Consider the following 62,092-nt stretch of genomic DNA (forward strand, 5'->3'; position numbering starts at 1 on the left):
GATTTGCCTTTAAAAAACAAATTAATAGTAGGCTGGCATCAATACCTTCTTCCTACAAGCGGCAATAACCAACTGCTACAGAAATAAATCAGAACTAAAGCCATATATAACACAGTTCTTATGCGCATTCCCGTCACGCATTTGCAAGAATCTTACTTTATGGAAATCGGAATTTAATACAGTAAATACATCGCAAGTTCACCAACCCTGAATACTAAGAAAGAAATGTCGACGCTGTACTTTTCCTTTTTTAAACAAATATTACAAAATTGAATTTTATTGAGTTTCACACAAGATGCACTTATAAAATTGATACAGAATGTCATTCAACAGAAAAAAATATGAAAGCAATTCCAAGCTTTCTTTAGCAACTGCTAAATAATTAAAAAATAAGATACACCAAATTGACAGATAATCTGAATTTCAATGTGAACATCTCCAATTAGTATAAAATACATCAAAAATTAAAGAATTTCAGATTTTTCCCCAGCATGAGTCCTCTCTTCTTTTTACTCTCATCCCTGAACAGTAACCACAGATTTTGGCCACTACTCCAGCTACTCTTGATGGGATAGGAGAGGCTGAAAGACTGCAGCAAGAAGTTCCGACCAGAGCAGACCTTGCTAACCTGTACAGCAAAGCTATCTCATTACCAAGTCTGCTCAGACACATGATAACTCTGTCCAGCTGTTTCCATTTGCTATACTACTGTAGTCCTGCAAGTTTCAGGGATTAGCATATACGTTGAAATTTTGCATGTCCATAAAGCAAATAAACTTTGGCTTTCCCACTCTGACAAATTATGAAATTAGCAAAGAGCAAATTTTGTCTTCATTTGTTCAGCACTGAAGTACTTTTATGATACCTTCCCTTGGAAAGTGAAACTGGTGCTTACTTAAATATCTGAAAGGCATTTGAAGTTAACGCTGTGTTTTAACAATATATGAAGAATTTATCATTAACTAAAGGGTCTCTTCTGATACAAGTCTCCAACCTAAGTTTTGAGCTCAAATTTATTCCATTCTTCGTCTGAGGATTCCAAACCATCTTTCATCAATTCTCCTACAACTGCATCTTACACCAGAAATTAGGATGCATTGTAATGCTTAAACACTGTTTAAAGATCCAGTCCATCTACTTAAGTTTGTCTAAACCGAATCAATTAAAATGGATAATTGATTTGATCGTCAGTATGAGCTTTTATAGGCATGTTCTCAGGCAAGTTAATACACAGATGTCACTATTATCAGTTAAACCCAAAACACAGTGTAATTTTCTTTTCTGCTGTGTTAATGCCATACATAAAGTTCCAGCATAACACTTGCTTGCTGCAATTAACACTGCCTTTCCTCAACAAATATAAATGCCCCTTTATTATTTTTTCCTACAGCAACAAAAAATCCTCAGCTTTTAAAAATAATTTTATAAATAATTTGCCTTGCAGGACACACAACACAAGAAATGAATATGCTTCATATTTGCCCAGTTAAGCAGAACCTTCATTACTGTGATCTTTCCTTGGTGTTTAGTATTTATATAAAATAGTATGCAGTAAGTCTTTCATTTAAAGGCAAAATTTTATTCTGATTACAAGATTTTCAAGATACATCTTGAAGAGGTTTTTGTTGACAAGAATAACTATCTTGACTTACTGTTTTATGTACCAATGCTTTACGCGTTTGTTGATATAAGCACAAGCTTTGAATTCTGCTTGCAGATGTTTAATAAAACAAGGTTAACTGGAAAGGCAAGCTTCTGATCAAGTTGTCATACATTTCCAGGAATATCCTTACACTGGAGGAACCCTTCATGAAAAGTAGTATGTTCTGGAAGCATGGTTTCATAATGCAGAACAGGATTATGCTTTTTTTCCAGTCTATTTTCCAGAAAAGTGATACTGCAGCTCTGCCACCAGGCTAGAGACTCAGGATCCACCACATTTTCCAAGAGGCAAGTGAAAGATCACTTACTTGACCTGACCAGATACCAAGCCAAGTTACTTGTAGAAAGAAATTAATATTTTTTGCCATTAATAATTTAAGTTTTTAAATAAATATTTATGTGCCTTTTGGGGCAACTGTCCATTCTGGTAGCATCTGCTGTCCCAACAGCTCAGTATCCTTAGCACATTGATTTAAAAAAAAACAAAACAAAAAACCAAAAAAAACCCGCAAAAAACTTAGTCAATTCTGTTTCCACAAATAGTAAACCTGTCTATCTCCAACAAGTCCTTCTTTGAAGACCTGTGCTTTAATTCTGAACTGTCTTGGCTTATATCTTTCTCTTCTCCATCAGGAGTTGTCAGAAATTGATCAGAACTGCTTGTTACAAGTAAAGATGGCATATTCTCCTTCTGATGCACAGGCTGATTGGTAACTGATGTAGATCCATTTTCATCTGTGGAAATTCCTGGTGGAACAGAAGACAATCACAAAGATAATAATGAATTTAACACAGACGTACTGATGCATCTATAACATCCAGATTCATCCAAAGCTGTCCTGAAAGTGTGCTGTATCAAATCAGCAGAAGCAAGAGAAGAATGCTTTGTGGAAGCCACTACCAAGCTACTGCCTCTTCTTAGTTTTACCATAAGAGATTTCCTTTTCTAATTTGGTAAAAGGGTAGAAAATTAATTCTACAGAAGTTCAGATAATGAGCAAGAGCATAAGCAGCAGATGTTAGGACACACACTGCATTCTTGTGGTTTACATACTCATTTTTGTTGGCTTAGGCAAAGAGATTTTGACAGTCATTGTGAGAATCACACAAATATTTTCAACTGAAATGAAGAAAAGGAATCTCTGTAGCAGGAACTAGATGTGCTTAATCCTCTACATAAGTAGAATAAACCTGGCTTCTCTAGGGATAGCTAATAAATGACTCATGCGCTGCTACACACTTTAATAGCACTGGCTCCTAAAGCAGTTCTATTAAAGATGTCTATTTTTATTCCTGCCTCTTACTTCAGTGGAGTTGAACACCGGCTCCATTAACCTAAGACATTTTTAAGTAATATCCATGTATTGTTTCCACATTTTGTTAAAACATTTAAAGAATTAAAATGCACAAGCAAATGACAAGGAAATAAATTTTTTCTTATTTACTATCTCCTCATAAAGACTGTATTATTGTTTCTAAAGGAATCTGAAAAAATTGGACTGATGTGGAGAGTACTGCAGATTAGCCCAAGGGAACATTTTTTGTCAGAATGGCAGCATTATCCAAATTACTACAAAAACTTATTTCTGTATAGCATGTCTTCACAGTATACCATCTACTACTTGAAGGTACATGGATTACTCTCTATAGTTTTATGCAAGTCAAAGGTACTAAACTTGCATTGAGAAAGGAGACAAGTAATGCTAATTGTAGAACTTGGTTACAAAGGTAAGTATTTTCTAACACAGCAGCTTCCAGAGAAAGCTGGCCAGCCTATAAATGATTACCAGTAATTAGAACTTCCACCCTTCAAAAGCAAGTATGAAATTTTATCCTTCAAAATTTTAAACTGTGTCTGTGGATGAGGTGGAAACTCTTATGAAAATAAACTAACTTACATTATAAGCTGAAAGAAAGTAGACGAGATTAATTCCCTCACCCTCATTCTACTAAGAGATAGGTTGAAAGACTGTATTGGAAAAAAAATTTGGTAAGTGGGGCACAGGGATTAACCAATATTGCAGAGCCCAGCAAATACACAGAAGCTGGGGAAGGTAACATCATTCTTTCAAATAATTGAGGTTTCTAGTAAATAAAGAGCTGTTAAAAAGTATATAAAAAAAACCCCAAACTGTTAAAAATTACCTTTTTCACTGATGGAAGTTAGGAATATTCTAAATAAAATCAGCAAAAGCTTTTTGATTGTTACTTTTCAATCAAAATCTTTCCATTTGAGGAAATAAGCATCTCTGCTAACTGACCTGGTAAAATTGCTGCTGCTTCAGCTAAAAATAGGCTTCAGGATTTATTTACTGTGAGTAAGTTTAAGGGTCAATCCGAGTAAGTATGACTTAAGTCTCATATGCAAGTGTAGTACTAGAACATTTAATTAAAACATTATCATTATGACAGTCATCTAATGAAATGCAAAAGACATTCAGACCAATTCATATTATATTCTTTCATCAAGAAACTAAAGCAACCCTTTAAATTTAAGCTATTTAAAAATAAATGTCCACACCAAGTTTCTGCCTGATGTGATTTGACACAGGTGAGAGAGAGATTTACTACTAAAACACTGACAGATTCTTAACTCTGCTGCTGCTGGCAAGACACTATGACAACTAATAAGCACCTTACATTTCAAGCTGTTCAAGTCTTTGGCAAGCAATAGAGCGAGCACAATAAAAGCCTCACTGTTAAGTTCTCTAGGGCTCTCACTGAGCTCTTCACAGAGGAAGATACACAATCCAATTCAGTTGACTGGAACAATGAAGGTTTCTGTTTCCTTCTATAACTTGTCATAGGAACATAATGATGCCCCATTCCAATTACATATTAACTGCTAATGCTGAGGACCTGTATGAGAAAACCATGCTGCACAGACTTAAAATGAAGCAAGTAGAGACCAGCCGAAATTCCTGTTTGGATTTCAGAAAGCTTTCATTAATGTGTTCATGACAACTACAAGTAATTATACCTATTGTGTGCCATGTTTTACATTAATTTCCATAAGAAATGCACGGATTCCTTCCTCATTAAGCTTCAGCACTGCCAGAAAGGATGTGTAAATATTTCCTTATTTGTGTAGTGACATGGCAGAGGGGGTTGGACTAGATGATCTTTAAAGGTCCCCTTCCAACCCAAACCATTCTATGATTATGATTTCAAACAAAAGCATGCTACTGTTCTGATGGTTCTGTCACCTCCACATATCAGGGTGAGATCTTATCAGAAAGATGAGTACTTGCAACCAAAAGATGCATGAACTAAAAGCAATAAATTCTATTACATTTACACACTTGTGTTCACAGCTGTGATACAGTACGATTAAGGTCCAGCAACAGGCTTACTGTGCAGCAATGTCACACATCTGGTTTAATATTAAATCTAGTCTGAAAGCAATTATCATTACAGTTAAAAACAAAACAAGGCAGTTAGCCTTACCTTGGGTAGATTTAAACATGCTTTGCTGTTTGCCAGCTGGCTTCCCTGGGGTGGCAGTCAGGACAGGATTGAATAATTTCTCCTCCATTTTTGCCTCCTTTACATATTGACATGATTTCCCCAGCAATACAATACTGTTAAGGACTTTCAGAGATATTAACCTGAAAAAAAAAGTATTTGTTTACATATTTGCATTAGCACATTAAAATAATTGCATATTATTCATACTGCAATTATTCGTATTAAAATAATTGCATATGGTTACTGCTGTCTTGGAAGGATTAGCTAACAAATTAAATCCCTTCAATAGCAACATCAAAAGGTAATTTCCTTTTCTTAACAAAAACATCAAGTTTTATCATAGTTTAACAAAAGGACTACAAGGACAGTTAAGCAGCCATTTAATACATCAAATATTTAAACAGAGAACTAAAAAGGGCCTTCAACAGTGCAAGTCCAAATTAACTGCACTACTGTTAAAACTGTAGCCTTAAGTGTGCTCAGCCAAGGATCACTAGTGGACTTTGAACCACAAGAAAGCAAGTATCCAGCTTTCACAAATTACAGGCTAATCATAAAAAGTCCTTTTTCACATCACAAAAGACAGTCCATGAAACTCAACAAATCCAAAGAGGCAGCACTGCATTACCATCATAGCACAGTCCAGTTGACGGCAGATTCCTTTTCTATTATCACTAACTTGCAGCACAAACTTCAACAAATCATTTAAGTCCCTTTAATACCTGTCTTCTCAGTTGAAGAACAGGAAGGTTTCAACTACCATCAAGTGCTTACAACTCAAATAAGCTTTGTAAAATTTAAGTTCCATTACTAGTATTACATGACACACAGACCAATGTCCACTCCAGTGTGAAAGCAGAGGTGAAGCAGGTGAAGGCTCACTACAGAACAACAAAGAAATCTGTTCTCTGTAGGATGAACATAAATATCCTCTACACAAATCAACCTATGTAACAAAAGTGAATGAAATGCAGACTCTAAATTCATTCTCCACTCTGAAAATCTGTTTATTAGCATGTCACTAACAGTCTAAAAAGCAGACTTGAAGTGAACATTCACAGATCCATGGAGCAGGTCTAACTACTTAATCATAAAGTGACCCAAGCACACTCCAGCAGCAACTTCACTACCTCTCACCGCATTAATGTAAACAGAACTTGTCAAGCCGAAAAACAAAGCACACTGTACTTTTAAGGGATTTCTATGTAATACATTTAACTGGTAAAAGAAATTTAGAGAAAAGGAAGAATGAGCAGAGCAGGCCACTTTCAGTACTCAGAAGAAACTGACATTTTAGCATCCAAGCAGCCACAAAGAAGATATCATTTTATACAAGTTGAAAGCTGCAATTGTCTATAATTTTATTAGGTTATTGGGAAAGATTTTGTTTCTGAGAGTTGAGAAGCTCTCCTCCATGTTTAGTAAGTTTTAGTGGTGTTTTTTCCTACACTTTTTATGTAACAAGCTTTTGTTCTGAGAGAGTAGGAGTTTACAGCATAATTTCACTCTGATTTAATGAGATTAGAAGTTAAAAAGGCCATAAATCAACACTTCACTATATCAGTTCCAGCTTCTCATGGAAAACTATGCAGGAGTTTCTAGCAATTCTCCTTTATTCTTTTCTGCCAGTCCACCCCAGGCTCAAATTTCTAACAACAATCTAAGTTTGCAGTTGTACAAAATCCTAGAAAAAGAAAACTCCATTTTCATATGCTGGGCAAGACTCTTTTAATAGTATAACTTACAGTATTACAGTTGTTAAATATTAATACAAACCAATGTCCTCCATATTACAGTCTCAATCCTTTGCCCAGTTAACTGTTTCAGATTTTACCACATTGTTTCTCACATAGCATAGATATGATATTACTAATCATTACTAATCAGATGAAAATCTGAAATTTACGTTCAGAACACAAATTACTTGAAAGGTGCAAGAGGTGAGTTAGCTTCACATCTAACATCATGGCAGAAGTAAAAATCTGTTCTTACTTTTCAATAAGGACAAAATAAACCAAAATGTATTTACTCTTGTGACCTATGCCTTCGAAGAGCAGCATTTAATCCTTCATATTAATCACACTACTTCTTCCTGCCCTCCATCCTCCAAGCCACAGAGACAGGGAAAAATCCAGGGCTGGGCTGCAGCAGTGCAATGGTAGATGTAGGGAAATATTACATGTATTGGGAAAAAGGAAAAAAACACTGAGCAGAATAAAGGTGCTGAGCTTGGTATGCCACAGCTTGAATGTGATGATCAGGGGCTAGTGCTTTCAATTATATAGAGCTGGCTTTAGGGAGAACATGGGCACAGCATGTGGTACGCCGGGGAAGAAATCGAAGTATGGTGCAGAGGAATATGGCTAACATTTTAATATTTGGCTTATATGCAGTATCTCAAAGTCCTAGTTATCCAACACTAAAGAGATGTGTCTCTACACTGATGTGGACTAGACACATCAGACCAAGTTCTACGTTTTTTGCTGATCAAGATCAGATTAGAGATAAGAGTCTATCTATTCATAAAAAACGTGTAGCAATCCCATTCTTTTCAGAAGGTATTGTAAAACAGCAGCCTCCTCTCTTCTGGTCTACATGCTGAACCACTGACCCAGGCCTAGAAGCCTTTTACTTCCCAAGCCTTGTGGCCTTCAGTTACGAACACAACTTGGGAGGGCACTGGAAGAGTTGTTCCCACAATACTGTAGGCAGGTTCTCTCTGCTGCAGCAATCTGAATCACTTTATTCCTGATGATCAGTTTTAGGAGGACTCCCAGTATCAATCAGTACTGAGAGACAACAAACGCTGACACAGTTCAGTATGCAGCCTTCCTAGAAACTGGCCATACCCACATAGTCAGTCTCCAGCAAGTGCCTCAAGACAGACTGGATTTATAGTACAACTAAATGCATCTCAGAAGTACGTATCAACTACTGAGAAGTTAAGGATAACACAAGTATAAACTGACTTGGCAGTGAAGGGATACTTGCAAATCATCAGTTTTGGAAAACAAATTGCCATAGGACATTATATTTCTTAACTAAGATTACTTACTGACCCCACCCTTCCCAGAAAGGCAAGCCTTGCATTTACTTTTTTTCCATATAGCAGTTTCCTAACACAAAGAAACCTTGCATTTAACTACCAGAGAGAATTCATGATCTGCTCAGAGCACTTAAACTGCTTTTTTTTGTTGGCATACTGAATCTTTAGTTCTTTTCACAGGAAGTTTCATTCCTTAGAATTCAATTTCCCCTTTTATGCAGAGGTATGGTGCTTGTCTGTCATAAATTCTTTCAATCATTTTTCCATTAGTTATTTTCATTACTGAAGTTACTTATTGAGGGCTATAATCCCCCAACGCAGTTACAGTACTTAGGGTCCAATCTGCACTCTCAATCTTGGTTTATGAGCATAGGTGTTTTACATTTATCTTCTACTGAACATAAACTGTGTTTACACTTAGACCTAGAAGTATCAACAGAAGCTTTTTTCACATATCTCATCAAATAATGGTAAATACTTTTCAACTGTGTGCATTTACTTACCCACAGTAGAACAGCACAACACAAACATAAGCTAAGACTCCTTGTACTTTTATTGAGCTTGTTACGACCCTGATGAGCTGTTTTAAGGATAAAAGTTAAGCAGTTAAAACATATAGCACACAACTATTATAGAATATTTTAACAGACATTTCTTATTTGGTAAAGTCAAGACAAAAGTAGAAACATTTACATTAATAGAATTTATTCTAATGCCTCCCTTGGTAGCACTAAGTATTCAAGATTTTGGTTTGAATAAGTATTATAGTAGCACCTAGTTGCAACTTTCCAAAACTACAGTCTGATAATGTTTCCTTCACCACTGACTTCCAAGTAAAATAACAAGTGAAAAAAAAAAACCCCAAAGTAAAGGGCTGGAAGCAGAGTTAACAATTTTTGAGGAAAATGTCAAGGGATGCTGATGCAGTAAAAGGCAATCAGTGTTTTGCACTATGCTAACATTTTGAATACAAAATTGCTTTGTGAACTAGGCATATGAATCCCAAGTTTCAGTAACAAATGATCCTGAAATCTCAGTTTTACTTCAGTATTTCACAGTTAGGGTTCCAAAGTTAGCAAAGCACTTCAGTTTGTTTAAAACCTATTAGCATCCAGGATATCCTATCTGAACACAACTAACTTGAAAAAAGCACTTCAATCGAATTCTCACTGGATGTACTGCTAATAAAAGAAATCATGACTATGATCACAATTACGGGGGTTTTGGTTTTGTTTTTTTAAAATCCTGGATAAAAACTAGGCAAAGCCTGTCAATAATCTTTTTCCCCCTCTCCGTGGGAGCACAATACATTCAAAAGTTAACTCATATTGATATTCTTCCAGGAAAATTATGAATTAGCATCTTTGCTGGCAAAGCAAGAACACATTCCCAGTATTATGATAACTACAGCCTCTCTACACATGTATGGCAGCTATCTGCAGAAAACATTCTGCAATAGTTAATTCAGAACAGACAGCATGTGGACACAATTCCAATAATTAAGTGATTCATTTTATAGCAGCATGTCCATGTAACAGGGTCAGCTATTTTAGAGTCATGTATTCTACAACAGCTCAGAAGCTCAGTGCTCCATATAAAAGAAAACTTAGTCATTAAACACACCATTACAGGGACAACCACAAGGACTCCTATGGAAAACCTAAAAAAACTAGTACACTACTGCTAACCTTCTGGCAACCAGCTGCTTTGACTATTCCGAGTGAATGAACAGGATAATTGCCAAAAGGAATAAATGTTTAATAAGCACAGATGTAGTTTAATTCCAGTGCTACAACTCAACTGCTTATGAATTCTATAAGATTAATATATTTTCAATTTTCTATGAAAGGCTGATAAACAGTAACACGTTCGTGAAGTCATAATTAGTACGTGATATAGGTTATACTGAATGCTAACTCAACCTTGCAGCATCATTTCAGTTACTTAAGATGATCATTTTATCCTCATAACATCAAAATGAGCCAGCCATCTCACAGGCATACATTCTCAAAGTGAGATCTTAATGACAGAAGACTGACAGGGAAGATACAACTTACTAAAACAGCCAGTGGAAGAGGAATGAAACCCATTCTTCTGGAAACTGAATCACTATAATCTGTATATGCCTAGGAAAAAAAAGAGGAAGAATAATGAACTATTTATGCAAAGGAATGAGCTTATTTTAGCTTGGCACACCCTCTAGATAAGAATCTCTGCTAATAAACACTATACTGCTATAAAGTGTATCTATTCATATTTTGAAATTCAAATGCAGATAGCTGTACTCTCAGACAAAAATGTAATACTACCATGACCAGTAAGATTAGCTTCAGTGCTCTAAATCAAGAGCAACTGGAGTATAATACAAATCTCTAAATCGAGAGCAATTAGGACACTGAATCCAAATGGGCTATATTTCATCTGTACATTATTACCAGCTTAGAGACCTTTTTGTATTAATTTGACTTTGATCCTCAAACATTATACAGAAAAACCCGTAACAGGGATAAAAGAACAATTATCCATCACACTAGCAATTTTAAATCATTCTACAAACATCTATAATTAGCCTCAGGATAACTGTGTTAAAATAATTTTGAAAATATGTTTACATTGGAACTCTTAAAACACAACTACTTTGCATGTCACCTTTCATGCAGTATTGAACGTCATGCCAAGGTTAGTGCCTATATGATGCTACCTCATTTTCCACAGAGGATCCTTACGAAGAGTAATGGATTTTCAGAACTAATAAACCGTTTGTTTTTTTTAATTAACAAATTATTAATAATTAATTATTTGTAATTGAAGGTGTCTAACTTCTTTATGAGGTATAATTACTGCATTCCTAGCAATAACTATTAAACATGCCCAAGAAAACTGCATAAATTCTTATAATAATGTTCATTTAATAGTTAGAGCACTCATCCAAGAGCACTCACTAATAGTTAAGAGACTTATCCAGGAAAGGTGTGCTGTAAATAGTCTTCCAGAAAACAGCATTAACGAAAACCACAAGTAGTCTGTGTGTTTTGTAAATACCCATGCCACAACAGTAACATGCATGGTACAAACATCCCTATACCTCTGTGCATGCTGTCTGTGAAAAAATAAATTCCTAATGAATATTGTATTTTGATTCAATACAGTTAAAATAAAGCAAAAAGAACAGTAATTTAAAATTAACTCAAGAACATCTTGTTAAGCTAGCTTACTTCCCATATATCTCAAAAATGTCAAAGTTGTTACAACCATCCCCTGACTATAAATGTATTTGGAAGAGACTTCTCAATAATATATTAAATAAAGCCTGAACTGACATGAGCAACTGGATAAATATAAAAACATAAATCACAAGGAAATATTCCTGTTGTCTCATATTAAAAAAGCAGGGCAGAATTTCAGTGCTGTAGAAGTGTAACAGTTCTGTATGTATTTCTTTTAGTGTTTGTTCCAATCCCCCCCCCCCCCCCCCCCAATAATTATGTTAGTTAATACAAGAAAATGCCTTTATTTTCAGGCTTACATTTTTCTGTCGACTGCTAACAAGGTCAAATGCAAGACTGGCTCTGTATTCACTGTAGACCTGGAAAAAATCCAGCACATTGGATGTGTGATTAATTTGTTATCACACTTTATAGAAGCAACAGAGATATTAATAAAATATTTCTGTAAAATATTATAAACACTTATGCATAGGCTGAAAGAGTCAAAGGCAGTTTTTCTGAGGTCTAACTGCACACTTCAACAGATGAGCCTGTATTTCTGCAATAAAGTAACTTGCATGTATATACAACAAACAAACAACACTATGCTATGTTTTAGGAATTGAATGAGACTTTATAAAGCATTTACTGAATTTGAGGATCATCAGAAACACAAAGTAAGAGAAATCACATTAACTTTTTCCTACAGTTGATAATTTGTTTTAAGCAAACGGTAGCACTGGGATCAAATTAAACAAATGAGAGAGCTTACTAAGCAAGTGATCCCATGAAAAAAGCAAATTGTATCAGAAGATGAATGAAGCTTTTCTTTTAAGAGTTCTGCATATTGAGACAGAAAAGCACCTATTTTAAGGATAAACGGCAGGGCAACTTGTACTGCAAGTGTTCAAAACTTCTGAAAAAGTCCAACCTAGCAACCATAAATCTTTAGAACTTCATACAAAAAATATGAAGTTTGTTAAATAAACCTTGCAAAATTGTCACTCACTACCCCCATTCTCCAGCTGTTTCAGCACACTGAAGCATGCTATGTTTTTGGCTATCATGACTTCATTATTGCTCTTTTCCACACTCTCTATATGAAAGTAGGGCATGCATAAATGCCTCTGGCATAAGGGAGCTTATTAAGTACATCTATTAAACTTGTTTCTACACTGCACAATGTAGTTACTTTAGAGATGCTGAAAAAGACTGCACTTCCAAGTTCTGATCTCACTTCCTAAAAAGTAGTTTTAATAGTGAAAAAGCACTAACTCGTCTCTTCACAAGTTTATCAAGTGCATTTGAATTCACACAACACGCAAGACAAATGGCCAACGCATCATGCTGCAACACACAAAAAGTAACCTCATCTACTACTTTAAAAGAAGGACTGCATAATATATATGGCCTAAGAAATTTCAAGAGTGGGAAACTAACATAACCTACTTCATATTAGTGCTCCAGGGACACTGGAAAAATATATCTCTTATTTCAGATTCCACCTTTAACACACATAGAAGAACAGAGGCTCAGCAGCCTCACAAGATCTGTTTTTCCTAAAGCATGAATTTTAACCTAAAATCCATTCTGTTAGGAAAAGGTACAAACTCTGTCTAGACTGTAGAATAAGTAACCTTTTGTCAACTTAACTAGTGATCACTTCACAAAATGATCTGCTAGTTATGTGAATTGTAGTTCTTATGTGAACAGTTATACAACACTTTCAATAATTTATGGATCTGGAACTACTCATTTAGAAGAAAAGGTGTTTGTTCCACATTATAAAGATCCTCAGAAGTATATCGTATCAGGAAATTACCAAGCTTTCTCAAATGATATCCTATATATGAATAAAACAATTTTTACGTTTTCTGCACTGGAACCAATTTTAGTATTTAAAAAAATATTAGCAAAATAAACTACAACTTAAAATAGCATTCCACATTCCAAACAGGATACCTACATCTGCTGTGATGTCATTGAATTTTGTTATAAAGGCATGTTTCACAATATCCACCGCAATTTCTGAAGCAACCACCATGCAAACATCTGGGAATAACACCCAAAGATGATCTGAAGGTTGGGAAGAAACAAGTTAGGCCATTTAATTTGATGCCAGTGTACAAAACAAAAATTATAACACTTTTGCTCAATGGTGAAAAATCCTCAAGAGTCTGTAGAGTCTGTAAACTTTACATCACCATACAGCACATAGTGTGCAAGTTCTTGCTTATTCCATTGTTGTTCTAGAAACTTATCAGTACTACACAATCACACCACAATTACGATCAGATTCTAAAGCCTTTGCTCAGTAAAGCTTTATCTCTACTAGGAAGCCAACCTCTGCACATACTAGATAGTAGATGTTCAGTATGTATGAGGAACAGACAGAGCACCTGCAGTTTTAGATGCTTAAGGTAAAATTTAGGCAGACCGGTAACATTCAGGCAAAATACACCACATAGATCAAGGCTCAAAATTATTAAAACAAAGTTTTAATACAATAAAAATAAAAAAAATTACTCAATATTTATTCAATATGGCATTAAAATCCTAAGTATAATCAATATTCAATTATGAATGGAAATTTTTAGATAACCTTCTATCAAATTTCAATCTCACTAGCCTCACAAAATAAAATTCTCTAGGGGATCCGTCATGCTCAATGGACTCCAAGGAAAGGGAAGGACTGAGACAAAAATCATTCAGGACACTAACTGAAACATAACTATGCATGTTTGTAGCATAAGAGCATATCCTTCTAGCAGAAAGTAGAGTCACTCTTACAAGAAAGCCAGAAATACAAAAATGAGAATTTAAGGTATTCGACAAATTAAGATTCCTCTATTAAATGTCCTGGTTACCTTTATCTTTCAGATTGAGGAAAAAGCAAGAGATAATACTTGTTCATAGCACAGGAATTTGTCATTTTGTATTTAGTTCTTCTACTACTTTACTCACCTGGATTCCATGAGAACTGTTCCATATTTCTTAGACATACAATTAGTAGCAGCACATAATTGGTGAACCTCTCCTTTATATCTAGTTAAAAAAAAATAAGCTGTCAACTCCAAAGAAACATTTATTTGCATACACGCATTCTGAGGTTCCACCATTTATTAAGTCTTGGATTACACAATCTTTTCCACAAATTACTCGATCGGATTCGAGGGGAGGGGATGGGATGCTGGGAATCTCACCACAGACAGGATCTCTGCAGTATGCTGTGGCCTAACTGGACATCCGTCCGAAGCTGCATCAGCTCAGGGTTCCCAGCATCAGAAGGGACTTAAGTTGTGATTTGCTGTCACCTTTTCTAATGTATTAATAAAGTAGTCATCTCTCTTGATAAAATCTGTGCATTTCTTGTGGGACTCAAAAAGAACCTGCACCTCCTGGTGCAAAAATGGAGACAATACACCTGTCTGTCATTCCAAGTTAAGAGCAAGGCAAATTTCATTTTCTACAGATCACGGATATCCAAATTGCTACATACTGGGTCCAGTAGTGGGGGGGGGGAGGGGGAAGTGTTTCAAGACAACTATTACACTTTATTTGGAAGGTTCCTACTAGTCTTTCACATCACCACCTTAAAAGGGAACGGCAGGATACATCAGCTCAGTTATCAAAACCATAAGAACTATAGCACAAAAGCAGTCTGACTTGAGATGGAGTCCTATGAATTGTCCTCCGAGACTAGGCAGGGTCTTTTTTTCTATTTGGTGCCCTATCTCCAGAAATGATCCATACGGCTTGCTCCAGGAGGCATTACATTTTTAACTTATTAAAAAAACTCCATGAAATTGTATTATTGAAAAATGGGGTAAAACCCAAAATGTAGTATCACCACAAATTAGCAAGTCCGAAGAAGTCTTTTTAGAAGATAGAACTATTATGAAAATCTGTGAAGACACTGTTATTGCTTCTTATACCCATTAATCACCAGGATAGTAATTTTTTTCCGGGCAAGTCATCTCCAAATCCAAAGGGTTCATTTCCTTAAGCACCTCGAATATTCTTTGCGGTTCTATCTACTGGTTTTAGGATACAAGAAATAGAAGTAAGTGTTCAGAAGAACACAAGAGGACGACCTGGCCAAAAAAACATTTGACTTTGACTTTGTGTCAGCAGCTTCCACCATCTCTGACTACAGACCAACAACAATGTTCATGGCTGCAATTACTATCTTCTAGTATAACAATATCCCTCATTTCAAAAAAGAGGTTTCAAAATACTGGCAAGCCTGAAGGAAGGGAACGAAAAGTAAAGAACTACTCCTCCAGGAGAGGGGAACGTAAAGCACACAAAACTAAAGAAGAATGAGATTGCATGCACACATGTAAAAAGCCACATTTGGGGGTACCTAAACTCATCTCAGTATGGTCTGGGGAAGGGTCAGAGGAATCACAAGTTTCCAAAAAGAACAAGTGGCATATATATGGGGGAAGAAACAAGGAAATCCTTCAGTAAAATACATTTAAATAGCAGAAAAAACAGGACATAGGTGAAGTCCTAACCCTAATTTCTTGGTTTCCTGCCAGTAACACTCCAACAAGTCAAGTATGTTCTTCTATGCTTCTGAATTCACCAAATACTGCCCAAATTACCAGAACACAGTATTTTCTGATAAATCTAGTTATGAGATTATCACTTGGTGCTGTCACCAATGGATTAATATGCAGTCTAGCATTCCTTGATCTATATTCTCTACCACAACCATTAGTGACTCGAAAATAATCACTAGTTTTCAGACTTTTGACCGAAGTCTCAAAACCGTTTCATCTTGTATTTCCCACATTGCATACTTCCACACTGCCATGACACACCATTGATCAGCAATGCGTAAGACAACACACAGATCCCATCTTCAGCGTTTCAGATCCCAGGAAGGCCTGTACAGATAGAAATTCTGAGCGCGAAATAAGGACCTTAATTCAGGCCTAAACATTAGAGCATGTCTCAAGCCAATCCTTCAGCCGTTTATTACCTGCTCAGTATATGTTAGCTCACCAGTCCACAGGATTAAATTGAGAAGGGACATTGTTGGCCTTAAATTTCCTCTTATGCTTTAATAATAAACATTTTCCCCCCACTAATTTCTGAGACTGGATGACAGGCTAACACCTATTCTTCCTCTCCGCTCATTTTTCTTGTTCTCACTGGCCTCCTTCTAATCTGTTATCTCTGCTGCCACAGCTGTTCAAGGCTGCTCAGAGTGAGAGGAATGAGTGCGGCTGCTCTTCATCCTCATCCTTCTCATCAACTGATTGTCAGAGATGCAAGCAAGGGAGAAAGGGCATTTTAGAGCAGCTTCAACAGTAAACCCAAATGATTCAGAAATTCATTTCATTTCTCACCCTCATGGACAAGGACAAAAAAGGCTTCAGGATATCCAAAACAACCAAGGGTAATCACTTCTAAACACCAATTAAAATTTCAGAGTACAGAATATGCACCAATAATGTTTCACCATTTATTATGAACTTATTTGATATTGTATTATGTTTAAAAAAAATACATGTACAAGTGACGGGAATTTCCTGTACCGTGTATTGCCACTTCTTAGACGATGTGGTGAACTATAGAACAAGTGAGGCTACACCCCTAGAGTCACACTTATGGACATCATGCTCTTAAAAAAGAACAAAGGGACAGTAAATTACTGTATTTGTCAATCTGGGGAAACAGTGACAAGCCACCAGTGTTAGTGTTCAGTTATAGAAAGCGCAGGTACTGGCAAAAGAAAATGTCCCTATTCTGCTTTAGCATGATGAAGAGTAAAGTAGGAAGAAAAAAATATATCTCTCTTCTGCATTCTCCATCATGACAATCCTTGGTAACATTGATATAATGTAACACATCCCACAAAGTGTTGGTGATAAGCGTATCACAAACTTGGTTTTCAGTTAGAATACAATATAGCTTTAATAACCCTTTCCATTATAAGACATTTTAAATGGTCTTCAGCTACCTCCACAAGCACATGATTAAGAAGTTTACTTGCTCACTGTTTATGCTCCTAAGTGTTGAAGAACTGACATCTACCCCTAATTCAGACATACTTATCCCCATGACTGATCTCCTGTCAGCACATCCATGCATAGACTGCATTCTAATAGCATGTTTAAACTCTACTCTTAATAGGGCTGGCCCCAAAGCCTGGCCACACATACTATATACTCCCCATATACACACTCTTTAGACTATTTTGAAAGGTGACACTGAATTTGCTTGTGCTTCCATGCATCCACTGGTGGTGCAAATGACTACATATGATTAAATTTTTTCGGTTTCCTTTAAAATACATATTTCAGTATATTGAACAGGGAAAGGAAGAATCAGACACTCCAAGACTCAGCACATCAGAATTTAGTGGTCATGTGTCAAAATCTAACCACAATACATATTTTTTCATGAAGATAAGTCATGTGTACCTATTAGGGTTGTCATATGAATAGGGGTGGTAAACATTTGTTTCAAAGCCAGTAACGTACATACTGCCATAAATGCAATAGGGGAAAAAAGCAAGATGTACTTTTTTTTCTACTGGTTCTGTGAAGTAAAGTCCAAAAAAGGATTGCACATAGCCAAATCATATTTTAAATACCTTCACCCCACTTACATCAACCCTGCCATTCCAATTCACATGGCATTCTATGCCCATATTAATAACATATTCTGCCCTTCTATAAATCCTTCTGGAAAATGGCAACATTCAGTTTAAAGGACTGATAGCAACAGAGACCCGAAGTTTAATTGCCAATGTGTCAAAGGGTATCATCACTTGTAAAAAACATGTAAAAGACTACAGAACTAGAAGTGATTGGAAATAAAGGATGTTCCTAGGACAGCACTGCATCTAGTATGGCCTAGTGTAATTAATTAGCCAACATCCCAAACAATTGATTACTGAACACATTCAGGAAGGACCTGAACTCTGAAGAACTTTGCAGTGGTGACTAATAAGAAGGGCAGTGAGATCCCAGAACAGAGATCCTGAAGTGGCACTTCTACTCGCCTGGGTAGAAAATAGTCTTTAGAACACCTAGTTGTTTCCTTCCAGATTCCCTGACACATTCTGCAGGAATCTTTAATCAGGAAGGAAAAAATAATTTTGATCATGTTAATCCCACTGTTTATATATTTAGACCAAAAGCTGGTTATAAATCATAGTGTGTAAGAAGTGAAACAAGATCTTTTGGTTTACATGTCAGCAAATCCTAAGTAGCTCTAGTGACAATTCCCTTGTAACAAGCGACCACAGCACAAGAAAAGATCAAAGACTGAACAATGAATCATCAAGGAGGCACCGATCTATCTTAAATGTACTCCTGCCCCCAAATCCCTCATCCTTAAAATGAAGAACTGGATTAGAATAATGGTATTAAAAAAACTAAACTAAACTTCTCAAATTCAAGAGACCAAAAGGTAAAAATAAAGGCTGTTCGGTATTTTGATCAAAGCCAAAGAGACTGATAAATTGGGAACAAAGCAGAAAACAGAATTAAGAAAGAAAGAAAAAAAGAGTAAAAAAGTATAAAAAAAACCCCCTGAAGTTCCTAAAGCTTCAGAATAAATATGTTAAATTTTTGAGATGAGAGATTTAAAAAACAAGGAATAATCAGTCCAAACAGCCAACTGAAGCAAATAATGTAATGCCCTGCACCTAATGACCTTCTTCATATGAGGTACAATTGTGTTTTTTGAAAAATTTAGTTTAGAGCACAGCTTGAAATTAAAATAAGACATTTAAAAGCATAAAAGAAGGCAGCATGCTGGGCTTTCAACAGTGATGAAGGAGCTTCTCTTTATAATTTTGGTCTCCTCGTTCACTAATCCTGAGCCCTACAAAGTTAGCTTACAGGTATCTACTTCAAAAAGACAATGTACTGTTTAAATATAGGGAAATACTTCTTCCTGCTATGCCAAATATAAGGTTTTGTGTCTTCTGTATAGAAGTCTTTTCCAACAGCCACAGTACTTAGATTGCCTGGGTGTACATAAATTTCCTAGCAAAAGTCAGGTGACAATGCGAAAGTAGTTTTGCCACAGCAGACGAAACAAAGCTGCAGCAGCCAATATGGTTGCAATAGCTGCAGGATAGGTGCCATCTCAAGCAGCTATACAAACCCCAAGATCTTTACTGACCTCCTGCACCTAAAAGATAACAGGTTTGGTTTTATTAGATAACTGTGTAAACAATGTATATCTGATGGTCTGTTCAATTCACAGTTCTTTTAGTCCTGAAGTTTTAATGAATTAGCTGTTACAGCAGAATTTTACATGTCCATATGAAGGTGAGAAGGATCACTGACTCCACTGACACAAAGTCCACAACTGGAAATACTGGGAAAAATAGTACAGCCACACATCAGCTTGATATCCACAAGCCAGTACTGAGCACAATGCCAAGTGAAAATTATTTCATGATTTCCAAATCTAAATTGGTAGTTTGGTGGCACTTCATATCCTTGTGTCTTACTACATAGCATCTTCAATACCATGCAGAGCTCTGCAAGGTATTTTAATGCATGATATAGGACACGCCTTAGAACGTACAACTGAAACAGTTAATTTCTGTTTTCACACTCTTATTCACAAGATTACTTGCTTTTGAATTCTATTTATAGCAACTTCTCTTGATCGCAATGTCTACTCGAGGTCATTGATATCTTACTTTTCTGCTAGTTCCTATTTTTCTTTTGATTAACATGTTAGATAAGAAGGGAGTTTAACCTATTCATGACAAGTTCCTCAGATGCCTCTATGAGATTGACCTTATTTTTTTCCCCACACAAATTAGTATATTTAGCTTCTGTGTACTGATCAGTACCTTTTCACTGAATTTAAACTACATTTGAGACAACAGTAATATTTTGAGCAGAGGCCCATATAAGGTGGGGCAAGGGGACATCCATTCAGTCTGTCTAAGTTTAATCAGCTGCTCTTGCCATGTTGCCCTACAGCAGAGACTGCAGACCTGAGAAAAGAGCTGGAAGAAAGTGAGAGAAAGGTGGGAAGTATACGGGGGAACCTATATTTAGTGCTTTATTTCAGCAGTTTAGTTGAGTCCAGGCATGCAGTTTAAACATAGTGTTCTAGGACACACGAGGCACTCCAAAGGCTAACTGGAAGCTCAGTCCACAGGACCAGACTACCTTCAGTTCCAGGGGTAGGATATAGCATTGGCAGAGCATGCCAATGCAAGATGCAGTACTATTTCAGCTGCAGGGAATAAAATACTTAAAGGATAACAAAGTTTTGGAACACATGAACTGAAGCGATACTGATCCATCCTTACTGAAACTGTGATGCAGTAAATCTGCTCAAGTTCAGAAGAGATGAGAATCTCTCCTAAAAACCTGTCTACGTTATTTATCTATAAGAAAAACATTGCTGTTCATAACCATACTGAGAAGTGTTCCAGGAAAAGTTATCTGTTCAAAGGGGATAAATTAGTTTGTTTTGTGCACTCTTCTATATATGTACTCACCTGCTTCCATCCCCATATGGTATAATGCATGTCATCACTTTTTCTATCAAGTGATAAAAGGAGACCTGATATTTCTATTAGAGGTCTTCAATGATAATGTCTAGCAATAAAATAATGACATACATTTCTTCTAGCATACTATTGCAGGTGCTTTTTATGGAGGAAATTACCAGCCATTTCTAATAGCAGTCCCTCGTTTATTTCAACATTTAAATCAAGAAAGAGGTCTCGCCTTTCAGTAGGAGAGCTAGGTGCCTACTTGTAAGTATTTTCTGTGAATATTGTGATTAATGAGAGAAAATTTAAGAAAGCTCATTCATGTTTTCTGTCATATTTTAGTAAACATCACTTTTAAATGTTCTCAACTGTGAAGTTAAATCCATTTAATTTTAAAACCATAAATACATACTATTAGCACAGAATTAACTAACACCTTATCAACCCCGCTGGGAAGATTATTTTGGGGGGGGGTTTAAGAACTTCTATGAGGTAGATTAAAATTTAGTGCTAATTTTCCTGTTATGTGATATATTTAAGATTTTATGTAAATAGTCTTTGATCCAAAGCATCACAAAACAATGGCCTTTCAAGGTTTGCATGTAATACCATTGTAGTTTGGAGATGAATTGGACAAAAATCATACAATAGCCACAATTCAAAACCTGAAGCAAGCCTGCTGAAAGTTTAACTCTTGATAAAAAAATCCAAGTAATCTGTTTTCAAATAAACAGCTACTTTTTTTTTTTTTAGCCTATTGAACATTTGAGTTCTCTGGTTTAAAAAACTAGGAGTTGGAATGAAAAACAGTGTTCATGAAAGTGGAATCCCAGTTTCATGCTACTGAACCAAACAGTTCTAAGGGAGATGAGGAATTCAAGTCAGAATGCTCAAATTCACCAAGGTAAAGCTGTTTTAACAGTAATATTAAATAAATGAATGAATGAAAAAAAAAATAAAAATCAGCCTCTCACTTCATCACTTCACATTTTCTCCGGATTAGCACAGCTATACATACCGCTATTTGACATTTGAAAAAGATTGTTCTTCTCAAACTTCTTGAAAACACTTCCTTTTATTTCAACGAACTGTAATTTTTAAAAACAGTTAGTTACTTTTTATTGATAAAGGACTGATATAAACAAATCAGATAATCAAATAATATGCAAATAGACATGATACACAAAGATGAAGGACGCTGAAAACAATTAAGGTACCTATACAACAAAGCTACATACTTACATTATTGGACATCATGATGGTAAGCAGTGATTTATTGTGGGAGTTGAAGGCCACATTAAGTGTTGTTGCTTGAACCATTATAAGAATAGCATGCAGGACTAGATCGCAGGGTTAAGGAAGCATATTTGGAAATAATTTTTCTGCACAACAGTACTGAGCAGCACTTAAACTCAAATTTCTATTTTGTTTCCAAAATTTAACAAAAAAGTTCTATCTCCCTGTCAACTAGATTTACACCAAGACAATACTTAAACTTATGTAACATACAGTGCTTTGTAGCATGTAATAATTACGCTAATTTTTCTTGTTCTAAAAGAGCCCAATGACATTAGCCAGGATGAACAGCAATACAACCTGAAGGAAAAAAATTCAGAATTAGACTAAAGATTTCAGAGAAAACAGGGTAAAGTACAAGAATTCTAAATTCATCACCATCTAAATGCATCGCGTCTATCAGACTATGTATCTCTCTACAGATCATTTTCATCAGTTCACTGTAAGGTTACTTCACACTAAACTCATGTGCATCCTGAATATACATGAGTTTACCCCTTCGAGAAAATGTTTTCAAGCTAGGTGTTTGTAACATTCCACTAAATATCAAAACCCCATGTCTTCAAGACCCTGTGACCCAAAATGCTCAAATACAAATCAGAAATCAAAGTTTCCATGAACTATCCAATTACTGGTTTTCATTTTACTACACATTAGGTATTTAAAAAGCTGTCTACCACCACAGTGGTATACCATTATTAAAGTTTTTTCTAAAAGCAGATTAAAAGGGGTTTTTTTCAAAGCAGGTTAAAAGGGTTTTTTCATTCATTTTAAAAACCTGTAGTACTGGCAATCTTCCTTTGAAAGTAAAGGAACACTGATTTAGGAATACTATCAATTTTTCAAATATATTAAAATAAAATAATGCAGAGCAATTACTATGTAATTTAATTTAGAAAATTTTGCAATTTGTTGAAGAAAAAGGATACAGACATACAGCACTGCCATGAAGAAGTGAGGAATCACACCTATGTGAGCTCTTTTTCTTTCCTTAGGTTCTGTAGCTGTCCAATAAAGAGCATCCAAAATATCTTGTCCAAATGAAGAAAACAGACGATCAGCCACCTAAATATGAAGAACTTTTTACTGACTTAAAGCAATATTTTTCTCTCCAACACTTGAATATGCCACCATGAGTACAGCTCAACATAAAAAAAGTTTCACCTATTTATCACTTTTCATCTCTGTTCATTCCATTTCCACTCTGGATTTCATAGTGATACTGTTCCTTTTGTATACTCAGCAGCTTACTTTCCTTCTCAAATTTACTATCCCCTTTTCAACAGTATATACAATATATAACCGTGTAGTGTTATCTTAAATGTGTTCTTGGAAGACATCCAAGTACAGTTCAAACTTCAGCCTTTGATAAAGCAACACGTATGTTGCATCAAACTATCTTCAATGTTTTTTCCCCATCCCTCTGGGTTTAATAGGGGAAAAAAATAATGAAAAGTGAATTTCAAATGTGTGAAAGGGAACATCATCAGCTTACAGGTACCAAAAGGACTGAAATTAAGATTTGGCTGTACTGTTTCCTTACATCTTGGAATCAAGTATATACTAAATACAAATCTCTGCATAAAGCAGAATTCAGAATTAAAAGTACTGTAAGGCAACTGCAAGTGATCAAAAGGGATTAGAAATTCTGCCAAAAAGGGAAAATTAGTTTGAAAAAACTACAAACATCTGAAGTGTAACCCAAAGAATATATGCACGAGTAGGACACAAAACTAGCAGTAATTCTGAAGACACGAAAACCATGGACGGCAATCTGAGTTTGTAATTCAATACCACAGCAAGAACGGTCACGTGAAGTTCCACCAGTTCTCAACACTTTATCATCAGCAAGCATGTAAAACTGAAGATCATTACAAGGAAAGACTTTTTTTTCTGCTTATACACTACAGTTCAATAATTTTAAAACTAAGCAGCACAGGACAACAGAAATAGCACTTCAAAAATTATATTTGGTATCACAAGGCACATGCCTGGCTAAAGAAAAAAAGAGCTACCTTTCACTGCTTACTAACTCAACCAAACGGAAATAGGTGAATATGTAAAACTGATTATCTCTACTTAATAAAGACAATTTATATTTTCTATTACTGTCTTTCTGTAAGACAACAATTTTGAACATGTTAAAGCAATACATAGCAATATAGAACTAGGTGCACAACGTACCTGCAAATATTGAACCATACTTATGAACTAGAAAATAAGTTCTTGGGACAACATAAGTAAACCTAGATTTGGGATAATTTCCTGACTTTGTTAATTAAGAGTTCTAAACGTAAATATACTGAAGGGAAAGAAGTCATACACTTTAACTTATTCAAGCCAACATTTAATGAAATATCCTAAAATACGAACGCTGAATTAAAACAAATTTTTACTGGATGTCTCAAGTAAACTGTCCTATATGCTACTCTTTAAGCATCGCCTATGAAACAAAATGAACAAACCCATATGCTGATGAATTATCACAGATCTGAAGTTCAAAACCCCATCAGTCTGAGAGATATTTACAGTGGTATTGTTTTCGGCTTTTAAATTTTGCAAATTATGGTGGTCTGCATTATTTGGTTCCTGCTCATTGTGATGACCCATTGAGTAATTACACCTGGTGTAGTAACATCAACTACAGAACGTTTAGAGTTTGGTAAGTTTTTGTTCACAATATTGTGAGGGTTTTAATACATAAAATGGTGGCTTTGCTTTCCTTTTATTTAAGCAGTCCTTGTTTCTTAGCTGACAGTATAGAAAATATTAAAACCCACCACACAATATTGTTGTTTGCTTTTCCAAATATGACTTACCTAAACCCTACATGCCGGCTCCAGGCTCCAGCAGAATTCCATGGTGAGTGCTGTCACCAGCATAACGCACACTGGGGCTTCACAAGGAGCAGGAGCCGGTGGGTCTGAATCTAAAAAAGAAAAGTGTCATTTAAGCCAAATGAGCTGAATGCTCCCCTTAGGCTGTCTATCTGGAGCATTCAGCACATAATTTTAAGATTTTGCATTCCTCGTATCTGTCGAGGACAATATTCCCTGGACTTACCAACAGCCGAAAACATTAGGACATTGTAAACATCTCTGTTGCTCAGTGATTTAACTAAATTAAAAAGATCTTCCTATTTTGAAAACATGTGAAAATATAAAGTTTATTACTTTAAAAAAAGTATATTTAACAGTTCCTTAAAAAGCATTGCTTGCAGTAGTAGCAATGACTTATAACAAAATTCACCAAAGTAGTCTAAGCAAGCCAATATTCAAACTTTTGAAAGCTAACTATCAACCAGGTCTTTCAGTGAGATTCCATGACATTTTCTGCCAATATTGTGGCTGCAACCTACCACAGTTAAAACGCCCCTTAAAGAACATGCCCTCTGCTCGGCACATTGGGTTTCATGAGACACCATGGAAATTAAACACTGTCTTCAACTTCAATGTCTAGGGCAATTTTTCTAATAACTATGAGTGGTAACAGACTTCCCCCTTTCCTAAAAAAAACCCAACAAACTCAGGCAGCACTTCTTAGCTGAGACACACACTTTTGGTTCTGCCAAACACAGCATAGAAACTCAGCTCTTCTCTTCATTCAAAATGGAATGGCATATGGCTTCCAATTCACAGCAAACACTGCAGTCTCTCTTCAAATTAAGTGGTAAGCACATAGTGCTGTAATTTCTCAGCTTTAAGAGAAGTGACTTAAAGTAGTCTTGAAATAAAGAGAAATCACTATTTTGAGCACACAGATTTATTAAGTGATAATCTCTCACAGATTACAGAACTATATATGGATGACTATTTCCCAACACAACTAAAATGCACGTAGTAATGCAGTGCCAATTTAATATTTGTACATGTTTTTCAGAGAATCTAAATTCAAAGGAAACAAAACCCTATGAATAAACAACTGAGGTGGCTTGTATGGTATTTATTTCACTTAGCATAATGAAGTGTGTTCCTTATGCAATATTTTCATATTTTATGAGGAAAGAAAAAATGTCTTTAGACAAAATATTCAGATTTTGCACAAAGTGTAGCCCCATTTTAGCGGTCTTCAAAGTTATGACAGATGTTCAAGTGTTAATAGGTTATTCAGGGATCCCAGAATCCTAGGTATAATAACTCTTGTGTACAAAGCTCTGACTGAGCCCTTTCAAGAGGTTGTATTCCTAATAGGTCCTATATTTGCAGGACGGAGATAAGATAGTAAATAATGTTTTCATAGCTACAATGTGAATCATTGATCATAGCAGTGCAATTAAAAATCTCATGCTTTGCATTAATAACAAAACAGGAACAATTTTTGTTCCCAGAATTTCTCTTTATCTTACCTCTCAAAACAGAATTTCCTTTTCTTGTTTCACTATATTCATTCAACTTAATGTTTATATACTCTAGCTTTTGTCTGCTAGCCAGGACTGAGAAAGATTAAGCAGTAACATGTGTCCTTGCACACAATGAAAGCTATACTTCCATAATGAAGAATTAAAACCCAAATTCTACGTCTTCTACCATATTCCTTTTCTGCTCGCTCTCAGGATCTTACAACTATTTCAAATCAATAGCTTCTACTTTTCTCAAGTTCAAAACCTCATTCATTCCACTTCTTGCATTTCAGTTTAAGACATTTCTTCTTCCATTTCCAGTTCTCAATTTTCATTCAACTAAACTGATAAATAAGCTCCAGGAACTAGGCAATATGAAACAGTATCTCCAAAACTTATTTTTCACAAACTTGTCCGTTTCACTGCATTTAGGCTTATTATCATGGGTGTGTGCACATTTGTGAGAATACAAGACGTGCCATATTCTAAGTACAAATACTGTAATAAAACAATATTTTATAGTCTGAAAAAAGCATGCTTGACATTCTGATGCCAACATTCTTACCTCAAGCATGTTATAGATGATGTAGAGCTTTATGACAGACTGTCCCCTTATCAGATGATACATCATAGAGTAGTCAACATAGTGCATCATGAAGTAGCAGATGACCAATATAACTCCTTTGAGAATGTCACATACCTGAGCAGGTTGTAGCAAACGTCTATCACTGAAATACAAAGGGCAAAAAGTTCCACTAAATGTCATATACCCACAAAACACAAATGTTACCAAGTCAATAGGAATTTACAGAAGCTGTGAATCAAGGATATATTTTAATGTAGTTTACTACTGTCCCTTTCCCTGCCCCTCACTCCAACACGTAAGAAACACCATGACCATGATACACATTTATAGATCACACTCCTGAACAGGATCACATTCTCTTATCTGCCACATCCATTTAGTTAAAATGCTGTATTTGTTGGGTAAGAGCTCCCACTCGTTAAGAAGTTTCCGCATGCATACCCTTTGGTTTTTAATTTACCTTCCCTCTTCCAGCCAATTCTACTTATTGTTTTGACTTCCTCAGTTACAGAAATTGTATTTGCTATAACCAAAAGAAAAAGAAATGAAGCAGTCATCTTCAATTTCAGTATAATGAACCAGATGCTGAGGAACAAGTTCTAAACACAATTCCATATCTTCTTTTAGCTCTAAGCTCTGCAGCAGTAAATGCAAACAATTTGACATCAGAGCTTGAGGTTGATCTTGAACCAATATAGTTTTCTATCTATAGTCCCACAAGTAACCCAGAAGACTAGACGAATCATTACACAATTTCATCCTATAAGCTAAAACTACATGAAGAAAATAGCTTTATCTCAATTGCCACATAAGCATAATTAAATTGCAAGACAGTCTTAACTTGTCTTACTTAGTTCAGTATTAATAGGATGCAAAGCATTTAAAAAGCCTTTAAGTTAAATCAAAAGGTTATTTGAGAATTAAATATAAAAAAATAGAGAAATAATTTCCTATTACGTGTATTTATTTTTAATATACACTGAAAGGCTTTTGCAGAAGTTAACATTTCACAAAAGTCAGAACCAATTAGCAGAATGCAAGTTATGAATTTTTGTTTTCTGTATTCTTAAATCACTAGGTTATCCAGAGATTAGACAATGCTCCCATAAACTGGTAACACATGTAGAGAAAAATTAGAGTAAGTTGATAAAAATTCATGCTATTTTTAAAAAATATCTGAATAGTTACTTAATGACCTCTAGGAATCAAGACATTCTACAGACCCCTGGAGACAAGCCAAAAATCCCATCTACCTGACTCATTCTATTTAAATACAACATCAGAGCTAGAGTGTTATACTTCAGGTTTCTTTGTTGTCTTCCATTCAAAAGAAAAAAGCACTCAAGACAGCATTCATGCATTATAACACTCACGGAACCACACACTGTCATTCTACAACAGACAAATAGATCATGCTCATTTTGGGAGTAGCAACGAGAAAGTTTCCAGAACTCTCAGCTTTACAGCATTACACGTTGAACAGAGAGCAACTGCTCCTTTTATTATATACTTTTTATTGCATAATCTGTATTAAAATTCATTATATTCTGAATAATAGAATTCAGCCTGGTCCAGCACACCAGAACTACTTACAGTGATTTTCTCTAAGAGACATTTTCTTGCTTTCAAGAGTCATCCAGTAACAGTATCCACACCACATTTTATCTCAGACTAAGTCTTTGACAAAAAGCCTCAGTGAATTTTCTTCCTTTCCCCCCCGAATTGAGTTTTAACTGAAACACCCATTTAAAAACTTAAAGAAAACAGAAAGTGTCCATTTTCCAGCACATACAGTATTTGCCTGCTGCTTAAAGAACCTATGTCTATGCCCTTGCATGACACAAAAAAAATGCACCCTCTCCAACCTGCAAAATTACATTTTGCAAGTTTATTGCCCTATTTAACTACATCCGATTTAAATGATTATACTTATTTAAATATATTAGTATATATTGAAACATCTATAGGATTTAAGCAAGCCCATAATTATGATTACCACTCATATGCTGAGTAACACAGTATGTTCCTTTTTCTCCAACCTACTTCAATTTTGGAAGTGTACCCAGAGTCATTTCAATACAAGTCTCCCAGCCAACACTCACACTCCACAATACAGACTGGGATAAAGTGGTAGAGGTATTATTACTCCACAACAGTAATACCAGGTCTTAGCATTTGAAAAAGAGAATCAGAATTTGTTACTCAGATATTAGCATCTTCATTCTTCCAGCCAACACCTACCTTATCATTAGAGAAGTAATGAGTACATGGTAGAGAAAATCTGACTAGCAAATGAGGCACCCACTTCAAAAGTCTATGTTTTAAAAGTTTGGCAAGGTACCAATTTTTACAATGGGATGGTCTCTTCTTGAAATGCACTAGTAAGCAGAACCTGTTTATGAAGTTTCTGAAGCAGCCCAGAAAGATTCTCACAGCAAAATGCTTTGATGTCCACAAATCAATACAGACTGAAAATTATCATGTTAAAGGTTTTCTGGCTTACAAATAACATCAAAGATGCTCAACTACCAGTACAGTCACAAGTCACAGTTATTCTGTACTGTTAACCCTATCACTCTTCTGCCTGTGTTGATTTTCATCAGTATGACTACATTTGAGTAAAACCAACTCAGGTGAAGCCGATGTAAAAGCAGATGGCAACCATCACAGGGGCATACAAACTCTAAAACCAGACTACATCAATCAAGAGCACAACTGGTCTTCTAAAGGAGGTCTCAACTCTGAAAACTGACTCAAGAAAATAATGCCATACAAAGATGCATCCAAACTTGCACACAGCATCCTATACACTGGAAAGATGAAGATACTCTGAGAACGTGCTGGGTACAGAACAAACTGACTATCACTACAATTCAATTCAAAGGCTGCTCAAAAGGGTCAGATCAACTACACTTGATTGCTGTGCCCCACAGGAATTAAGCTTTTGTAGGATAGAGTACATTAAAATAATGTTTTTGGAGAATTTTACCTCTCAAAGTGACTTGGATTTAGTTTCTCAGTAGTTTGTATATCTAGAAAAAACTGCAGTAAACACCGCACTTCTTTCTGACGTTTAAACTAAACATACACTCTATTCATGTTCAGAGTTGTGCAATAACTTCTTGTGCTTCTCATCCACACGAGAAGCAGAACCAACAGTAGTGCTGTGACTACTTCTTCAAAACACATCTTTAAAAGAAGTCACAAAAATATCCTCAGTTTCAGTTTACTCAGTTTGATGACAGAAGAGCTGTCAACATCTCTAACCCCTGGCCAGTACAAGGGATTATTGCAAAGGCTGAGTGCAGAAAACTGCTTTTTAGAAAGTGAAAAGAGTAAGAAGATCCTGGCATTTAAAACATATTCCTGTGTCCTTTCATTGTACACTAAGACAGACCCCTTCATATTGACTAGGCAAGTAATCCATGGTCTACAACTAACATGTTTCTGATTGAGAAAAACCATGAGTACTGCATAAATCCACAAAAGCACTTTTATTGCAGCTGAATCTTTTTCTGCTCTGGCTAATAACATTTACAAAAGGATATTGAGGTGTGGCTCTGAATATAATATGGGATAGGGATAATTATTTCCTACAAAGACAAGGAAATCAAGTAAATGGATTAAGTCTAATGATTGTCACCTTTTGGCAAATACACAGAACTGCCTGCAAAGCCCACAGTTATGAAATGATGTGGTCACTGTTTAGTGAGAACTGAACATTGCAGTTTTAGTATATGATCAGACTTACATTGGTTCAATATATATTTGTCACAAATCATTCCTATCCTTCACATTAAACTGTTTAATACTTGTAAACACACAGAAGCTGATGTGATTTTATTCCTGTCATAAAAAGTCTTAGCCCATGCATTATACACATTTTCTGCATTCATTTTTCTCAATATGTGTTTCTACTTATTGTCTCCAGTAACTACCCGGAGACAACACTGGAAAGTACTTTCAGAACAATCCTGAACACTAACTAATCAGACCTCATGATTAATATCCCATACAGACTCATCTGCACCATGAGTACTACAGAATCTCTAAAAAACAAAGAAAAAAGCCAGTATCAGCTATGACAACTATACAAAGGACAAGAAACAAACAAGAAATACATAGCATAGTGCTGAGAACACTTTCAATACCTCATTTGGAAGTAGGGAGCCAAGAGGTAAGAACTAGACAATACTGAGCTACTGTACAACTCTAGAAACCGTTGAACAGAGATATGAGAAGTTGACACAGCTTGGCTCATTTCAAAGGACTTTGTATTTTTACAGTTGTGCACGAAGTGTGACAAAATACAGAGGGAAAGTTTACATGAAAATTAGTTATGGGTGTTTTTTCTCACTCATGAGAAAAGGAGAACAATAAATAAAGAACATAAAAACTATGTTATTTTATATTTTATCATTCCAGTTACAAGTCAGCAAGCAGTAGAATCTTTCTATAGAAATCAGTTGGTCTTTTCCTTTAAAGCTATCCCAGGCATACAGTGATGCTGCAGAAGTGAATTAAATATTAACACTTTCCCAGCTTCACTGAATTCTGCTTTTAAAAGATAGTATCATGAGAGCCTTTGCCCATGATGCAGTTCCTCTAATATATTACTTCAGGATCATCTTTGTGTAACAGGTCAGCTATTTCTGGGTCCTTTGGCACCCCTTTGCGCATGTTGAACAGTATTGCAAACTAGTTTGCAATTCCAATTTCCAATCAATTTCTTCCTTCATCGACAATGTAGTCTGTAGACAGCATTCAGCACCCGGGTAACTGTGGCACAAAGCATGCTCTGTGCCTCAGATTCTTTACAGCAGCATTGTCCTGTGCTCTCGTCCTGTGCTTCTGGGGAAAAGGAGGCTGAGGGGAGACCTTATCGCGCTCTACAACTACCTGAAAGGAGATTGTAGTGAGATGGGTACTGGTCTCTTCTATCAAGTAACTAGTGATAGGATGAGAGGAAATGGCCTCAAGTTGTGCCAGAGGAGGTTTAGATTGGATATTACAAAAAATTTCGTCACTGAAAGGGTTGTCAGGCATTGGAACAGGCTGCCCAGGGAAGTGGTGGAGTCACCATCCCTGGAGGTGTTCAAAAAATGCATAGACATGGCACTTCAGGACATGGTTTAGTGGGCATCGTGGTATTGGGTTGATGGTTGGACTCCATGATCTTAAAGGTTTTTCCAACCTAAACGATTGTATGATATCCTACTGGATTCCAGAAATAACGTTACATGAACTGTTTCACAATTTGGCTGATTACACAGCTGAATATAATTACAACTTTCACATCTCAAACGAGTAAATACATGGATTCAGGGCATTTGGTCCTTCAAATGTGCCTTATTAAGATACACGATTTCTGTCTTTTCACGTAATTATTTCTGCCATTATTCCATTATTACTTCTAACATTTTTGCTCTAAGTCATGCTCTCCAAGATGCTCTTTACAGAATTTTACAAGTGGTTTCATTATGCTAAGCCTCAAGTTCCCACGTTTAGCCGTACAGACTAGACTACCAAGGAATCAAATTTTTAAATTAAAACTTCTTCAAATATCAAAGTACCTTAACAGTAAAGAGTAGGGCTTAGTCATTCTTTCTATTATCCGCTATGTAAAATCTTGTATTGCTTTAGTATTACTACCGCTGAATACACCAAGCTGTTTAAACATGAGATGATCCTTCAATCTGCATGAATTCAGAGTGAAAAATCCAAGCATTCCTCTACAGATAAACTCTCTCACACTGTAACACTAACTAGAAAATTAAGACAACACAAAAAACACACGCAGGGCCTTCAATATTCTACAGCATATACTTAACAAGATGTTCAAACTCCTCAGCCTTTGGGTACATTTACCATTACGTCTACTAATTGACAGAAAATCTCCACTGAAACAAACCCTTACGTCTCCAAATAATGTAATTATACAACTGCATGCTGAAGGGGATATACAAGCTTATTATTCATTTTAACATAAGAAAGTGATGTGCAAGCCTTACTACTATACCTCCCTATTCCACCACAGCATGATTCTGTTTCAGCCCAGTCAATTACCAAAAGAAGCAGCATGTCAAGCTCAATGCTTATCATACAGTGTTTGAGGCAGTCAAAAGTGAAACTATGGCAAAATTTATACAACGCACTGACTGATATCAACCAAGACCTAGGAATTCAGAAAACTGGTCTGTTACAGAAAAAAATTACTTTTTTCAACACAATTCATAAGGTCAAGGTTTACTGTTCATGCTTCAAACTTTTCAGATTATGGTTTGTCCACCTCGATGCACATTTAGGAAGTGTAAAGCCAAATCTTTCCTCTGTTTAGAAAACCACTGGATCTGTGTATGTCTTCTCCCTTTAGAAAGCTAAAATGAAGCAACTTCCCTTATAAACAGTTAGGAAGAAATACTTTCTGTTCTATAAAATTAAATTAAAATACTAAAAATTAGAATATTCTGGTTACCCACAATTTGTTCTATACATTTTAGGAACTACAACAACAACAAAAAACCAAACCAAAACCCTAATTTTTCTTTTCATGATTACTTGTGACATTTGTAAGAAAATCCACTCGAAGTGTTACAAAATTAAGAGTCAAACTTATTTCAAGATATACATAAAACAGCTACCCAGTGAAGAAAAATTTGATGTGAAAAGCACTGTTCATCATAAGCAGTCTCCTTAAACAAGTTTAAGGGACTACCTACCTGACGGTCATTTTCAAGGTATGTCTATTTGATACCATACTCAAAAGGCCATGATCCACATTTCATACAGTAATAAGAGTTCTGTCTCCATCTACTGGTTGAAAAATATTAGGTTCAATCATTTGTAAGGGCTATGATCATACAAATGGTCATACTACCGATAAATAATGTTTGTGACTGTTTCAACCAAACAGCATGTTAGATTTCACAGTATTTTTCCTTTAAGTTATTAAAGAAGCAAAACAGCTCAAGGTTTTCAGTGTATTGGCATCTACTCCACCAATCCCTTTTTAGTTCCAACAGCTGTACAATTAAAGTTACTTAGCATTAAGCACAGCATTATTAAAAATAAATCACAGTTTACTGGTATTTGGCTTTAATATGTTATAAATCATAAGTACCTAACGCAGAGGTTTGCTTAAGTGACTGACTGCCACAACCCCCAACATTGGGTGTTTAGTGTTTTAATACACCTTGCTTATTGAACTTAAGGTGATTAAACCATTTGAAACATAAAACGCACCCCAGGACAAACAGGAATTTGTTCTTACTGTATAAAAAAAAAATCTAAATAATCTCACTACAATTGTCTATTACATGCTTTTCAGCAACTGTCATTGCTAAATGAACAATGTTTCCACTATATTGTATACAAAGTAATTTGTAGGCAAGTATACTTGTGTGAGTACTTATTTACTTTAGGATCCCATGCATAAACACTCTGCATACATTATTTTAAACTTAGCTCTGCACAGACTGTCATATGCTATCATACAATTTCTTCGTCTTTCAGGCTTTCTGGTGCTCTTCAGTTCTTCACTAGTCTGATTACATACAGTTTTCCAGCCACTTTGCAGAGCTGTTTGGGTTTTGATTTATTTTTTTTAAACCAACAGGAATTGAATACATTTTTCTTGTTTGATTTTACAGTTTACTGCATTTTTAATTGGTTCCTTTAGTATAGTCTCATCCAAATAATTCAGATTAAACAATTACTCCTTCATAGTTAGCACAGACAAAATTTCCAATACTGATGTCACAGATACAGTAATCTAAAGATACAAATACACTATAATTGCAATAATGTTTTAGATGGATATTTTAATCTCAATAATGAACTTAACCCCCTGCATACATATACATTTATAAACTCTTAAGATAACAGTATTATTTCTATAAACATTACTGTACTTCACACTATTAAAAAAACCTTTTCATTTATATAGGTTTATTATTCAGCTAATAATGTACTGAAGAATTATTTTAGCATTGAGGTTACAAGTTTGAATAAATATTCTACAGCAAACCTTTTCTAACTGTATTATTTATTCAATATTAACACTTTAAAATAGTTAAACAACCACTGAGGTTTATATTAATAATGTATTTCAGTTATTGAAATGGTGGTCTAGTTAAAGTTTTGTTTAGATATCCTTTCTTTCTCCATTTTTACATTACAGATACTTGTATGGAAACTGAACTGTGGGATTTTGTTTTACATGTAGATATTTAGTCTTCATCAAATTTTTAATCCTTCAATGTATCCTTCATTAATGAACTGTGGTATCATAAGTTTCTAATCTTATATGAAGCATTAACAAGAATGATCAGATTAACACATAAGGAGATACTTTGCTGTTAGCATACTAAGTAAAGATGTCAGAGAAAATAAAACCCAAGCAAGTTTGTCTGAAGGGCATACTTCCCCATACAGCTACACACTAAGAATTTTCAAAATGCGCAAAGTGATCTATTGGAATTATTTTCCTACAATTATGCTCAAGTTTGGAATTAAGTTTGGCTTCAGGAACAAAAGCTATTTTGATCAAATCTAATATCCAGTTTGAGACTTTAAAAAGAGATACAGTTTACAGTATGTGGGACTTCACTGTTGTAAAATTGTGAGATATACAGACTAAGTTCTGATAAAAATATGTCCCAAATGAAGAATTCTAAGATACAGAGAGCTGAGTTTGCCAAGATTAGATGGCATTTCATTTCTCAAACAATAAAAAGCCTCTACATGCACACAACACAGCACGAGACCATGCTAAGAATGAAATGAAACCAACCTTGCTGTTAGGCCTCGATGAGAGCTGTCTCAAGATAAATAAAAAAAAAAATAAGGTTTCAAATAAGTGACAACTAGAATTAGCTTTCATTGAGCTTTTTTTTTAATAATAGAATCAACTGTAACTGAAGCCAGTAAACAAGCATATGCTAAAGTGCTGTATTTTATTATGCAGAGAATCAACTTCCAAGTCTAACACTAAAATACCTGGCAATGAACTTTCAGAACTCCCCAAAATTTACGTTAAGCATTAAAACAAAAAAAACACCTGCTTGAAGTACACACAAAAATACAGCTATGAACCTCACCGAAGTGTTACTTAGAATAAATGTAAAAAAGCTTAAGGCACTATAAACTAAGTACAGCAGGGGCTAGTTTTTCCAAGATATCCTATTTTAAATTGGGCCAAACTGGTCATAGGCACTCTATCTACAAAATCACAAAAATCTAAAAGATCACAACCTTTTTCCACAGTGATGTGAAGTTACATATGAAAATATACCTACCATAAACAGCGTTGAGTCAATTTCACGTGTTGGTTATTAAAACTAAGTGTTGGCTTCTCCTTTGAAGTATGTTAGTTAATTTAGCTATACTATTCATTTGTAATCAGTCTTTTTACTGATTACATGTAGATGTGTGAATTTGGCTGACAGCATAGAAGGAAAAAGAAAAATCAGGATTTACTCACCAAGGAGGAATCCCTGTGACACCACATTCCATCCTATAAAGGAAGTGAAAGTGCTCTTCCCTTCCGTCTGATTTACAAGAAAGAAAGAAAGAGAAGGTTGTAATGTTGCTACACTATGCACTGTTATGGAGAGGAGAAAGGAGTACTTGATCTGAGAGTTTATGACAAAAATACTGAACGCATCTGCCTTTTTTTTGGTTGGTAGAAAGCCACATGTTTTGGCAGACAGGTGCACTACTTTCTCAATGAACTTAACCAGACAATAGGAAGTTTATGTATTTAACAGCTATAGTCCTTAGCAAAAAAAAAAAAAAAAAAAAAAATAGGCTTGGGGGTAAGTGTGCAACAGAGGTTCAAATTTATTTAATAACCTGATAATATAAACAAAGGAACAATGGCCGCAATAAGAATGTCAGTATATTTGTTTGGTTTCTTTGGGTTTTTTTTCCCCCAAGATGTTTTCTTTCTACAGTTTCTTTCTTGAAGTAACGCTGTTCTATTTATTTCCTACTGGAAAGCATAAATCTATGATTACACAAGAGGGCAATGGGAATTTTAAGAGGTACGTATAATACAACTGAAGTTAATGGTGTTATTGCTGACGGGACCTAAATTCACTCATTTCAGGGAGAAGAGAGCGGAGTACATGAAAAACACAGAACACATTTATAATCTGTATCTATTTCCACATGGAAGAAGTGTAAAGATCTTGTCAATCCATCTTCACATATACAAAAATTCATAATCTACTTCTTCATTTTCTTGAGAAAACTAGAATTTGGAGAAAAAAAGAAGTCTCACTTTCTGTAACAAGTCCTTAAATGCTTTATGGACAAGATACAAAATGCCTTTGAGAGCAATTAAATTGGGAGTCCCATCAGAGCTTCAGTATGATACAATTTTAGCTTTCATATCACAGTGTTTTTCAAATAATACAGAAGAGCTTTTCCACATTCCCACATGAGTTTTTATCGGTACGCAACATATTTTCACGAAAAACAAAAAGTTAGCTCTATAAAAGTGTTCCAAAACAAGCAGAGATATTGAGCTGACCAGAATCTCTGGGTCTGAGGTATTATAATTTAAAAAAATGTCTCAATTGTAAAAGGAAACCACAGGCAGAATTAATTTTAGGAACCTATCATCAAGGACTGTAATTCTGAAAAGAACTCCACTTCTCTCTCTACCTTAGATTTGGTGTCCAGCAAAGTATGTGCTTTTACGTTGTCAAACAATATTTTATTAAAATGAGAGTAGTTTACAAGATTTGAAGAGAATAATTTAAGAAACTTCCTCCTATGACTTGGAAGAAAATACAGCAGAGCTAATTTTTTTTGTTGTTGTTATTTCAGCAGATGCAATTTATTTTTGTTAAGTGTTTGTTAATTTTAAGAGCACCCTGCTATTTACAAAGCACAACAGTAATGAAGTTGCACCTGCCAAAATCACCACAATCTCATGATTCAGCCTCTGCCAGTTTGACCACAGCCATTAACCAGCAGTTCAGTTTATTTAATGACAGAATCTTAGATTCTTCTGACTGAAGTGTTCGAAGTTTTAGAGTCTCTCTCTAAAGTAGCAATGTTAACACCAATATAGCTCTGACAAATACACAGAACTAAATTTACTCAAAAGGAAAGATCAAGTGATGAGGAGTGAAGACTTTGCAGTTAAACTGAAGCACTTAACACTGTCTAGCCAGAAAAAGGAATCAAATTTCTTTAAAAAACGTTAACTCTTTGTTCCCTTTCAGAGCTCTGTAAAATGGAATATTAAAACATGTGGAATAAGCTATAATGCACTCCCCCTACATTTAAACACTGCACAGAATACCATCCATATACAGGAATTAGCCCATCTTACATAGAATGTGGTTTTATTGTTTTAAAGAAATAATGGATAATATAATCTTTTTCTACACTAAAAAGAGGAGAAAGTTATGAGGAAATAAATGAAGAGTAAACTGGAAGGGAGACGGAACACTCACTGTTCAATCATTTCACTGAGACGTAGAGAAAAAAGTCAAGATGAAGGGAGGAGCACTTTTATTTACTACACAGAATGGAATATGATGTGGCAGGTTCAAATAACAACTAGTCATGTCTCTCAACACTTACTTGACATTTTTGAGAAAAAGCAAGCTAAAAGATAAACAGCCACCTGCTTTGTAAGTACCTTTTGTAATTACAGATGTGATTTAGCTATTGAACTCTACTTTGTTACAAACACATAAAAATATATTTCCTGAGCTAGAAGAAAATCCAAAATCTTTTTTTACCATAACAAATCAAATCAGCATAACTAGAAAAACAACAGCCCCCCCTCCAAATCAAAGTGCAGGCTCTGAATATTTGGAAATAAGACCTGAAAAAGTCCCATTACATACTATGAACATGAATTGTGAACCTTTCAAGTAAACCAGCAACTTTAAAACATTAACGAATTAGACAAAACCTCAAGTGGTGAACAAGTAAAGAGATTCTAGGGAAATAAATTCCATAAATATTTGAGGAAACTGTGACAAAAAAAACTGCTTCAGGAGTTGTTACAAAATGAAAGCCTTCTTCACTCAAGATAATCTCAGTTTTACTGCATCTTACCTGATAACACTTTAAAGTTAACATCGTCAAGTTGAATAGCTTAAACTGGATTCTATCCTGCCTCACACGCTAAAAATACCATCAAGCAGACTGTTTTAACACTGCAGCTGCATGTACATATATATACACACATACACACACACATGAGCGTGTATGGTATATTTTCAATGTCGCTTTCTTCAGTGTATTAAACAATACCCAAAACCACCAACTGGTCTTTCAAATTTTTAACAGTAGTTTCAGAAGAACAGAAAACTTGTTTGTCAAAAGGAAAGCTGAGTTTATAAACAAGGAAGAAGACTTCTTAAACAGAAAAAAAGTAGTAAGATCCCAATGATATGTTAAAATCTATTACATTTACCTGAATTTTAGTATTTTAGCAATAGCACCCATACAGATATTTACAAATAGGCACATGATTTGACTTGTCATCAGGCTAAAGCTAAATAGCTGTCATATTTTTTACACAGCTAGGAAAATTCTCTTAACATAATGAAAGTCTGAGATTCAGCTCAAAATTAACAACACAATAAAACATTAGAGACTGCCACCTAGTGCCTATGTTTAAGCATCACCAAAGTAAAAACTTTAGCTTAAAACTATACTTTAAAATAGTCTTTCTTATGCAAACAAACTAGCATTTGCTCTAATCAGAACATACTTCTAAACTATGCATCTAAAAGCACTTCACATATAAAAGACTATTAATAATGCAAATGCAAGCAACTCAATTAAAAAAATAAAAATAGGCTAGAGTAAATCAACTTCAAGTTTGGGGAAATCCAGAATGAAAACCCTGAAGTCCTTATTTATTCAAGGAAAAATTACAACATCAGTATAAATACTCCTTTTCTTTTAGGCTACACTTAAGGCTTACATAATGAGGTTTACCGTGAAGTAGCAACTTTTATGAAGGAAATTAATTCTATCCAATTTTTGATGCCTACACCAGCAAGGCAAACCAAAAATCCTATGTATTAGCAACTTCTTCTTAGTATTGATCTGAACGAAAAAGCAAGGGATTAAGATCTAAGATTTCTTAATATTATTCTGATTAGTTAGTCCCATCCAATTACTCTTTAAGACTCTTCGAAGGAAAGAAACCTACACATTTTATAAAGGGATCCTTTGGGCAAAGTTTACCATGGAAATAAGGAAAACTTTTGTTGTTTAAAGAAAATAATCAAACTTTTGTTTCAGTATCAAAGAGTCTCTCAAAAGACATAAGCCAAGTCATTAACTCAAGTCTAAGAAATCTTAAAACACTGTTCAAAGAGATGTTAGTTAAAAGAACAAAACTATAGGGTAAGGTTACATCTCTGTCCTTTACTAACCTGAATATGCCTAAGTGGTGCTGTTATCAAACTGTTGTGTCTGAAGGAAACAACGATGACAGTTAGTGACTGGTAGCAAAGCTTAAAGGTCCCACGCGCACCTTTGCTTTGGCTAGTTTAGACCAAAACTTCTATTTTACAGTGGAAGAAGTCATTAGTAGTTCAAATGGCACTGAAAGGCCATAAAATTAAGCAGACACATAAATAGCTAAAGATTATTTAAGGGTATCAACACCTTTCTCTTGAATCAACTTACCGTAAGCCATAGCAAGGCAAAGTGATGAACCGGAACATTGCCAGAAAAACTCTCAAAGGAAGCAGGGTGAATACATACAGAAAAGCATCCAGGCACAAAAAGATTCCAAAAAACATCAACTAAATTACAAAAATAAAACAGAATTATGTTAGTAGTTTATAAAGAGTTACAAAAAGTTCATAAAGAATTATATTATTTTATGAAAGATACATTTACATAAGACTAATTAACCAAATAGGCACAATACTCTCACTTGTTCAATCAGCTGAATTTTATGAAAAATAACATGCTATGCACTTGGAAGACTATTCAGCAAAAATTCTGCACCACAAGGTCCAAGCAGCAAAGGCTTTTGCAGACTTCCATGGCTCACCGAACTCAGTCTTTCTTAACTAGATGAATTGCACTTGGATGTAACTAACTCATTTTCCAATGGTGACTTTCCTCTAAGGTTACAAAAGTTAGTGTTTTTAGCCTTAAGAAAAAAAACCAAGTAGAGCTGTGTGTACATGTGCACAGCCATTTTCTGCCTACCTCCTTTTTAATATGCTACCCCACCCCCCCAAAAAAAATTCTTTTACCTTGTTAATTTTATATTGCACAGCTAATTACAGCTGTGGCAGTTGTCCTTCAGAGAATATCCACCTTTTTCATACAAAGAAGAATATAAAATATGAAGAGGTAAACTTCCAGTTGCCCTCAGTTTAAATGCTTTATCCTTAATTTACAGAAATAGTTAAAGCCATTTCATTATAGCCACAAGCCAAGCAACTCTATATAATTAAACTAGACCTAAACTCTGTAATTAAAAAGCTCTTCTATACCAGACTCTCCCCATACGACTTTCCTTCTTTACCTGCTCTTTGAATGTATTTAAGATTTACCTGAATGGGACTCTAGCCATATGCTTTTACACTTCTGTCAGACCAGAAGCTAGCCTTTTTTCCTGCAAGGAAAATCACATAAAAAGGCAAGCTTAACTGACTACACAATTAAGACTAGCAACATCTAAGCAGGCCTAGATATCCATGACAGATATGCATTTACATGTGAAAGCTGTATGTACTGCTGACCGGAAAGGAAGACACTGGTTTGGGGGGAGGAGGGAAGTAAACCAAAGCCCAAGTACTTTCACCTGCCACAATCTCTTTGCCTTTCCAAATACCTTCTTCGTCAACAGGCAGTTCAATGTCCAATCACCAATACAATAGGTACCTTTCACTCCTACTCCTCCAGCATCCTTGTAACTGAAAGCAATCCTACGGAGTACACTCCATGGCATCTATATACAAGCCACATAAGATGACTGACTCAGGCACAACAGCAGTGCTATCATCTCTGAGCTGTTGCTTTCCCTTATAATACTATTTCCACCAATTCTGCAGTCTGTACTTCAATACCATCACATCATTAAGGTCTCCTCCCTGATATTCACTCATTCACCTCTAGTACCATTTTCTAAAATTTCAGCAGAAAGTTATCATTCAAAATTATCAGGAGCAGTGGTTACAAATAATGAATGAATTTATGCATTGCATTTTAATATGCTATTAAGTTACCTATTTATTTGCTAACTTTTAAACCAGGTGCTGAATATCCAAGCACTGAGAACAACTGGAGCTGAACATAGATCATCTTTTTTTTTTAAATTTTTTAAAACTCCTTAACCCCAAGCAAAATAGAAAGATAGTCTGTCCTTTTGCCCCTGTGTTCTTTGAGGGCATCTTTATAATCTAGAAAACAACTCTGCATTTTCTTTTTTATTTAGACAGACTTTTTCTCTGCCTGAGTGTAACCACTGTTTTTCACATTCTGTAAGCTCGTGTTAATATTTGCAAGTGTTGCTTTAATGTCCACATTTTCCTAATTTTTTACTACATTGCACTTGCATATATACATGCACTCATTGAAATATAATCAGCACTGAACCTTCCACTCACTTCTGTAAACATTATTTTTGCTGCCACATTCCAGATGCTGAGGAGCTAACAGAAAAGCTTACAGAGCATCATCATTACTATATTTTAGCAAAAGAGCACAAAGTTTAATTTTGAGATCAATTTACAAGTGTTCCCTTAAGACAGCAGGAATAGGGACCACCTTTTCATTTAGTACAAATAACCTATTACAAGGAAGAGCTTCCAATGAAACTGCACAAAAAGCTTGAGTGGAAGTAGCTTTTATATTACAAATTATCTAGCTTCTCTAAATAAAAAAGGGGTATTCAGAACAACAACAACAAAAAATACTACCCTTTTAAGATCACACCCCACTCTAAAATTATGTGTATGTAATAAGTGCATGTTCAAGAATACCTCCCAAGATTAAGCTTTGATAAATTTACTCCAGTTTATTCTCACTCTACTTGATTATGATTTTCATTCCTAGTCTGTAATTATACTATTAGGTAGTAAACAATACAAGCCATTAAGAAAATTGTCCTCCTCCTTTCCTAGTGTCTCACCTACTTTATTTCAATTAAGCAGACTTTTGTATCACACCGTCAAGTAATTTGTGCAATAGGTGATGATCTGTACACCATTTAGTTTTCTAGGTGCTCATCATACTTTTCCAATTTTTTTCATGGGTATGATTCAATTTGATATAGCTAGTATATATACACTAACCTGGACTAACCCCATTGAAATAACTAACAAATTTATTTCATAACCACTCTGTAAAAAGCTAACTACCACTTTTTAAATCTACCTGCTTATTACTCAGTTTCAAATTCTTTCATATTCAAAGTACAGACTGAAGTTTGATTTACCATGCAAAACCCATCACTTTCACCACTTACAGCATTAACCTTATTTATGAAAGACTGCTGGCCTTCACTTTTTCTTACACACTGGAAGTTTTATTGGAAATCTACAGTGATGATCCTTCAGAATAATTTCTGTGGCTTGGAGACAGCACGTAATAGTCTACATAATTACAACAATTACTGCTGTATTGTTCAGCTGAGACTCTACCATAAGTGGAATATTCTACCATAAACTGGAATAGGTAAACAGTAAGGATGTGAAGACACTACCCCTGGAGATTTTCAAAGGCCAGCTGGATCTGGTCCGGAGCAACCTGTTGTAGATAATGCAGCTTTAAGCAAGGGCTTGTACTACATCATCTCCAGAGGTCTGTTCCAATCTCATTCATTCTGTGATTTTCTGCAGTAACTGACTGGGAATTTAGTTTTGTAAAACCAGGTCCCATCATGGTCCAAGGATTAATTTAATGATACTGAAGAGGGATCCTGAGCACCGCTGACAAAGAGAATCCTACTCTCCCTCCCTCCTACACTGCTCTTTCATCTTTCTGTCCCTACCCCAAGCCATACAGCTCCCCTTCCGCCCTTGTGTAGGCTCTGGATTCTCAAGAATATTTGCTGAGCAATTCAGCTCACCATCCTAGCAAAGAACAAACAGAGCAAGAAAAGTGAAGCGTTCGCTTTCAAATTATGAGCTGATTTGACTCTTAGAATGGTCCAACAAGCACCACAGCTCATGCAAAACAGGCAGCATGTGTAAGGCAGGAGACTGAAGTTGGAGGAACGGTGAAACAAGACTCTTCCTTCAATATAAATTAAATTGATTTAGCCCTACCATGTAACTTCATCCCTAGAGGTTTTGAGAATTTTAGCAATATTACTTTTAATGGTATCATTACACTGCAGCCTAGCCAAACCTTATTATCAATGTTGCCTTACTCATCATCCTTGAGCACATTCCTGCTGTCTCACAAATCAAAATGCTTAAGGCAGAATAAAACTCTCTTCTATATTAGAGCACTGGAATTGGCTCACTGCAGGGCCAAAATTATATCTAAACTGTCATAAGGGAGGTGGCAGGAATGCCTCAGGAAGGGCCATAGCACCAGGACGGAGAGGAAAGATGTGGTAAACACTGGCAAGAAGCAAAGCAGAATACTATGAAAATTAACTCAAAAACCTTAGACAGAAAGTCATCCATCACCATTTTTTAAAGGAGTGAAATCTTCCCACCCTCAAATCATTTTAGACCAGAAAAATCTTTAAAGCTTTTTTTTTTAATGTAAAATTACATTTTGCTGTAAAAAGTTTTCTTTTGCTTGACTGTTCCTTTAAGGATCAGTGACATCTTTATATTTTAATTTGTCATCTGCACTTGAAAGTTAGTCATGTCCATCCCTGCTGATAACATGAATTGCCAACAGCAACAAGCAAACATAGGCAAAAACCCCCAAACCACAAACGTTTAACTTACTAACACTGAAAAGTAATCATTACAGCTGTTTTAATTATTTTTTAGTAGCAAAAGTGTTTGAATAATAAATACTTCTTTAAATAATTTAATGCAAATCTTGAAGTATACTTCACCTTTTCCAGTTCTTTTGGTATCCGCATGCACGTGTATACTCTCTCTCTCCGCTCTGTGTATTTTGCTTCATTGTGTTCAAGGAAGTAACCTCTTGTTAGCTCAGCACTGATGAATCTCAGCAATGAAAGATCTACATTCAGGAACACACATAAGCAGAAGATACTTCAGGCAAGATCTCCAAAGAGTGAGAAGACTGCTATGCTTTCATTGCTTGCTACATGTTTCATTTACATCACACCTAACCCAGAAGGTTTCTGCTGATCATAACCAGAATGTCAAATAACTTGGTATGGAAGGACCTATATGAGAAGCAAGTCCTATGCTCTCCCATTTCCCTGTTGCCTCTCAACAAACAAAACAAGCTACTTTTCCCAGCCAACCACTGTCATCAGACATCCCACTTCTCCAAAACATTACTCAAAGCAGCTACACTGAATGCAGTATGCTGAGTGGATCTAATACTTAATGTACTGACAGTCCTCCTAAATTTACTAAGCTCTACTTCAAGACTTCTTAGAAGCTGTTTTCTCCCTCAGCAACACTCGGAGCTTGTTCTTTAAAATAAAGAACGACTTTCTGCAAGATCAAAACACTGATGATACATGATCCCAAGTGATTCAATGCACAAACAGTACAAGCATGCTGATCATTTGATGATCAGACCGAACTCTTTCAAGACCAAAAAGCCATCAAGCACATACAGGTCTTCTGTATTTTAATGGCTGTAGGTAAATAAGCCAAAGGCTGACTGACCCATGTTTAGTCAACCCATATGGCTTCTAAAAAAGACTTTGTGCAGAGCAGTCTTGCAAAAGGAAATAAAATATGAAATTATAATTATGAAAATTCAGGCTGTCAGCACAAGGAGGTTGAGCTTAAGCTTTGACACTCACTGACAAGGTCTGACATTACCACCTCCTGGTAACACTTCAGAAGTGACAGAACACTACAATAAAGTTCAACATTTCTGGTTATTATTGGCATTTAAAAACAGAAACTCTCAGTGTTCACACAACATCCAAAAGATGGAAATCACTTATCTGGACAGATAGGGGAAAAGCTACAGAGCATTTATCATGACACAAGAACATGCTCACAAATAGTAAATTCAGATTTTAGCCAAAGCCTTAGTGACTACTGGGGTGTGTGTGGACCTTGCATGGTACAATGTTCCACATTTTGGGGGAGGAGGAAGAGACTGCGTAACACACCCTTAGTAAAACAGCCTAGATAACAGCTGTAAAGAGAGGAATGCAAGTATAGATGCTACATGTGAAGAGTTCACCCAAAACTGTCTGAGACAGTGGCTTCTCGATATTCACCACATTGAAGATGAAGAAGACCATTAATTGGAAGAGTAGCCAGAAAATTACAAAGAGTTTTAAAGCAAAGAAAGAATCAGCTCAAACAGAAGTATAAAAGAAGCAGAAGAGGCAGGGTGTGCTTATAACCTACACTGTCTTGGGTAGAGGGCATGTGTATTGACTGTGATTAGAACTTGTGGGGATTACAAATGGGCATTTTGAAGTTTGCGGTGGTATATTAACATTCTATGTATGTCTAGCATTGTGATTTATCATGTTGCTGATACTGATCACAGCTATATAATTCACTGACTGCTGGTTAATTATGTATTGTTAATAAATAATTATTTGCTTTAAACTACTTGAACTGAACAGTTTTTCCCTGTATGAGCTTGTTTGGACAGTGATTTTGATGATTTATATCTGTAGTTACTGATCCACTTCTAGTAAGTAGGCCAAAGCCACTGTAAACCTTAAAGGTATTTATTTTAAAACAAACAAAACCAACACATAGTTTAATGAGTAGTAAAAAACCTAATATTTACAAGTAAAGGTTCAATCAAAGTTCATTCCAGTGAAGTAACGCAGAAGATGATATCGCTAAATCGTTGTTCAGATCTCTTGCAAACTTGTTTTCTACAGTCGTCTTTTGTAACACTATCACTTCCGACTTTCTTGGTTTTCCCAATTCTTTCTTGCTTAAAAAGTCAGAAAAGATAACCTTAGGTATAAACACACAAATTCACTACTCTGTTGACTGCTCAGGTGTATTTTCTTCCACCTCAGATAACCAACCTTCTCTAACTTAAAGATAATGCACCTCAAACAACAAGTTTCCTGCGAAATATATATATGCAAATGGGCAACCACCATGGAGTAATTTATGGGGTCCCTTCCAACTTGAGATATTCTATGGTTCCAACTAATGAGCTATTTGTTTCCATTCCTTCCTACCTCACACAAACCCATTCACGGGCCTACTGTTGAAAAACAAATCATTTTACATTTCCTCCACCTGACTAGACTTTCATGCCCTAGTTAAGAGAGAATCACTCCTCATGACTGAGGCTGATCAATACACAAGCTGCAGACTGTGACTGCAAAACGGGAATGCACTGAAGCGCACAGTCGCTCAGCCACCTCCTTTCTGAGCACTTACTGCCACCCAGCATCAGCCCTAGTTCTGTGCCAGCTGTGAAAACAGATCAGTGGCTGACCCTGTAGAAAAAACACAGTAAGCAAAAGAACAGCATGAGACACCAAGGCAGGACAGAGTAATAAATCATTTGAAAAATGGCTTAATTCTGCTATCAAAGCATCATTTTCCTTTAAAAACAAGTAAACACTCTAATTCCTACTTCAAATTCCTTCCCTACTTCAAATTTCCCTCCTTTGCAGTCAGAAAGTTTTAGACTGTGGCCTAAGTTTAAATTGTTCAGATAGCATACTCTTAATGCTTTAGGTATTCTCATTTATCTCCCCACCTCAGTACAGAAAAACACAAGCATCTTCAAAACATAAAAGGACACTAATTCCTTCAAGGTAAAATGATAATGATTTACCCAAGTCATACTTCAGTGCATAGCTACACAAAGGATAACCATTAACTAGAAATGGAAAGGAAAATTTGTGCAAATGCAAAATGCACTGCACCTCAGTAAGTTTCTACTGGTATATAATTGTAACTTTAATCTTAAATGCAACAATTCCAGGCACTCACTTTACTCCTGTCAATCCTAAATGCACACTTCTTCCATAAACACTCAAATAAATCAATCGAGACTAAAACAGCACTATATTTTTTTTAAAGTATTTCCTTCTCCTCTAACGACTTCTCTGTACAGTACCGCTCCTGCTTTACCATCAGGAATAAGCCCTACTTCTATTTCCTATTTAACATATTGCTACTATTAGATGAGTTAGAACTTTTAGTTGCTCTACGAAGAAGCCTGTTGTTCTAATGTTTTTCTGTCCTGAAGAGTCAGAGAGCGCCAATGATTTTTAACTATTTTAATTTAAAATCAATTGCTGGATCATAGTTAGGAATTCCACCCTCGCCAATAACAATTTCCTTACTTTTTATAAAGTTATTTGTTCAGCTGCCTTTCAGGCACATCAGTATATATCTTGACCATTCTTGTTTTCACCACAATGCAATTCATAATACTACAATCAAGCCAATTCCTTAAAACTACGGAAATTACATCAGTTTCGTCAACACCACAGAACCGCAGTCAACGATGCTGCATGTCCTATGACATGTAACACGTCAGAAGCAGACACAGCACCTGTCAAATTCAGAAGGAAAGCATTCAATTGTTGGCAGATTATTTTAAATTAAGTCCTAATTCCTAATTTTTCTTTTTTTCTATTTGATAAGACCTGCGGTATCGCATTCAAGCCAACACTGAGGCAGAAAGCCTGAAAATGCGAACATCACTTTGAGCACTCTGCAGATTTTCAGCAAGCCACTCAATTAAGAATATGGTGCTAATAAAGTTATATAGAACCTTACCAACACTAAATCAACCCTGCCACCCTCAGTGACAATTTTTATAAAAGAAGCAGGGCCGTTTTCAAAAATTACTTTGTAGATACCCGAAATAACCAGTTCAAGTGTGAATGTAAATATAGGTGCAGACTGATATCAACGGCCGTGACATTTTCCCTTACTTTTCCCTATAAAATCCTCAGGTAGCAAACTACATTTAGTTTAAAAGACTTCTAATACCCTGCATACAACTTCAAGGCTCTAACAGGACCGTTATTTTCAGTACTGGAGGCAGAGACTATGGCACTCGTAGGTGCTCGTACACAGCGAGAACCGCGAAGACGATGAAGCGTTTCTCACGCTTCGGCAAGAAAGTTAAGCGAGCCCGCAGCCCTCCCGGCCCGGGGGGGCTCAGGAAACACGGGGCCCAGGGCTGAACCGCTCCGCTCCCACCAGAAACCGCTGTGCGACGCGCTCGCTGCAGTCACTCACTTCTTGGGAGGTATCGGACCTGACAACCCGACTTTCAACTTCAGCCTGTAACGCTGCGATGGATGATGCCCGTGTTGTTTAACGCCCCCCCCCTCCCCCCCCCGACGACCGCCAGGCAGCCTACTGCCTGACAGGGCGCGGGGACCGCGCTGCCCACGGTCTCCCTCGGGAACACGCCCGCCTGGAGTAAAGGGGCGCAACCAGCCGCCCTGAGGGGCTTCACTCCGCTGACACGGCCGGGTTCGCCGACTAAGCCGAAGGGCAGGGAGAGAAGAGGCAGCGCAGCCGGCGGGGAAGCTCCCCGCCCGCCCGCCCCCGCTACCGCAGCGGCTGAACGCCGCCGCTCCCCAGGCCCGCCGGGTCCCGGCGCACTTTTTGAAGTCGCTCACCGAAGTTTGCACGAGCGGGCGGGCGGCCGCGGCTCCCTCAGCCTCGTCGATCGCCCCGGCCCGGCCCGGCCCCTCGGGCCGGGCCGGGCCGGGGCGATCGGCGAGGCGAGGAGCCGGCGCTGGCGGCGCGCCCCCGAGGCGCCGCCCGGCCCGGGCAACACCGCCCCGGCCGCCCCGGTCTCCCGCGGGGGGCCGCCGACCCGGCCCGGGGGCCCTCGCTGCCCTCCACCCGCCCCGGCACGCGGGAGGAGGCACCTCCGCCCCGCCGCCGCCCCTCACCCGACAGGCTCCGCTTCTTCTTCCTGCCCCGGTCGCTCTCGTAGAAGCCCAGCGTCTCCGTTCGCTGCTGCGGAGACGGCTGCCCCGGGCCGGCGGCGGGCGGCCGCGGCTCGCCGCTCCCCCAGAGAGTTTTCGGCTCCCCCCGGCCGCTGTCCTGCTGCTCCGGGGCGCCGCCGCGCCGTCCTTCCCCGCCGCTGCCCGGCGCGGCGGCGGAGGCAGCGGCGTCTGCAACGCCGGCCATCTTCGCCGCCAGCAGCAGCGCCGCCCGCGCCGCGCCCGCCGCCCCCGAGCCGCGCGCCGCACCGCGCCCCTGGCGGTGAGTCATCACCGCGCGACAGCGGCGCAGCCCGGCCCGGCCCGGCCCAGCCGCCGCGCGGGGGCCGAGCACGGGGGGCGGGGCGAAGGCGGGGCGGCGCCATCTTGCCGTTAACCGCTGAGGCGCCGCGACCCCCGCGCTCGGGCCTCGCCGCCTCCCCGCGCCTTCCTCTGCCCGGCCTGCAAGCTTGCTCTGGTTTTATAGGTAATAAAGACCCTCGTGCTAGGGGAGAGGGCCGGCGGGCCTTCCACCGTTGTCGTGAGTAACGTGTGTAACGGTCACGGCTTCACCCGCCGCGGGGGCTGGGAGACAGTAGTTCGAAACGGTTGCAGATAACGTGATTAATCAACCCGGCGCCATGCAAATAAAGACCTTGTTCAAAAAACGGAACATGAGAGGTGAATTATTAACTCTAAAGCCAACAGGATGTCAACAAACAGAATAACGTGCATTGCACTAGACCGGCCACTCGCGGTCACGGACTCGCGCTCCCTGTGTTTGCGTAGCTCTTCCCGCAAGAGGCCTCTGGAAGGAGTTGCCGCTGCCGAGCCCACGCGCACGAAGGACAGGGACTGTTGTAGCCACCTGGCTCGCATGGAGCTCCCAACACCCCGCCGGGCGCAGGAGGGCACGCGCCGGTGCTCGAGGAGCCCGCAGAGCTCAACAAGCCCTGCTAGCCGAGGACCCAGGGTCTGAAATCTTGTGGTTCATGAAGTGCTGAGGCTGGAAATGCCATTAGTTACTGGCAGCACGATACTGGCAGTGAAAAGGCTTGTCGGAGGCCATAATAACAAAAAGTAATTGTTCCTGTCTCAAAGTGCTTATAATTTATGAAAGAGTAAACATGAATGTAAGAAGCAGGGAGCTCAAGGTAACAGCAAAGCACTTGTTTGCAGGAGGAATTCACGTGGGCATGAGGACAAAATACCTGGCCTGAACTAAAAGTACAAGATCTTTTTCACATTCAGTTCTCATGTTCTTATCATGCATTCAGATGCCAGATTCAGTCAGCTTAATATTTAGCCACTCACTCGTCCTGGGAAAACAAAGAGTGTTTTATTCTTTCTTTGGAAGGCCATAGTAGTCATCCTCTAAAACTCGTAAGTTAACTGTACAGTTGTCTCAAAGAGCATTTCAGGCTGTGGATAGACTAGAGGTGCCCATTTCCATTGCCCTTAGTGGTTCTAAATGCCTAAAATTAATTAATTAATGCCGGTAGGATTAATCCAAGTCTTGATATTTTCAGGCAGTGGAGTGCTTTTTACAGGCACTTACAATGTGTAATAAGAATATCATACCGGGAACGAACAGTGATAGCTGTTACTACACATTATCAGTTTGGGCTTTCTTCTCCCATCTTTTCTCTGCGGATGGAAAAAGCAGTTGGAAAGATAGGATGCAGAACAAAGAGCTCCAAAAAGAGCTGAAAAATTCCCTCAGCCGGAGTGCTGTTGCAGTCCGTGCAGTTACATGACACCCTGAGATATACTCTGCTTCTCTCCTTCCAACTGTGTATAAAAGCTATATCCATCCATAAGATGCATTGCATGATATTTAAGGACAACAAATTGTCACAACCTTGTTATCGGTCTCGCCCAAAAGAAGGTGTTTGCAGCAAGAAGCATCATCTAACAACCAGCTATGTTCTTCCTTCAGGCCCACTGAGAAGCAGTCTAATGAATTGCCAGCACCAGGTGTGGCAGCACATACATTTTCTATTCAGGGGTTGACCCAAGATAACCTTGCTTAGTTTACAAGATCTTCCAGTTTTCCGCTTGAAGCAGTTCAGCTGAAGGCACGATAATAGTGTGACTGCAATATGGTTCAGCTAAGAATTCTCTCATATTTTTGATGCTTCAGAAAAAGCACATTGAGCAGTTACCCTCAAGTTTCTACCCACAGAGTCTTTCTGTATGTTTTTTTCTGTACTTTACATCCAGTTTGTAAGTCATCATTGGCCGGAATTTTAATGTGTTCTTTTCCACATGCAAAGATGTGTGTATTTCAACTATTACATGTGATATTTTGACACGCAGGCCACTTCCAGAAGGTCAACCCAACTGCAGCAAAATCCAGTCTTTAGATATTTGAGTCCTTGAACTAGCCACGTCAGAGGGGAAAAGTTGTTTAGTGAAAAATGTTAGCAGTGTTGATGTAGGAAGTAGTGGTTCATTACAGTGTCTGCTGTTGGGAGTTATCTGGGACCATCTGCTCTTTGGGCACGAGAAGCTGTATTTTGTTGCTTTCCATAGCTTATCTGCTGAGACATGCAACGGAGTGACTCTGCAGCAGGTCAGGATCCACTTTGCAGTTTCATAACTGTTCACCAATCCTTTTCCTGAAGCGATTTTCTTAGAACAAGGGACAGCCCTATCTATGTTCCCACAGCTGGAGTTTCACTTTTTCCCCCAAGAGATAATTAACAGGTAGGGGGGAAAGGGAGGATTGTTTCAAAATAATGACTCTCTCCAAGGAGAAAAAGCAGTTTCATTCATACAACAGCAAAAACCATTAGGATAGTCATGCAGTGAATACAGACTGGGAATTAAGAGTTACTTGAATTTTATTAGAAATGTCAGCACTGCTGATCTTTGGGGCCTTGCACAAGCTACTTCATTTTTTGCCTTAAATTTTCCATGCATATGCTAGAGTAATGTTTATCTACCTGTAATGTATCTTATGTATAATCATCACAGAGGGACTTTTGCTTATTTGATATCAGAAAAGTTTATTCTGGCACTGGCAAGTATTCAAACTTTTATAGGGTGTCCAGCTCAGTTGTGCTTTAGTCCCAGAGTACTCGTTGCTGCAACTACTTTGTCTCACTTAGTGAGGATGGTCTTTTTCTAAAGAACAGTTTTACATGGTCTAAAACTCCTCCTTTTTTGTAATGTTTTTTTGTTTTCCCCAGAAGACCCAACAAAAGCTCATTAAGAAGAAGACTCAGAAAATGGATAATCATTTTTACAGTGCTTTTTGCTGGCAGAACTTTGTTGTCTTTTCAGACCTTGCCATCTATGTAATTTACCCCCACTAACTCAGATATCCCCTCAACATAGGTGGTCTATCAGTGAAGTGTGCTAAAAAGAGGTCAAGTAAGATCTTCTTTTTAGAGAGCAGTACAAACATGGAAAAAAATCTGTCAACAAAATTATATCTCAAACAAGAAGTAAATTATGGACATAGGTTAGGAAATACGAAAAAAGTCTAGAGAGAAGTGTGGAAATTCAGTGTACTGCATCAAGCAGAGGTAAGTGAAACCGAAGAATACATTAACTAGCAATAAAGAAGAGGCAGGTGTTAAAATGATGATAATAACGATGCAATACTCATAGCTGTACAAAACAGTTAAGAGTAACTGCAATACTCATAACTATATGAAAACATCTGGTATCTATCTTCCACTGCAAGCGTTTTGTCAGTGAGGCTCAAACTTCTTTAGAATTTGCAGTATCATTCAAAAAAGACTAGATACTAAAAATGTATGGTTTAATGGTGTAATTTCTTAAGTCTCCTGCAAGAAAGACATTGAGATGCAGTCTTCAATGTGATTTTCAGTCATTCTTCATTTTTAAAAATGTCATCACTGAGTACACCTTCTCTGAGGAGGCAAGTCAACAAAACTCATTATGAATCCAAAGTGCAATAATGCTGATTTTTTTTCCACAATAAAGTATGTTCAGGCCCTTTTGTAATATAAACAGGTATTTGGTTTGTGACTTTTAGTTCATCGATCCACTTAGTATGTGGGTGCATATTCATTCTTCTCCTAAAGGCAATGCATCTCTTAGCAACAACTGATATTAACAAACTTAGTTCTAAATCTTTCAGAATCACAGCTGTCATGTATTTGCAAGGTACCAAAGTATTGGTTGGAAGTATAATCTAATTCTGTCTCAGTTCTGTTTGGTAGCTGAAGTTAAAAATATCTCTTTACGCCCACAGGAGAAAAATCATGTAAAGATTCTTTCCTCCATTTTATGTTCAACATCTAAGCAGCACATGAATTTTTGCACGGGATAATCCACACATATGAAAAATAATCAGTATAAGAAATTTTTGTATAGACACTAGCACCCTACCTGTTTCACTTATTAATTTTTTTTCTTATCTCAATATAAAATTTAAAATGCTGGAGTTTTCCATACTTTTTCCCGGAGTTGTAGGCTCACTAATGATTAGGTTGAGTCTTAGGTAAGCTAAGGGCATTACTCAACATCAGCATGTCCTTGAGTAATGCAAGTACAAATCATGTTATGCAATACTACAGTACCTGAAAGTCGGGTTTGACTTCTCACTGGTACATTTCCATTATTTGTTTGCTTTGGATACTGTATTATATAGCACAAGAGCTGCTGCACAGTTAAAACCAATGGTGCTTTCCAGTGATGGCTTGATTTTCTACACTTGCCATCTTTGAAATTTTTGGAAGAAATAATTCTTTTGAGATGCTTTTATGTGGCATCTTATCCTGAGACCATAGTTCAAGGAGGACTGAAGGGCAGAGGTACAGAAAGTTAGTTCAGTATTACAGGTTTTTAAGAGCATGCTCACATTATCTTAAAAATAAATTTCATATTGTCTGATTTTTGTTAAGAATTCTAGGAGTTGCCTAGTGTAATATTTTTATAGCTCTTTCCCTGTTAGATATCTTGAATGTTTTTATCAAGGCAATACTTTTTCTGTGACCGTCAGTGAGTCTTTTCATGCCCATGGTCTGATCTCCATTTCTCAGTGTCAAGATTTCTTCAGGATTTATATCTTGAGCAAAATGGCACAACTCATATTTAAACTGCTGCCTCTATTGGAGCACAGATACCTGAACCTCCGACACCTATTATGTAAGAAAAGCAGCAGATGGTCTTTTCAACATCAACATAACCGAACTCAGTGATGTATGGGGCATTTCATTTCAACGTTCACACATTTGAAAGTAAAGTAACAGCAATATTCCTAAATCTTTTCGATTCCAGGTTACTTTATCACAATCTCCATCCTGAAGTGCTGGAAGAAAGGTTTTGTAATCTATTCTTTCCTCTTTTTTTCTTGTTACGTATCTGTAGCTATACTACATAACATTTGAAGATGGCTTTACACATGGCAAGATGGTTCTAAGTGTTACAGAAGAAGAGTGCAGCTGCCTTTGACTCCATCCTTGGCTACTTCTCAGCAGAGCTAAGCCAGACATGAGGTGTGAGGGGAATAGGTGGGAGGAAATCAGTGGAGAAAATGCAGATGGAAAAACGTTATGAGGGCTCCAAAAGTCATGAACTGGGAAGAGAAGAGCACCTGGGGAAGAAGGCCTCAGCACCTAAACATGAGTTTCCTGTACCGAAGAATGAAATTCCCAGTATCAAACAGAAAGTGGTTGGTGTTTTGTCTAGGTGTCAGAAAATAAGTTACCTCTAAAAATTTGTTTCCCGATGTATAAGTTTCAGTCTACCATTTCTTCATATTTTTCCAGTCCAGGCAGCAGAGGTGAAATCCCAAACTTAGAGTGGCCTGGGTTTTGTGCTTGAATTTACAATATGAGTTTTCAGTCATGCCAAACCCAAGTGGAGATGGAAGTCTCTGTTATAAGAATCATGAGCAATCAGAGTTGCTGTAAACAGTCCTATTGATTTTAATAGTTGAAAATCTCAGCTCAGCAAGAGCATTTCTATTATGATAAAGTATGGAGATATATACATACATACAAGCTTTGTGCCTAAAATTAGATTGTGAGATCTCTGGATAGGATCTTAAGTCTCTCACTTCTGGAAAGCATCTCTACTCAGAAGAGAATTCAAATGTGTTAGATTTAAACATAAGGGTAAGTGCTTTCCTGATTTTAGGCAGTAAAAATGTGTTCTTCAAAGATGCTGAGCCTCCAGTAGGACCAAATGAATCAGTTAAGAGATTCTGGGACTGCTGGTTTAGATTCCTATTTCTGAAAATCACGGCTCATTTTGTAATTATAGTTGCACATGAAAAACATGAACCATAGCATACAGAGAAAAGGAAATGTATTGCTTGTAAATGTATAACTAATGGCTCTGAGACCAAAACTTCAGTCATTGTAAGTCAAAATAAAGTCATGACCTTTAGTGGACTAATGCAGTTTTCATGAGGTTGGGACTGGTTTTGAATTATTTCAAGTTTGAAAGAAGAAATGTTTTGTTGTTTAATTGTTATTTGCTATTTAAATGATGCTATAATAGATACAGATCACCTAATCTACTGTGTACAATATAGCGAAGGTGAAAAACTTTATGCAGAACTGCTCTTCATGAACACAGATGTTGTTTTTATATATATAAACACATGCAAATGTTTATTTACATATAAATGACAACAGAATACTGACATCAAACTCAACTTCAGGAGCTAAGTATTGTTTTAACATTAGAAATGTTCTAAAATCAGCCAGTGTCTTTCAGGCAAGGGTTCAGTGCTATATTTTTTTAATAATTGTCATCCCTTGAGATTGGTTTTTGCTTTACTTACTGTTTTTATTATTAACTCTTATAATCCAGTTGTCAAACATGACAACAGCATTTGGATCAAATTCAGCTCTAATTTAATTCCAGTATCACCAACATAGTCTGCATGATCTTTTATAATAAAATGTTAGTTTGCAGACATAGATTTTTGATGTATTCACACACTGTGTCTATCAATATATCAAATTGTGTCTATTAATAGCACAGTTACAGCATCAAGGGAGTCATTTCTTATGTCACGTACCAAAGACCCTCTATGGTAGCATGATGAGATAAGAATATGTTGTCAGCGGGAACTCAAAATTTCCCATCCTGTTTTTTGCTCAAGTTTTATATTTTGAAGCAGGCAATTTTAATTTGGCAGGCTCCGTAAAAATCCAATTACCATTTGGAACTCCAGGAGGGTTGTTCTACCTTGATGAGTAACAAGATGCACTGGAATGTGTTTGGGATTGCTCTTTCAGCCCTGGCAGATCGTAAAGAAAGGCACTTACACTGAAAATGCTTGATATTCCTGCAAAGTAACCCTACCTGCCCTACATTTGCATCAACTAGCAGAGCATTAACTAAACATGTTTTTCCTTTCCATTTTCAAATTATTATTGTTGTGAGATCCTGTAATTTACAACAAGTTATATGCACCAAAGCCACATTAAGAGTTGACAGAACTCAGGGAGGGATATCAAGAATAAAAGCTGAGATTCCATCTGTCAGCCATGGAGTTCACATTTGGAATATGAGAACATAGGTATTGGGGAAATCATCAGCTGGTTAAAGAACCCAGCAATTTAATTGAAACAATAGGAAATATATTCCTTTTTGGAAAATCTTATGAAAGCACATTTTCAAACACAGGCAGCTGACTAAGAAAAAGTCCTGTAAATGATGTCTCTTAACACTATTACATTTAAAGTACTGTCAGCATTTCTGTTACTGGGATTTACTGTGGAGTACTAGATTAACTTCTAACTCAGCCTTAAGAATATATGCTTCTTTACAATCTAATGGCTTTTTTTTGGCCTAAAAAACTTGCACACTTATGCATTGATGTTCATGTGTTTGTTTAGAGCACCTGCACACAGAAATGTGTGTTCACATAACCAAGTACCCATACGTTCTATAGAGATACTTACAAGCTAAAAGAACCCTAGACAAGCAATTACCCGACCAGCTTACACAGAGATGACTCCCATGCATACAGATATTTTTGTGGGCATTAGTCAGCTGCTTGGTTATGATAACTTGATCCAAAGTCTGACTCTGGAGTTATTTTAGTGACCAAGATGCACTGTTTTAGTTCTGCATTATAAATCCCTATAATATAATTGCTGACAGAACCTTTATCACACCATTGCTAGCAGATCATTTATGATCATTATGATCTGCTAGCAGATCATTTATTTATTCAACCCAGGAATAAATGCTTGATACATAAATTTTAGTAATTGCAGCCCTGCCCAGTCAGGATGACCCCTTTCCAAATGACTGGAAGTTACATGACTCATTCCCTCCTTTGTATATTCCCAGCTGGCACATTCAGTTCCCTCCCAGTACTCCTATATTTCACAATCCATAACAATAATTTTCCCCTTTCCTTAAGTGAGATTGTTTGAAATAAAATCAGGGGAATTATCAATTAAAATAAGAACAGTTGAATGTCTGAGTGTTCCCCCTTGGATGAATGCAGAACTATCGTCGTAACTGCAAGCAGCATATTTTTATGGCAATATACAAAGCACACCTTGTTTAATAGAAATATTTAACACTTGCAGTAACACAGTTAAATTATATGTCCTGATGTGTCTGCAGAGCACAAGCATACATTTAAATTGGGGTCCATGATATGGACAAGCAAGACTAATAAAGCAATACCTGAGAATTAACAGAAAAAAAATAATAACGTTCACAGAACTACTGTGTCTTCTGATTTACTCTTTCCTACTCACAGCATGTTCCTGGCTTCTGATGCTGTGAGTTAAGATTGCTTATGGTGCCAATTCACCCTTTTTTTCTATAGTGTGCCTCCACGACAGATCTTATTCTCGCCTCCTTAGCCATGTTTGGCTCATGTCCTCAGTAGTCAAATTTTTAAAACTTTGCCTGAATGTTTTTTTTGACCTTTTAGACCTCTAGCCCAACTTGAGTGAGCGGGTGTAACGCCTGGCTCAATCAGCCGCATGATCAGCATCATAGTGTCCTGAGGGCACAGCCAGGGGTTGAGTGTTTCATTCTGGAGAATAACTGGTGTCCTGGGAGAGAGGAACACCCATTTGTTTGCAATGACCGCTCAAACACTGTGATGCTAGAAGCCGCCTGTTTTAGGAACTAAGGAATGGTCTGATCTTGAGCCAGCTCTTCCTGTGCAACAAAGCCTGATTTCTGTGGGCGTTCGAGGAAGTAGTTGAGCAGATAATTCAGCACTGAGAAAGTGAGAGCACTGCGTCTTACTGGGTTAGAGGCAGTTGGAGGTGACAAGCAGTTTTGCAAGGGAAACACCTGTATTTAGAATTTTAGGTCTGGGTTCAGGAGTATCATTTTAGACACACAGGCTTAAAAATTGAAACTTAAATTCAGGAGTGAGTTAACAACTGAATTTCTCTTGTGGGAAATGGATTTCCAGGTTGGGAACAGCTCTAACACTTAGGCAGTTTTCCCATTTACTAAGTATAGCTATTCATTTTAATTTGCATAAAGAACATGGATATGCAAGTCCCCAATTACTTTAAAAGCAATATTTCAGCTGATACAGTGAAGTAATTAGTTCAATGAGGAAATGATATTACATAGTGGAAAGCTTGGTTTGCCAAGGATCAATTTGTTGACATTTGAATCCAACTGGAAATGAAATGCACAGAACAAAAAGTAGACTACTTCAGTAAAAAGCCATCTCATCTATTTGGAACAAATGAAAAACATGCCTACTTCTCAGCCAGAGGGGCGAAGTAAGGGATTTCTCTGCAGTAGAAGACTTACAAATGGCCATTTAAAACATGAGGGGAATAGAACAGTTTATGATCTAAGCATGGGGAATCGACGTGTTTCTTTCGTTACTCCAGAAGTAGAATCATTATTTCTGTAGCACTTTTTTCCTATATATAAAATGAGAATACTATTACATATGTCACCTTTTCACACAACTGTAATGCTTGATTCAGTAACATCTGTAAATATCTCTGAAATCTTCAAACAGGAAATACAACAGGAAGGCAAATACCATAACTTTGACTTACATCTGGATTTCCTTTGCTTGATTGTTGCAGTTGTTTAGGTACTGTCATATAAATTCATAATATCTCCCCTACAAATAAAGCACAACAAGAATTTGTTGCAAGAATTTTCCTGTCTAAACTGGAGATTATAATAATAATAATAAATCAAGTGATAACAATGAAAAATAAGGGAGCTACCAGGGAATGAAGAACATAGCTGTGAGAGGTAACAAAACAGTTGCTATTATATACATATTTTGTTACTTCATGCAAGTAACAAAGGGAAAGGACAAGGTGCTTTTTACAAGCAGGGAGGTTTTCTTTCTCAGTACAAGATGGATGCGAAGGTTGCTGATGTAACAGGTAAATGTAGGATTATTTAAATGGTCCAAAGCACAATGACTTTCAGTTATTCTTGAAAATTATAGTGGTTTTCAATCTTTTTATCAACACAAACTTGGATTTAAAATATATAGGCTCCACATTAAAATTTAATTTTTGTGTTTTTCCTAGAATCATATAAATAGCTATAATAAATTGATAAGAACCATAAATTCCTGTTCTAATTAAAGATAATGGTGATATCTAAGATCATTCATATCAGTGTTGGATAAACACTCAGAAAGAAGCTGGTAAGGGTTCACTTTGTCCTCTAGAGATTGTGTAATCATGCCTGCCAGAAATAATTATATAAAAAAAATGCTGAAAAGCATAGGGACTACTTCACAACTGAAATTGAGTCAAAATAGGGATAAAGAAAAGCTTTTTTAAACAGCAAATAGCTATGCTATACAACAGCTTCAAATAGAAAATGAAGATATAATATTCAGAACTGCATTGGTAAAGATTCAGTTCTGTGGTAAGGATTACTCTTCATTCTTTTGGACATGAACCAAATTTTAACTGATGTGAGTTAGAAAAATCTGCCCATAGGAACACTTTTTATTCCAGCTTGGTATGTTTCAGGATTTCTTGCTTTTTCCTCCTAAGGAATCAATTGGGGTTGAAGATAGGATGCTGAAGATGGGATACTGCCTCATAGTAAGTAGAGGTCTCATCAGCTGTGGCCATGCTTATCTGTTTATCCAAAACACACATAGATTTTATGAATTCCAGTACGATAGGTCTTTTAAGGACCAAACAATGAGCAATTGCCAGTAATTGAGAAGAATTCTCCACTTAGAAAAGGGGCCCCAAAGTGGCTGGCTGCTGCCTTTCCCACCTTTACACTCCCATGAATGAGCTAGGTCAAGTAGAGGACTAGCTCTGGCATGCCTCTGCCCTCTGCTATATTCTACTTTCACCCCCTTTTGCAGCTTTGACAAAATCAGCACAAAAGGATTTCAAGCTGACAGAGATCATTCATGTCTTGGTCATCATCAGACACTGCTCTGTCCCTCACGCTGCCATTGTAACCAGGACCAAACTGGAGGCAGTACCAGGGCATCTGACTTCACCCGGGGTTCTGCTTCCATGTGGTCTCGGGGGCTTTCTTTGCATCGGCACTCAGAAAGGGAAGGTTGCTTCTGGGTCTCTCACCTGTTCCTAATTTGTAGGTTCTGAATTTATGCCGTTTTGAAGGAGAAGAAAGTGCAGAGACTGATCATTTCTGTGATTAGAAATTCCATTAAGTCCGAGTATACATTCTTTATATGGGTATTTGGGAAACATCAGTGATGTAGCCTATTGAATCTGCGTACCTCTAATAATGATAACAAGCTGGCAATCTACATTGACATTAAGTGATTAACATCTTTTGTAATAGTACAAAGCATTGTGAACTGTGGAAACAATCAGCAATTAAATATATTTTGTATTCTAGACACTTGCCCCAGCTAGGTTAACAAAGAATGACTGCAAAGCAAAACCAAAAGGCTCCCCAAAATACCTGGGTGCAGCTACTCATATTGACAGACTTAGTCTGCCTACTGCTTGCAGAGGTCACTGCGAGACATGTCAAAGCGTTCTTGGGTGAATATTGGGAGTAGGAGAAAAATATGCTCTAGGT

General features: G+C 37.0%; 1 protein-coding gene across 4 annotated transcripts; it reads right to left on the reverse strand.

Moving 5' to 3' along the window:
• Nucleotides 1–206: 206 nt before the first annotated feature.
• On the reverse strand, nucleotides 207–50,372 carry TAPT1 (transmembrane anterior posterior transformation 1). Of its 4 annotated transcripts, XM_075023430.1 has the most exons (16): nucleotides 45,122–45,150; nucleotides 41,652–41,713; nucleotides 40,768–40,886; nucleotides 36,578–36,644; nucleotides 35,888–35,911; nucleotides 27,076–27,238; nucleotides 23,101–23,236; nucleotides 22,118–22,215; nucleotides 21,894–21,963; nucleotides 14,347–14,427; nucleotides 13,349–13,458; nucleotides 11,703–11,762; nucleotides 10,234–10,302; nucleotides 8,680–8,756; nucleotides 5,110–5,270; nucleotides 211–2,409 (listed from the first exon to the last, which is right to left on the reverse strand). In XM_075023430.1, the coding sequence occupies exons 3-16, from the start codon at nucleotides 40,775–40,777 to the stop codon at nucleotides 2,180–2,182; spliced, it is 1,356 nt and encodes a 451-aa protein (XP_074879531.1). In that variant the 5' UTR covers nucleotides 40,778–40,886; nucleotides 41,652–41,713; nucleotides 45,122–45,150; the 3' UTR covers nucleotides 211–2,179. The 4 variants fall into 4 exon arrangements, with proteins under 4 accessions (XP_074879511.1, XP_074879521.1, XP_074879531.1 ...); XM_075023410.1 differs by lacking the exons at nucleotides 36,578–36,644; nucleotides 41,652–41,713 and adding an exon at nucleotides 50,078–50,372 and having other exon boundaries at nucleotides 207–2,409; nucleotides 45,122–45,252; XM_075023439.1 differs by lacking the exon at nucleotides 35,888–35,911 and having other exon boundaries at nucleotides 212–2,409; nucleotides 45,122–45,146.
• Nucleotides 50,373–62,092: the final 11,720 nt, after the last annotated feature.

This window comes from Buteo buteo, chromosome 1 (genome assembly GCF_964188355.1).
Source record: "Buteo buteo chromosome 1, bButBut1.hap1.1, whole genome shotgun sequence".
Taxonomy (NCBI): domain Eukaryota; kingdom Metazoa; phylum Chordata; class Aves; order Accipitriformes; family Accipitridae; genus Buteo; species Buteo buteo.

What these genes read in the sequence shown, in the direction of transcription:
- TAPT1 (XM_075023410.1), bottom strand. Translation starts at nt 50,318, where the DNA reads ATGGCCGGCGTTGCAGACGCCGCTGCCTCCGCCGCCGCGCCGGGCAGC. An exon ending in TTGCCTTGCTATGGCTTACG is followed by an intron (nt 35,912 to 40,767) that starts GTAAGTTGATTC and finishes ATCTTGAGACAG; the next exon opens with CTCTCATCGAGGCCTAACAG. An exon ending in CATCGAGGCCTAACAGCAAG is followed by an intron (nt 27,239 to 35,887) that starts GTTGGTTTCATT and finishes TTTGTATTTCAG; the next exon opens with TGATAGACGTTTGCTACAAC.